Genomic DNA, 72,089 nt, shown 5'->3' on the forward strand with positions numbered 1-72,089 from the left:
TGGATAAAAAATTTCCACAATTTATCCAATTTATTTTGATGTTTTGAAATTTAAAATTTCAATATTAAAAAAGAAGAAGAAGAAATTTAGAATTTCCAGCAATAGGATAAACAAGTACAGTTTAACCATTTTGTGTTTTATTTTAATTTATATTTCTTTTCATTTTAATCCTTGATTTTTTATCCTAATCAATACTTAAAAAAAAATTTTTTGGGTGACCAAAATGGAAGTGACCAAAAAGTTGAATAACCAAAATGAAAGTGTAAACATGAAGTGGTATGTATATTTAATTGTCGTTAGAGATTTAAAGCTCGAGTAATTAAAATAAAAGAACCCTAAAAATTGAGTAATCAAATTACAAGAATCTTATTTTGGGTAACTAAAATGAAAGCGCTCTAAATATTAGGTAACTAACTAGGTAATTTACCTTAAAATTAATTACTATAAACACAGAACTAATATCTTAATTCAGCAAATTAACTCAACTTGATTACCAAAGGTGTTAGGCGAAGGATCTTTGGGGATACAAATAGAAACGGACAAAAAGTGCACATATAATATATGATGAGGAGAGTCTAAACAAGTAATGGGGTTTAATTATCATTATGATTGTGGTTTTTTTTGTGTAGAAATTATTAGGTGGATGTTTAAATAGATTACAGTTAGATTAGGGTAGGGATGGATGTATCTAAAGGAAGGAAATAGAATACGGGGAATGGCAAAAGGACCCACCAATCAGCATACTGGTCATGGTATTGGTAGGTTCCACTGGGGGGTCTCTTCGAAATCAATTTGGGCAAATGAAAGACAAAAGTTCTTGTCATTGCCTTAATTTGCAAGCCTGCCTTGCCTTCACATGATTTTATTAGTTGGAAACTGAGCCTACCCCATTTCAATGGGGGAGAGGAGGATCCATGCATGTTCTCCAACATGTTTATATCCCCCCCCCCCCCCCCCAATTTCTTTTTCTTCGTTTGCTCCCTCTGAATTTACTACAACTATTATAATTGGAGAAAATAGTATAAAATTTAGTAAAATAAATAAAACAGAAGAGCTGAATCTTCCTGTCCACATGCCATACTTGTTGCTTGTGTAATGGGGGGAGTTGGTTCAGCTTGCAGTCCCCATGTGCTAATCTTTTGCTTTAACGTCAAATTGCATGCCGCCTTCTGTTATCTCTTTTAGGGTTCTTTTATTTTATTTTTTCCTGAAATTTTTTTGCCCAAATATGCAATTTCATATTCATTATAAATTAAGATTCGCAAAATTCGATTTGATTTGAAAAAATCAAAAAAAATAAAATTTTGAATTATTCGAATCAAGTTATTCGAATTATTCGGGTCAAATCAAATAAGTAAATTGAGTTTCTAGTTCAAATTGAGTTAAATTTTACAATTCTAATAACTCGAATAATTCGAATAACAGATTGATATAAATACCTTTTTGGTCCCTGTCAAGTTTGAAAATGAGCAAATTGGTCTCTCCGGCAACAAAAATTATAAAATAATTCAAAATAATTTTAAAAATTCAAAATAATTTTAAAATTGAAAATATTTATAAAAATTAAAAATATTTTTAAATTAAAAATTGGAATAATAATTTTGGGACTTAAATAAGTTAATTAATAATTCAAATTTATCATACTAAAGTATTTTTTATTATTTTTCTTTGAAAAAGTTTTCAAATATATATGGTTTCAAATTAATGTGTTCTATTTTGAAATTAGTTATATTGTAACAATATTTTAATTTGACATGTTTAATTTTTTAATTTAACTCAAACAATTTCACTCGATTTGACTCAACTCGAGTTTCATTCCACTCGACTCGATTCGAAAAATTTCAAATCGAATTAGGATGATAAAATAAGACTCATCAACTCGAAATTTTTTCACTTGACTCAATCGAATCCTCACCCCTATTGTCAACCACTACTCAAGTTATTTAAAAAAACTATTATTTAAGGATTAATATATATAGTTTGCCCCTTAAACTTGTCCAAAAGTATTTATGTAACAGTCCGGTTTTGACCCTAGTCAGAATAGTAGTTTTGGGACTTCAAATTCGAGCCAGATAAATGTTTTAATATTATTTTTCATGCTTAAAATATGTGAATTAGCATGTGTGAAAGTTTCGTCTAAAAATTTAATCGTTTGTCTGTTTAATTTTGAAAAAGGACTTAATCGCGTAGAATGTAAAAGTTGTGTGCTAGATGTTAAAAGTGCCTATTTGACTTGGCTTTATAATTGTGAGGTCCTTGTGTGGTTATTTGACCATTGGAAGTTTGAATGGACATAAAAGGGCATGTGTTATGTGAATGAATAATTTTATAACAAAGGGCAAAATGGTTATTTAGTTAATATGTTAATATTAATAATAAAAAAAACAAGAAAACATGTTAATTTATGTGTTCATCCACCGAAATTGAAAAGAAAATAAAAGATAAAATCTCACTTAGGGTTCAGCACTTTGAATTGGTGAATTAGGTATGTGTTTTGCTCGGTTTTTTATTATTTCTACGTTTTTGTAATCATTGCTTCGTGTATTATTGAACCCATGCCTCAATTCTTGATTTTGTTGGTGATTTTGAAATGTGCCATGGATGAATTCATGAGCTTTGTGATGTTATATGATATAATATGAAAGTTTGATGTTGGGTTTACATGTTTTGTCTTTGGAGTTTTGATGAATTTGAGTAATTTGGGCTAAATTGTATAAATGTCATTTTGAGGGACTAAAATATGAAATAAATGAAATGTATGGACTTGTATAAGATCTATGAAAATTCGGCTAAGCTGGTGTACAAGCAAATTTTGTATATTTTGTTATTTTGTGAATTAGGGACTAAAGTGTCGAAATGTGAAAATGTGAGGGCTAGTTTGCAAAAATGCCCTAAATATGTGTCTATGGATTGTTTTGAATTATTTGGTGAATAAAAGGGTTAATTTTGAATACATATAGATCAAGAAAAGAGGAATTCAGACTTAGACCGAGGGAAGTCAAAGATTATAGAGTAAACAGTCCGAGTCGACAACTCCGAGTACGAGGTAAGTTCGTACGTAAAACATGACGTTATAAGTATAGTTTGCTATTTTGATTATACATAGATTGTAGATATATTTGGTTTGGATGAATACGATAATAAATCAATGGTATTTGGCACTAAGTGTGCGATTTAAATTAGCTTCGGCTATATGAGGCATTAAGTGTACGATACCGAAATAGCATTGGTTAATTGAGATGGCACTAAGTGTGTAGAATTTTTATAGCTTCGGCTAATCTTTAAAGCACTAAGTGTACAGATGTTTAAAGCATTGGTAATCTTTGGAAAACTTTAAAATATCCGAACAAGAGGTGGGAATGAAATTGAATGAATTCAAGAAGGTAGGTACGTATGATACCTATGTGGTAGATGGTATTATTCTTATAAAGTTCATTGAATAGGTAAGAACATATGAATGGTGTTGGCTTAAAATTGATAGATGAATTGAGAAGTTATAAGTACTTATGTGTTGATGCTTTATATTCTATATATTGTTAATGATTTTTGGTACGAGCTTACTAAGCTTTTTAAAGCTTACTTTGTGTATGTTTGCATTGTTTTATAGATATTGAAGCTACTGTTAGCTCGAGGATCGTCACCACACTATGGAATCTCATTTTGGTACCTTTTGAAAATGTATATAGTAAAGTATGGCATGTATAGGCTAGAAGTACTTTGGATAGGTTTTGTAATGTTTATATTTAGCCATGTGATATGTTTTGGTATGGTTATGGATATGTTATGGTTTTGGTAAAGGATATGTGATACAATATGTTATATTTGATATGTTTGAGTTGGATAAAAGAAATGGTAAATGATGGTATGTTTTGACAAGCTTTTGACTTATGTTTGATATAGATTGGTAAAGCTTATGAGTATGTATTTGATTGGCAATGATATGTCATGAATAACTTATGTTTTGGTTGTGAATTGGTCATATAATGTTTTGCAAATATACTTGGTTTGGTACTTATAGGTTTGACTCAATTGGGGTGGCAAGTTGGCTATTCAAACGGCTTATTTTGTCCACACGGGCGTGTGTCACGGCTATGTTGCACGGCCGTGTGTCCCTTGGGGTACCCTACAATTATAAGTCAGATTCGAGCACGGCCAAGGCACACAGGCGTGTGGCTAGCCGTGTGGCCCAAGTCAAATTCAACCACAGCCAAGGCACACTGGCATGTCCTGTGGCCGTGTGATCAAGTTAGTATGTGTGCCCTGTTTTGACACGGTCTAGACACACGGGCGTGTTTAATGTCGTGTGAGACACACAGCCTGTTCACACGGGCGTGTGACCTGTACTTGTTTGAAAAATGTTTAAGTTTTGGAAAAATTTTATATGTGTTCGGTTTAGTCCCGACCCCCTTTCTAAAGTATGTTTAAGGTCTCGATGACCTATATAAGGGACTCTATATTGATGTTGATCTCTAATGCATTGTTGATTATGAAATGACAGTTAAATGTTCCAATTCGCCATCTATTGATATCTCAACATGGTATCAGAGGCCATGATCAATCTTATCTTGCTTCCATGTATTTTTTCTCCTTAATCTTCCTCAATGGCAGCCTCTCCACCTTCTTCTCTTGCTATTGACTTTCATTACCCTTTTTATCTTCATCCTTCCGATGCCCCTAGCACTTTACTGGTCTCTCATAAGCTTTTTGGCTTCAAGAATTATATTGTCTGGAGTCGGTCAATGAGAATTGCTCTTATTTCCAATAATAAACTTGGATTTGTTTATGGCACTAGCTTACAGGTTGATCTTCCAGTCGATCCTTACCCCCAATGGGACTGTTGCAATGCTATTGTCCTCTCTTGGATTCTCAACATTATTTGCCAAGAACTTTCAGCCGGCATTGTACTCGCTTCGAATGCCTGCCTTGTTTGAAAGGATCTTTAAAAATGTTACAACAAAGTTGATGGCTCCAAAATTTGCTATCTCCATCACACTATTTCTTATTACACTCAAGATACTTCTTTCATCTCTATGTATTTCACACAGCTTCGCCTAGTTTGGGATGAGTATTGTAACACCCCCTACCCGTATCCGTCATCGGAACAGGGTACTAGGCATTACTGGAGCTTATAAAATCATTATTAATTAGGGGAAAAAGTAAAACAAAATAAACAAGTAATATTTAATAAATTCGTATAACACAGTAATTAACTTACCACTTCTCTATATTCAACATAATTATGCAAAGCATAATTATTCAAATTGATCATGAGCCCTAATACCTATTCTTATCAAATTGTTAGTCATATAATTCATATAAATATCAAGAAACATGTATGGGCTCAACTTTCATTAAATTTCTCATATGCATATACTTTACACATCATTTATTCACATAACTTATAACAATCATATTTATGTATTTTAAATACGCTTTCATAATAATTTGTCTTGATTTCGACTATCTCACATTGGAGCTTTACTTATCAAATCATTTAAAATGCTATCTTTATACAAATAGTACACTTGAGTTGTACAATTCTATAATTATGAATGAACACGTTTATAAAATATATTCCATGTTCATATTTCATAGTCTCATGTCTCCATATATCAAATATATAACCATCATTTTCTTATGTTTTAGATAAATACATATAACCATACATAAGCATGCCATTCACTATTTCTTCCTGTCTATCACAATTTCAAATGACAGATTCATGTGAATGAGCTCATAAATATTAAATAATATAGTCTACGAGTTTATTTTTTGGATTTGATGGTCTCGAACCACTATTTTCGACATCGCTAAAATTTGGGCTATTACAAGTATGATGTTTTAATAAATTTCTCTCCATGTGACCGTGAACATGCTCGAAACATATTTGCGTCCCTTCTTCAGCAATGAATTTTTCAATTTCTAATGGGCCTCAATGATTCCTATTCTATTGTGCGTAGTCAAATATTACTTATGTAACCGCTGCCTTCAGTCAATCAAACCTTCTCCATGCTTGTTCAGGAAGAATCTCAATGTCAACTCTTCACTCCATTACTTTCTGCATTTGAGCCTATTGCCTTTTACTCCTCAATTACTACCACTGGCAACTCTAAGTGCAAATTTAATGGCACTTGTGATCATTTTCATGTTCGAGGCCATAAACGTGAAAATTGTTATAAACTTATTGGTTTGCCTCCTGATTTTAAGTTCACTCGTAAGAAACCGGTTGCTACACATGTTACTTCCTCGAGTGATTCAACTGAACCTGTGATTCTATCTTTCGTTCAGGATCCATCTGTTCCCACTTTAACATCAAAAAAGTACCAACAACTCCTAACTCTTTTGTAGAAGGATTCATTTATTTCTGCTACTACTCACATGGCTAGTATGTTCTATTCCTCTACACCATCTGGCTGGATCCTTGACACAGGAGCTACCAACCATATGAAATTTGATTTTCAGTGCTTGAATACTTTTGTTGCTTTTGCTTCTAGTAACTCTTGTGTTCAATTGCCTAATAGGAAATCAGCCTTTGTTACTCACATTGGCCATCATATCCTTTCCCCCACTTATAAGTTAACTAATGTTTTATACATACCTGATTTTAATTATAATCTTCTTTCCATATCCTAGCTTTCTAAAGACCTCAATTGTTTTGTATCTTTCCAACCCTCTTTTTACCTTTTATAAGACCTTTGCAGTGGATAGATGTTGGGGATTGTTAAAGAACATACTAGTCTCTACTACTTTCACCTACACCAGCTCTCTTCTAGTTATGTTCCTCCTCCCTCCCAATATTCCTTTTCCACTGTTTCTTTTTGTATGGCTTTACATAATGATCCACATATATGGCATGCTCGCCTTGGCACACCTTTGTTTCAACAATGAAGAAAATAGTTCAATTAAAATCTATTTTGCATGATTTTAATAAGTTATCTTGTTGTTTGGTTTTTTTAATATCTTATTGTTCCATTTTTCCAATGGCTAAACAAACTAAATTTTTGTTTCCTCATAGTCACACTCAAACTACTAATACCTTTGGTTTAGGTCATATTAACCTATGGGGCCTTTATTGAATCTCAACTCGTAGTGGTCATTATTTTTTCCTTACTATAGTTGATGCTTTCACTCGAATGAATTGGGTATACCTCTTATGAACCAAGAGTCATGCTTCTGTCACTCTTAAACAATTTGTTACCTTTGAAAAAACACAATTTAGAACTAATATCAAGGTTATTCGAAGTGATATTGGTTTTAAATTTTTTAATTCTACATGTACACCTTTTTTCACCTCACTTGGTATTGTCCATAAAGGTGCCTTTGTCGATACTCCAAAAAAAAAAAATGAAGTTGTTGAACATAAACATTGCCATCTCCTTGAACTTGTCATAACCTTGAAATTTCAATCTCATTTGCCTTCTAAATTTTGAGGAGAGTGTGTGTTAACAGCTTGCTACATTATTAATCGATTACCTTCTTCTATTTTGTCTTGGAAATCTCCTTATTAAAAAAACTCCACAAAACTCCTCTATCTCTCGATCATCTTGGAGTATTCGATTACTTATGTTATACCACCGTGTTTTACTATCATGATAAGTTTTCCCCTAAAGTTATTCTTTTTTTTTTTGGTTACTCTCTAGTTCAAAAAAGATACATTCTCTTCGATCTTCTTTCTAAGAAATTTTTTGTCAATTAAAAGATACATTCCCTTTCAAACTTTCATTTCTAGCTGCTCCAATGTTTCTTATGACTACTTTTGGTCCTAAAGAAGCTCTCATTTCCTTTTCAACCTCTCTTACCTCCTCCTTATCCCCATACCTTTTTTCATTATCTATTCAAATCTTTCTCCTTCCTATTTTACTTTAGATTCTTCACCATTTCCACCCTTACACCATCTCCTCCTCTCAAAGGATCCAAGAAAACCACTACCTGACCATCTTGGCTCAAAGACTTTGTATGTTCTCGTCCATCCTCTTCATTTTCTTTACTTGTAATACAAGGTCCATATCCTCTTTATCTTTCTTATAATCATTTCCCTTGACATATGAAACATTTGGTGCTACTATATCACACCTTGTTGAACCACAATCTTATTTTGAGGCTGTTAAACGTAAGTGTTAGTAGAGGATATGCAATAGGAAATACAAATTTTAAAATTCAATGACACTTGGGAAGTGATCTCTTTACCTCTCAAAAAAACTCCCATCGATTGTAAATGAGTGTACAAGGTTAAATATCATTCTAATGGAACAATTAAAAGATTCAAAGCTCAGCTCGTTGCCAAGGGCAACAATCAAAAGGAAGGTATTGACTTTTAAAACACGTTTTCTCTAGTAGTAAAACAAGTCACTGTCTGAACTATTATTGCTCTTGCAGCCCTCTTCAACTAGCCACTTAATCAACTAGATCTGTTCAATGCTTTTTTACAAAATGATTTGTGCGCAGAAGTGTTCATGACTCTTCTAGAGGGATTTCGTAACCAGGGGGAGCGTAGGGTCTGCAGGTTGCTTAAATCTCTTTATGGCCTAAAACAGGCTTTAAGAAGTGGAATTTAAAGTTGACCGAGACTTTCGTTTTACATGGATAGATTCAGAGTAAACATGACTGTAAAACCCAAATTTTGCCCGGCCTAATATTATTAACAGTCTAGTTACAAAATTTAAAACCCATTTAAACCTAAACTTAAAACCCAAAACAAAAACCTAAAGCCCAAACTATAGCCTAAAATTTTACAAGCCCATGACCCCCAAAAATTAGCAAAAACAGAAAACCCTAGTAGCAGTGCGCGTCGCTCCCTACGTGTCTGGTCAGCACGTCCAACGCTCGAGACTCAACCACCTCTTGGCCCCGTCCCATCACCTATACCTCCAAAGACCTGCAAACAGCGAGAGAAGAGGAAAAAAGCAAAAAAAATAGCAGCAAGAAACAATAGAAAATAGTAGTAAACAATAGACTAAAGCCTTGGTATTTGGCTATAAGAAAGCCTCGAAGGCATAATGTAATGGGGGACAAATGATTGAATAACAACAAAGGGCTTTTGAAACAAAAAGAAATAAAAAAACAAAAGGTGTTCTTTTTACATATATGCTATTTTGATTTCTCTCATATTTGGATTTTTTTCTTTCTATTTTTTTTCTCTTTTTAAAGGCGAAATAATAAGAAGAAGAGAGAACTCACCTAGTGTTCGAGTTTTCGACACCATGAAAAATAGAGGTAGTCACCTCCGAGGATAGGTGGTCAAAAATCGAAAGGTTTCTTGGGTTTTGGGGGGTTTTGTTAGCTTTTCGGGGGTTTCGGTGTCAAAAATGGGCTCATGAGGTTGAAAATATTAAAAGAGGACCTTTTTGGTTCCTCTGGCCACCGTGGAGGACGACGCAGTCGCTGGCGACCAGTGGCCGCCACAGTAGTCCGGTACTGGAGCCTAAGCCGGAGTGGGGAGAGGGTGAAAGAGTTGAGAGCACTTAGTTTTTTTTTGGGGGGGGAGGGGGGGAGGTTTAAAATGAAACTTGAAGTAAAAAATTTGATTTAAATGGCATGTATGAAACGACGTCATTTCACCTAGGCCATTTAAGGGCCAAAACGGCGTCGTTTCACTAATAACCCATCCGACCGACCCGACCCGCCAAGGGATCCGCGCATTATCGCTTTGATGGGCTTATTGCGCTACAAGTCCCTCCGCTTTTATGGCCAGTTGCGATTCAGTCCTATTTCCTTTTTTTCTTCTTTCAATTTCACCCTATAATTTTTTGTAGCGTTTCATTCCAGTCCATATTGAAGCTATGCGTTTTGGGAGACAGGGATATTACCCCATTTGGTCCCCTATCTCATTCGAGTGTCACGATTTGGGCCTGATATTTTATTTTATTCCATTTTTTTTAAATTTTGTTTTGATTTCGATTAAATCCTGATTTGTTTAACTTCATTATTTATTCATTATTTTACATACTTAAATTCAATAATAGTAATATTTATTTATTTATTTGCTCATTCCTCGTTTACTTTTAAAATATTTAGATTCAATGTTATTTATATTTGATTTATCAATTTATCATTCTTCTCCTTTAAACTACTTAAATTTAATATTATTTTAACTATTTGTTCATTATCTTTACTTTTAAATTCAATACTATATAGATATATATATATATATATATCTATTTATTCTTCAAATTTTGTATTATTTCAAGTTCAAGTTATTTATTTGTACAGTTCCAATCTTTAATCAATTTTTATTAATGATTTTTTTTATCTAGTTACGTTCTCATCATTTCCTTTTATTTTGTTTCTTAGTATTTCAAATTGGATTGTTCCTTTTATGTATTCTCTTTTATATTTTTATATACATACATTTATTATTTCGTTTTACCTATTTTTCATTCATTTATTTGTTTATTATTATTATTATTATTATTATTATTATTATTCTTTTAAAATATAATTGTTTATAATCTCTTATTCACATAAAATTTTATTATTATCATCCTTATATATTTTAATCCTTCTTTGTTACTTATTTATTTTTGGTACTTTCGTGTTTATTTTTTAAGCATATTCCACTTTCTTTCATTATTATTATTTTTATGTATATCATGATTTAATTAATATTAGATTTAATTGATAATTGTCATTGCATACTCGTTATTTTATTATTATAGATATGTCGTTATGTTGCTTATTCGTGCTATCATTCTTTTATTATTCCAATCACATCATGAGCCATGTTAAATGTTCATTCTTTACACTAAAACCCAAACAAAATAGATACGCATGGTTTTAAATATTACATACATATTTATTTAAAATTTAAAAAAATAATAAAGACAATATTTCGTTTTTTTGGAAATTCGAGAAATCGTGCCCTACTTACTGGGTTTCGATTTTTCTCGTTTAACCTAAATAACCGAATAACCTTCTAAAATTAAAATGCATGAGCTTTGAAAATCAAAAGGCAAGCTTATTTTCGAGGGTTTAAACAGTCATGTCCTAACGTGCTGGATGTGACATTTTATTACTTCAGGATAAGAAGGTCTTTAGCATCCGCTTCGATTTATTCAAACATTTTTGTAAAATTAACATTAATAAGCAAGGGATCATATTTTAAAATCTTTTCAAAATTTCAACTTTCGACATTAAGACATTAATTAATCAATTTGGTACCAATTTTGGGCGTTACGAGGGTGCTAATCCTTTCTCGTACGTAACCGACTCTCAAACTCATTTTCTCAAATTTCGTAGACCAAAATCGCTATTTTAGTAAAACAAAACGTTTTATTAAAACAATCAGAATACGAGGTGATCTGATGACACCTAAACAAAAAAGATTGGTGGCGACTCCCAATTTTCGTTTATCATTTTCAAAACCAAAGTCGACCCCGTTTTTTCAAAAAAATGGTTTCAACAATGACTACTCCATTGTAACAACCTATTTTTAGTGGTGTCGAAAATAGTAGTTTCGAAACCATAATTTTGATGGGTAAATTATTATTTTAATGTTTATTTAATGTTTATAGGATCATATTAGGGTTGTATTAAAATTTTGTTAAGAAATTTTGATGTTTAAATAGTTAATTATATAAAAAAGGACTAAATCGTAAAAGGTATAAAAGTTGAATTCTATTAGTTAAAAGGGTCAAATGGCTATGAAATTTTAAAATAATGAACTTATGCGGTAATTATACCATTTAAGGAATTAGTGGAGAAATATGGACATGAATATGATGTTTTGTATAGTTAATAACCAAGGTTAAAATTGCAATTTAATAAATAAATTAAAGCAAAAGAAACTAAAAGATGGTATCATCTTCATGGTTGTCTTTTCCACTAATTTTGAGAGCTAAGGAGTAGCCATTTTAGGGCTTAAATTTTGTCTAGCTAAGGTGCTTGCATTGTATGTGATTTTAGTCTCGGTTTTAATGATTTTTATGAGGTTAATTTGAAAAAATGTTAAAGGTTGAGGGACTTACCATGAATGTTTTTGAATGAGTTTTGATTTTAAATGATATATTATGAATCTTTGTTGAAAAATAAACAAGTTTTGTGAAGTGTTTTTTTTTTATGAATTTTGGACATAGGGATTAATTTGTTAAAGGTATAAGTTCTAGGGTTTTATTGTGAAATGATGGTAAATATGGGTTGTATCAAGGCTCCTTGCATCTACGGTTAACATGGATTTAGATTAAATGGTTAAATTTTATGTTATAAGCTTAAGGATTAAATTGTGAAAAAGTTAAAATATTAGGGGCAAATTGGTAATTTTGTATAAATATGAAATATGGACTAAATTAAAATCTAGAATACTTAATTGATTGAAATTATCTATTTAGATAAAAATAAACCACGTTCGGACTTAGATCGAGCAAAAGCTAAAGCTTTGAATTAGTTCGATCTAACTTCTATGCCCTTAGTTATCAAGGTAAGTTCGCATGAACGGTAACTGTGTTAATGTTATTTAAATTGAATGTTTACTATGTTATTTTTAATGTAAATGAATCAAAGTATAAATGTATCAATGCTATGATGAATTGATGGATATCGAGTCTCGGTTGAACCTTAGGAATTATTAGGATACAAATGACATGTCATTAGGGATTTCATGTTTTGGGTGCTGGTCTTAAATGTGCTACCGATGGCTGAGGTCCTTCATTTGTTGTGGATTCTCCACAGCTCGTGTGAGCAGCATCGTGTAGCTTATATTTTGACCCACAGCTCATGTGAGCATGCCCATTTCACAACTCGTGTGAGCATTAATGTAAAGGCACACTTCATGTGAGCTTTCCCGAGTATCTGATGTAATTCTAAATAGTTCAATGGGTAAGAAAAGGAAAAAGGAAATGGTAAGTATGCAAATGCTATGATTCATGTCATTATGGTAACATTGATGATGTAAAATGTTATGATTATACATGGTAAACTACATATCCTATAGTTGATTTCATATATATATGAACAAGTATACTAATTTGTGAATTTGATGATGTTGTATAGGCTTATGCCAAGCATGTAGTTTTGGTTGATATTATACTTATGTTATATATATCATGCAAATGAAATGGTAAGTAAGTAAAAGGAATGGTTCATAATACGGGACTTGGATGACGTTCCCGTCTATTTCTCTTGAAAATATACTCATTAATAATTCTAAGCATATGAATTATAACCCATAACTATTTTTGTAAAATTTCCAATGATTTTCTCAAATCAGAACAGGAGATTTCGAAATCATTCTAACTCTGTCTCACAACAATTTAAATATTTCATAATATGGAACTCTTTTTCTTACACCGTTTCTTCTATGTGAAACTAGACTCATTAAGATTTAATTTCATATTTTATTCAGCCTCTAAATCAATTTCCACAATTTTTGGTTGATTTTCAAAGTCATACAACTGCTGTTGTCCAACACTGTTTTGGTGCAATACAATGATAACTATCATAAGTTCACTTTTAACTAATCATGAACTCACCATTTCATGAATTCCATGTTCAAATGCACAATATAGGTTAACATGATATTGCAACAAAATTTATAATCATAATTCATACATCTTAGCTCACCGATGTCTCAACATTTCAAAGTCTCAATAACCATAAGCTTAGTGTACATACCTGTACTCATCGTAATATATCATATAACCATACCTATTTAACATGCCCTCCTCGGGACTTTCATCACATCTCTTGCATTACCCGTCGAACCCTTGGAATACTATTGGATATGCAGAAAACTTGCACATAAGTGTCACATATACATACATAGCCAAAGCTACCTCATAACATGTGAAGCTCACAATGGAGCTACTCACGGGTTTGCTCATAAAAGCTATCGGTCAATGTGTAGCTACACGGGATGCTCACACAAGCTGTCAGGTATCCGACTAGCTCAAGGATTACCTAGCCATCGGTAGGATACACAAGACCATTTCCCAGAACCCAATTACATGTATCGCATCCATTATGAACTCAGACCAATTCAACGATTTCGGATGCTCGCATCCATAATGAACTCAAACCAACTCAACGAGCTCAGATGCCTCATATATATCACGAACTTGGACTAACTCAACAATTTCGGATTTTTTAATTCCTAATGACATGTCACTTGTACCCTAGACTATTTCTAAGGTTCAGACGGGATTTTTCGATACTCCATCTCTTTCGAACTTACTCGAAGTGTCGATCCCACTATCCATAGTATCAATTGCCCTTTCATAGCATAATAAAGCATAACTCAAATAGAAAATAAGGTTTTAAGAATTTACATAACATATATCACATATTGCATATATCACTTGTCATGGATCATCATTTTCTTGCATTTCATATAATATTCTTCCATATGATATTTCCACAGCATATACACCATTTCATCAACTTTTCCAATATATATTAAATCATACAATATATGAAATAATATTAAATAATTATAATGCCAACATAACATTGCACTATTATTATCATACGAACTTACTCGTTTCCAATGGAATATCATATTCCATCAAATTTCCAATGTATCCAATCATCACATAAATGTTATTAACAATTGGCATCACTTTCTCATACTCAATATCATCAACATATAATTTAATACAATTATAGCGAGATAGATTTCAAGTATATTAACAATATTGTGGATAATATGTTTATTTAGTCAAACGAACATACCTCGAATGCAATTTCGGCTAATTACGCCATTTTAGTCCATAACCTCATACTTTTCGATTTAAGCCCGAATCTTGCTTTCTTGATCTAAATTGATAAAATTCACTACTTTAAATTATCATATTAACCAATACATTCCATAAGTTATATTTTGGCAAAGTGACCATTTTCCCTAGCTTTCACAAAAATTACAATTTTACCCTTAGGCTCGTAAATCGAATTTAATCAAATTTTCTTATTAGCCAAGCCTAGCAAAATTCTTTTCATACCTATAGCATCTCTCAATTTCAAACAATTTACACAATTACCAACCATTTAACAAACTTTACAAATTGGTCCATACTAGGTGTTTTCATGAAAATCCTTTCACAAAAGTTGTTTATTATACAACCAAGATTCTTTTTCTTCCATTAAACATCAAAGAACATGCATGACACACATGGGCGAATTTTTGAACATAAACCCTAGCTTAAAATAATGATAGAAATAGCTATATCATGCTTCAAGGATCTCAAAAACATCAAAAACCAACACCAAAATGACTTACATGAAATAGGTTTATGTTGCTGACATTTTCAAGCTCCCATGGAGGTTTTCTTCCCAAATTTTCGGTGGAGAAAGATGGAGAAGCAGGGAGGCTATTTTTGTTTTAATTTATTAGTCTTTGCATATGTCATCAAATACCAACCATACCAAATTTTGACTTTTCAAAATTTTCTTGTCCCTATGGTCAACCATCACTCCCCAAATGGCCTATTTGCACTTTAAAGACCTTCAATTTTAGTTCTCTAGCTATTTAACATATTTGGGCAGTAAAACAAAACTTTTGCCCTTTTGCGATTTAGACTTTTTTCGCAATTAAGTTCACAAACGCTAAAATTAATTTACCAAAATTTTCATGCACTCATATAATCACACTATAACACCCAAAATAATATCAAAAATTATTTCTTCATCCTCGAAATAGTGGTTCCAAAACTGCTATTCCGACTAGGCCCAAAATCGGGTTGTTACACACATGTCGGGTGTTAGGCCGTGTGGTAAATTTAATTCCACATTTAAGGTGCAGACTTCACACGGTTAAGGCACATGGCCGTGTCTCTGCCCATGTGTTTACTACCATGCATACTGACTTGAAATTTTAAGGTGCAGAGGACACACGACCGGACAACACGCCCATGGGGCTGACCGTGTGTCGCACACAGCCTAGACACATGCCTGTGTGTCTACCTGTGTGGACAAAACAAGGCTATCTACCAAGCCTTTTTTCCACCCTTACTTGCACCAACCTACACAATATCAAATATCTCCAATTCACACAACAATATAAGACTAAATCAACCACAACATGACAATTAAATACATAAATCAACCACAACATGACAATTAAATACAAATCTCATAACACTCTAACAACCAAACATGCATTTGATCATTCATACATTTTATTCATCCAGGGGAGCATCATCATTTGCAATTATCAACAATGAATATTAACCATTAACCATGGCCTTATACAAAATGAAGGTTTTCGTCCTAAGCCAACACAATTGGTTAGCTTAACAATATGACACATAACAAAAAGATTCAATCCCTATACATGCCACACTCAAGATAATAAAACTAACTATACCAAAAGCTTCGAGTGATAGTGTGACTGATGCCTCTGACGTTCTTTGATCCACAGGCTAATTTGGAGGCACTACAAGAAAAGGAAAAGGAAAAGGGTAAGCACAAATCTTAGTAAGTTGCATGTAAATATCGAAATAACAACCATGTTACCACATGTGATCATACTCCCAAGAAATCATAACTTACACAAAGAGTAAATGTTCATAACACAACTTACTCATGTTCATTCCTCGCTATTCATACGACAAAAATAGAGTTCACATATCATCAATTTTATATAAGTACCTGTACCACTCACAACAAGGTCATAACCGCTATCATTTTGACATAAACCATAAATTTCCCGTTGATCCATTTGGAATACTACAGGATAATCACTAAGTCTCAAACATAGGGTACGATGTCGATGCCATGTTCCAAACATGGTCTTACACTGACTCTCACATCTAAGTCAATGCCATGTACCAGACAGGTCTTACACTGACTTCCACACATTAGGCCGATGCCATGTCCCAAACAGCTCTTACACTGGCTCTCACTTATATTTGTCGATGCCATGTCCCAAACAGGTCTTACACTGGCTCTCACTTATATTTGTCGATGCCATGTCCCAGACAGGACTTACACTAGCTTGCATATCTTGAGGCCGATGCCGTGTCCCAGATAGGTCTTACACTGGCTCTCATCTATCGGTGCTGATGCCATGTCCCAGATAGGTCTTACACTAGCACACACATCACCTAAATGTCATGGCATGGATATCCAAATTATTCCTAAGGTTCAACCGAGAATCTCTACTACATCGATTCTCATCATGCACATTCACAGCAATATTCCATAATTTATTCCATATTAATTATACAATACATAAATATAGATAAGTTACATTATTTACGTACAACTTACCTCGGCACATAAAATGTAGGCGACTAATTGTATTTAATCTGCTTGCTTGGCTTTTCCCAGGTCTAGGTCCGGATTGCATATTTCTTGATCTATAATAATAAAATTTTACCCATTTAATCATCACATTAATAAAAACATACTACACTTCACAATTCGAAAAAAATGACTATTTTGGCCTTAGATTTTACAAAAATTACGATTTTTCCCTTAGACTCGTAAATCAATTTTTATCGAGTTTCCTCATGAACCAAGCTTAGCTGAACTCTTTATATACCTATAGAAACTCACAATTTCAAACATTTCACACAATTACTACCTATTTTACAAGCTTTACAAAATAGCCCATTTAAGTGTTTTCATGAAAACCCCTTTCACAAAAGTTGTTTATTTAACAACCATGATTCATTTTCTTCCATAAAGATTTAGCAAACAACATGAACACTCTCATGGAAAATCCCTATTCTCTCAACCATTTTAAAAAATATTCCCTCGATTAGTTAGCTTAAGCTATAAAGACTCCAAAAGTACAAAAATCATTAAGAAAGACCACCAAAATCACTTATTTGCAAGGGTGAAGAGTTGCTAAAATTTCAAGCTTCCAAAACCCTTATTTTGCTAAAATATTTGGTGGAAATGAGGAAGATGAAAGGTGATATCCTTTTCTCTTTATTTTATTTTATTTCAAGTCAAATTAGTCACCAAATTTCACCTAACCTTTGACCATTTCATTTTCTTTGTCTCTATGGCCAGCCACTCTTATTAGAATGAGTTTATTTGCCCTTTAAAGACCCTTAATTATGATTCTCTAGCTATTTAACACCATTTTTTAGCAAAATAAAACTTTTTCCCTTTATGTGATTTAGTCCTTTTTCGCAATTAAGCTCACAATCGCTAAAATTAATTCACCAAAATTTTCATGCACTCATATAATCATCTACAACATATAAAATGATATTAAAAATAATTTCTTTGACCTCAGGTTAGTGGCCCAAAACCGGGCTGTTCTAATTCCCCCTTAGGGATTTTTGTCCCCGAAAATCTTACCGACAAAAAGATTCGGGTATTGGTTTCTTATAGTCTCCTCAGGTTCCCAACTTCTTCGACTCTATGTCTATGCCAAAAAACTTTCACGAGTGCCACACTCTTGTTCCTCAATTGCCTAACCTCTCGAGCCAAAATCTTAACCGGCCCTTCGTCATAAGTTATATCTGAACGAATCTCAACCTCTGCTGACTAAAGAATGTAACAGCCCAATTTTAGTGAAATCAGAATAGTGGTTTCGAGACCACAAATCCAAGTCCACAAAATGAAATTATTTAAGTTTCATAAAATGATAGGTATTATAATAGGAATATTGCATGAAAATTTTTATAGAAAAATTTTATCAAATATGTGTCTAATTGCAAAAGGACTAAACTGAATAAAATATCAAAGTTGAATTCTAGTAGTTATAAGGATTACAGAGCTATAGAATTAAAAGTGAGAAGTCCTTATATGGCAATTGGACCATTGATGAAAAATATCTAGATATTTTTAATAAGTCATCCATAGAAAAATTGAAAAAGGTTAAGGATTAAATTGGAAATTGAATTAAATAGTAAGTGATAAATGATTAAATAGAATTAAAACTCATTTTATATCTTCTTCTTCTTCATAAAATACATGGAAACCCTAGGAGAGAGAAAATAAACTTTTCAAGCTTGATTTGGTAAGTTCTATGTCCCGTTTTTAGTAATTTTTATATTTTTTAGATCGAGAAAGCTTAATTTCTTTATTTGCGTGATTAAATTGAAAGAAAACCAAAGTTTAAAAAATTACTCACGGATGAATATGCTGTAAAATGAAAGTTTTTGATAGAAAATGAAAGATTATTGATAGATAAACCACTTTTACAAAATGGTTTTTAGTGAAAGCATGTGTAGGGACTAAATTGTAAAGTAGTAAAATTCTTGGAAAAATTCTAAATGAAATACATGTGCTGTAAAATTTATATTGGAATTTTGAATAAGCTTGGAATAAGGAGTAAATTGCATAAATTTCAATTTTCGAGCCTAGGGATGAAACTGGAATTAATTAAAAGTTTAGGAGCAAAATGATACTTTTGCCTAAAATGTGAAATGGGCTTGATTGAATATAAAAATCATAGAATTGATGATTAAATTTATTTATATAGATTCGAAAGTGTCGAATAAAGAAAAAGATCAAGGGAAAGAAAAAGTTTCGGATTAGTAGATACAATCAATTGTCAAGGTAAGTTCGTATAACTAAATTAAGTATATAAATGTGTTTAATTGATTGTTAAACTATGCGCATCATATCTTGTATTTGGTAAGTACATGTAATAAACAATTATTGGTTAGTGACTTATATAAATGATGAAATAGTGCATGAATCCGTTTGAATATTGATTTCCGATCGGACAGGTGATTACCGTGAATATGAGATCTTCCATATGTTGCAATAAAGGTTGTCCCTAAAGGATAATCTTTTGGTCTCATTATGAAAAGGAAATGTATCCCGAAAGGGTAACACTTGAAAATGACTTATGTACCCAAAATGGTACAACTTGAAAAGGTTATGTACACTTTTTGTGTACACTTGAAAAGGTTAGGTATACTTTGTATATACCATATGAAAAGGAAAGGTATACTTTGTGTGTACCACTTGGAAAGGAATGCACACCTCAAGTGTATAGCTGGAAAAGCAAAGGTCCATCGGAAATTCAATAATTCAGCGGTAACGATACATAGTGATATAAAGAGAAATGGTATGATGAGCTCATCTATGCATTTCAATATTTTTGAAACTAATCAATTGGTTGAATGATTGTGTATAGGCCTTATTTGCTAATTGAATAAGTTAATGGTCATATTACTTAATGTATGAATTACTTGATGAACATAAATGGTAAGTGTATTTTGGTTATATGAACTTACTAAGCATTAATGCTTACTAGGTTTATTTTTCCTGTTTTATAGTGCTCAAGGCTCGTGAAGGTTGGATTGGGTCGGAGCTATCATCACACTATCAATCCTTTTATTTTGGTAAAAATGATAAACCTATTTTGATATAATTCCATGTATAAGCTTTTGTGGCCAAATAACAACTTAATATTTTGGTTTGTAATCAAGTCATTGGAGTGATTAGTGGAGCATGTTTAAGATTGATATGTTGTGGATTAATATAAAAACATGTTGCTTTGAATGTTAGAAATTTTTTGAATTGGTTAGTATATACTTGTAAGTCTTCATGCAGGAAAATGGTTAAGTTTGGGTGAGAAATAGGGCTAGGAAATGGCCTTATTTCGTCTAAACGGGTAAGACACACGGGCGTGTGTCTAGGCCGTGTGTGACATACGGACAGCCCACGGGTATGTGAAATGACCGAGTGTCTCCTGCATCCTTAAATATGAAGTCAGGATAGTACACGGGCAAAACACACGGCCGTGTATCTTGGTCGTCTGAAGGACACGGGTTTCAAGCATGGTCGTGTGTCAAAATCATGTGAAAATGACTTAAAAATGGTGAAAAATCAGTTTACCACACTGCCTAGCCACATGGGCGTGTGCCCGGGCCGTGTGCCCCTTTGATACTTAAGAAATTGCAAGTCAGAACTGCCCACGGGCTGGCCACACGAGCTGGCCACACGGGTGTGTGCCCCTAACTTCAAGCAAAATTTTTCAAAGTTTTCCATAGTTACCGGTTTAATTCCAAATCATTTCTAAAGCATTTATTGGGCCCCGTAGGCCCATATTAGGGGCTTTAGGGTGAAATTTGAAAAGTTTTGATTTGGAATGCAAATTTATGACTCGGTTTCGTACAATTGCTAGTGTATAAGTCCGGTAATGCCTCGTAACCCTATTTCGGTGACAGATATGGGTTAGGGGTGTTACAAAGAACGTGCGAAGGATCCGAACGATAACGGTGCAACATTGACACATGAAAAACATTGTGGATCTTCTCTAACTCGGATCGCAAGGCAAGTCGATATGCTACTGGTCTAATTTTCTCAGTCACCTTAAAAGGTCCAATAAACAGCGGAGTTAATTTTCCTTTCTTACTGAATCGGAGAACTTTCTGCTATGAGGACAATTTTAGAAATACCTTATCATCAACTTGAAACTCAATTTCTTTTCATTTTAAATCAGCATAGGATTTCTATTTATCTGAAGCCTTTTTCAAGCAATCTCAAATCACCTTTACTTTTTCTTCGGTTTCTCTGACTAGTTGACCCCATGAACCTGACCCTCTCTAAGTTCGATCCAATATAAGGGCGTTCGACACTTACATCCATAAAAAGCCTTATAAGGCGCCTTTTTCAGACTTGACTAATAACTATTGTTGTAAGCGAATTCGATCATCGGTAAATAGCTTTCCCAACTATCTTGAAACTCAAGAATACAACACCGTAACATGTCTTCCAGAATCTGAATTACTCTTTCTGACTGACCGTCGGTTTGCGGGTGAAAAGCAATGCTAAAATTTAATTTCGTCCCTGATGCCTCTTGTAATTTCTTCTAGAACGGTGAGGTAAATCTCGGATCTCTATCTAAAATAATTGACAAGGGCACACTGTGAAGTCTCACGATCTCAGAAACATACAAATCAGCAAATTTCTCATGGGAGTAGTCGATACGCACCGGTATAAAATGTGCCAACTTTGTAAGCCTATCAATAACAACCCAACCGACATCCTTTTTCTTTGGCGTTAAAGGCAACCCTGACACGAAATCCATGGTTACTCGGTCCAATTTCCACTCAGGAATCATTACGGGTTAAAGCAAACCCAAAGGTACTTGGTGTTCAACCTTTACTTGCTGACAAGCTAGACACTTAGAAATGAACTCTGAAACGTCTCTTTTCATTGCCGACCACCAATACATTTTCTTCAGGTCATTATACATTTTAACATTACCTGGATGGATAGATAAACAACCACTATGTGCCTTATGTAAAATCCTTAGAATAAGCTCACCATCTTTAGGTACACATACCCTATCTCGGAACATCAAACAGCTGTCGGTACCAATCTGAAAGTCTGATTCATTGCTCGTCTTGCCCGGAGTCATTTTAGCTTTTAAATTCTTATCACCCTTCTGAGCTTCACAAATCTCTTGTGGGAACGTCAGTCTAGGTCTTAATTCGGCCAAGACTAAACCATCATCAGCCACAGACAACTGAGTATTCATGGCCCTGAAGGTGAATAATGACTTTCTACTCAGATTGTCGGCGACTACATTTGCCTTTCCTGGGTGGTTATCAACTCATAGTCTTTTATCAACTCTAACAATCGTCGTTGTCGTAAGTTCAACCCCTTTTGAGTCATCAAATACTTGAGACTTTTATGGTCGGTGAACACTCGACATTTTTCACCATACAAATGTTGTCTCTATATTTTTAATGTGAACATGATGGCGGCCAACTCTAAATCGTGCGTCAGGTAGTTTTTCTCGTGTGGTTTCAACTGTCTTGAGGCGTAGGCTACAACCTTACCTTCTTGCATGAGCATACACCCCAATCTATTCAAGGAGACATTGCTATAGACCACAAATTCCTTTCCCAGTTTCGGTTGCACTAAAATTGGGGCTTCGGTCAATAAAGCCTTTAATGTATTAAAACTCTGTCGGCACTTATCTATCCATTCGAACTTGACCTCTTTCTATTGCAACCTCGTCATCGGAGTAGCTATCATAGAGAATCCTTTAACGAATTGTTGATAGTACCCCGCTAAGCCTAAGAAGCTTCTAATCTCTGATACATTCCTCGGTAGTTTCCACTCAACAATAACCGAGAACTTACTCGGATCAACTCTAATTCCATCACCCGATACGATGTGTCCTAGGAATCTAACCTCTTGGAGCCAAAACTCACTTTTACTAAACTTGGCATGCAATTGTTTATCCCTTAAGGTCTGCAAAATAGTTCTCAAATGCTCTGCGTGCTCTCTTTCATCACGAGAATAGATTAATATGTCATCGATAAAGACCACAACGAACTTATCTAAATATGGTCGGAAAATGCAGTTCATTAAGTCCATGAACACTGCAGGGGCATTCGTTAAACCAAAGGGCATGACAAGAAACTCATTATGACCATACCTTGTCTGGAAAGTAGTTTTCGGCACATCTTGCTCTTTACTCTGAACTGGTAATAACCAGACCTCAGGTCAATCTTTAAAAACATAGTGGCTCCTTTCAATTGGTCAAATAGATCGTCGATTCTTGGCAAAAGATACTTGTTCTTCACAGTCACCTTATTAAGCTGTTTGTAGTCTATACATAACCTCATCGACCCGTCTTTTTTTTTCACAAAAAGTACCGAAGCACCCCATGGAGAATAGCTCAGTCTTGCAAAACCCTTATCTGTTAACTCTTGCAGCTGCACTTTCAACTCCTTTAACTCTGTCAGAGTCATCCTATACGGGGCAATCGAGATATGTGCCACACCAGGGACTAATTCGATACGAAACTTAACTTCCCTAGTTGGGGACAATCTGGACAATTTTTCTGGAGACACATCCAGGTACACATATACCACTAGTTTTGACTTGATCTTCACTTCAGATACTTGAGTATTCAACACAAAAGTGAGATAAGCTTCGCACCCTTTTCTCAAATATCTTTCCGCAATCAAAGACGATATTACGACAGGCAAGCTATCCGCTTCACCTGATTCAACTCGAAGAACATCTCCACTTTCACATTTCAACTTGATAACTTTTCATCCACAATCCACTCCAACACCATAAGAACTCAACCAGTCCATTCTGAGGATTACATTGAATTCATTAAACGGTAATAACATAAGGTTAGCCGGAAAACAATGACCTCTAATTGTCAAGGGACAGTCTCTGCATACTTGGTCTATTAACACATGTTTACCTAATGGGTTAGACACTTTTACAGCAATTTCAATGGACTCGACTAGCATATTCATACTAGGTATCAATTTCATACAAATATAGGAACGGGTAGACCTCGGATCAATCAAAGCAATAATAGGTGTATCATGGATAGAAAAAGGTACCCATAATCACATCGGGAGATGCAACCTCTTCACGGACACGAATGGCATAAGTCCTTACAGACGCTCTGCCCTCGGATCTCACAACAGCATCTCTAGGTGCACCTTTACTGCTAGCCCCACTTCCCGGGTTCTTATGTGGTCTACCCCTCGAAGGAGCGTTACCCGATCTCACACCTTGATCCTTATCTTTCTAGACCATCTCAGGATAGCTACGAATAAAACGGTCCAGTGACCCACATTTGAAACAACCTCTTTCATTACCTCGGCACTCACCAAAATGACGTTTATCACACTTTGAACATTCTGGTCTGTTTGGCCGAGCACTATTAACACTCGCGATAGAAGTGGTTTGAGTATTAGACACTGCATGTTACTTGTTCCTATTTCTGCTCGAGAATCCTACTGACGTATTTGATCGAGCAAGAAACTCTCTCGATCTCTTGGATGAGGTCTAGTGTGATTTCCCCATCTACCTTTTCATTGAGTCACGAGACTCGATGTTAGCTCTTCTTTTCACTTTGACCAATTCTTTGGCCATGCAAGCTCTCTCAACAAGTACCACAAACTCCCTCAACTCTAAGACTCCAACTAATAGTGTCTTCATTCAGACCATCTTCAAACCTCTTGCACATGGTGGCTTCTGTAGGCATACACTCCCACACATATTTGTTGAACCTCACAAACTCGCGCTCGTACTCCTTCACTATCATACGGCCTTGCTTCAGTTCAAGGAATTATTTCCTCTTTTAATCAATAAACCTTTGGCTAATATACTTTTTACGGAACTTTAACTAGAAGAATTCCCAAGTTACTCTCTCTCTCGATACCACTGACACGAGAGTATTCCACCATTGGTAGGCCGAGTCTCGTAGAAGTGACACTACACACTTCATGCACTCCTCCGGCGTACACGATAGCTCATCAAATACTCTGATGGTATTTTCTAACCAAAACTCTGCTCTCTCCAATTCATCCTTAACACTAGCTCAAAATTCCTCATTCCCATACTTTCAGATTCTACCCACTGGAGGTTTCTCTCTCCTAACCATTTCTACTCCATGAAGAGCTATAGAGGCAGGTTGTATGATCAGAGGAGGTGGGGGAGGTGGAGTGCTCGGATTCACACGAGCGAACTCTGAGTACCAAGCATCCATCATACGAAGGTAGGCTTTTCTAGCCCCTCTTCCCTGACTCATCGCCACGGGCTCACTTTCAACTGGCGCTGTCCCTTCAACGGGAGCCAATGCGTTACTTTCCACATCATCCGCCATAGCTCCGTCGATATCCATGTACTATATAAAAACATGATTTATATTCGTTAGGAGTCATCACACTATCAATATATAACTATGGCATGTATAGCTAGACCCGTACTCACGCTAGGTTAGTCCTAGAATTGACTAAACCATCACTCTGATACCACTAAATGTAACACCCCATACCTGAGTCTAAGGCCGGGACTGAGTACGAGGCATTACGAAACTTAAACACATGCATTCTAATATTTACAAATTATAAAAACTTGATTAAGTTTAAAACTTTTCAAACCTTGTCTAGAATTCTTATTATGGGCCTACGAGGCCCAAAACAAGCTTTAAAGACGATTCGAAACCAAATCGGGTCCTTTAAAGAACTTTAGAAATTGACTCTTGAAATAGGCACACGCCCGTGTGGCCTTCTTGACATGGCCGTGTTAAAGGCCCGTGCAGTTCACACGACCTAAACATATCGGGATACGTCTGTGTCCTTAACCCGTGTGGAATTAATTCCTAATTTGAACCTACAAGGGTTTTCACACGGCTTGGCACACGCCCCTGTCCATAGCCCGTGTCTCTCACACGCCATGACACGCCTGTGTCTTAGCCCATGTCCAAAAACCTTGACATTGTGTTTCTGACGTCAGCAACCATTTAGGGGCACATAGCCAAGGTAAATGCCCGAGTGTTAGACCGTGTGGTGAATTTAATTCCATATTTAAAGTGCAGACTTCACACGGCAGAGACATACGGCCGTGTCTCTGCCCGTGTGTTTACTACCATGCATACTGACTTGAAATTTTAAGGTGCAGGGGACACACGGCCGGACAACACGCCCATGGGGCTGACCGTGTGTCACACACGGCCTAGACACATGCCTGTGTTTCTACCTGTATGGACAAAACAAGGCTATCTACCAAGCCTTTTTGCCACCCTTACTTGCACCAACCTACACAACAACGAATATCTCTAATTCACACAACAATATAAGACTAAATCAACCACAACATGACAATTAAATACAAATCTCATAACACTCTAACAACCAAACATGCATTTGATCATTCATACATTTTGTTCATCCAAGAAAGCATCATCATTTGCAATTATCAATAATGAATATTAACCATTAACCATGGCCTTATACAGAAAGAAGGTTTTCATCTTAAGCCAACACAATTGGTTAGCTTAACAATATGACACATAACAAAAAGACTCAATCCCTATACATGCCATACTCAAGATAATAAAACTAACTATACCAAAATCTTCGAGTGATAGTGTGAGCGATGCCTCCGATGTTCTTTGATCCATGGGCTAATTTGGCGGCACTACAAGAAAATGAAAAGGAAAAAGATAAAGACAAAGCTTAGTAAGTTGCATGTAAATATTGAAATAACAATCATGTTACCACATGTGATCATACTCCCAATATATCATAAGTTGCACAAAGAGTAAATGTTCATAACACAACTTACTCATGTTCATTCCTCGCTATTCATACAATAAAAATAGAGTTCACATATCATCAATTTCATATAAGTACTTATACCACTCACAACAAGGTCATAAGCGCTATCATTTTGACATAAACCATAAATTTCCCATTGAACCATTGGGAATACTACAGGATAATCACCAAGTCTCAAACATAGGGTACGATGCCGATGCCGATGCCATGTTCCAAACATGGTCTTACACTAGCTCTCAAATCTAAGTTAATGTCATGTCCTAGACAGGTCTTACACTGACTTCCATACGTCGAGGCTGATGCCATGTCTCAGACAGGTCTTACACTGGCTCTCACTTATCTATGTCGATGCCATGTCCCAGACAGGTCTTACACTAGCACACCTTAAGCCAATGCCATGTCCCAATCATGTCTTACACTAGCTTGCATATCTTGAGGCAGATGCCGTGTCCCATACAGGTCTTACACTGGCTCTCATCTATCGATGCTGATGCCATGTCCCAAACAGGTCTTACACTAGAACACACATCACCCAAATGTCATGGTATGGATATCCAAATTATTCCTAAGGTTCAACCGAGAGTCTCTCCTACATCGATTCTCATCATGCACATTCACAACAATAGTCCACAATTTATGCCATATTAATTATACAATAAATAAATACAAATAAGTTACATTATTTACGTACAACTTACCTCGGTACACAAAATGTAGGCGATTAATTGTATTTAATCCGCTTGCTTCGCTTTTCCTCAGTCTAAGTCCGGATTGTGTATTTCTTGATCTATAATAATAAAATTTCACCCATTTAATCATCACATTAATAAAAACATAATAAAATTCACAGTTTGACAAAATGACCGTTTTGCCCTTAGACTTTACAAAAATTACGATTTTTCCCTTAGGTTCGTAAATCAATTTTTATTGAGTTTCCTTATTAACCAAGCTTAACCGAACTCTTTTTATACCTATAGAAACTCACAATTTCAAACATTTCACACAATTACCACCTATTTTACAAGCTTTACAGAATAGCCCATTTAAGTGTTTTCATGAAAACCCCTTTCACAAAAGTTGTTTATTTAATAACCATGATTCATTTTCTTCCACGAAAATTTAGCAAACGAAATGAACACTCTTATGGAAAATCCCTAGTCACTCAACCATTTTGCAAAATAGTTCCCCCATTAGTTAGCTTAAGCTATAAGGGCTCTAAAAGTACAAAAATCATTAAGAAATACCACCAAAATCACTTACTTGCAAGGGTGAAGGGTTGCTAAAATTTCAAGCTTTCAAAACCCTTATTTTGCTAAAAATTGGTGGACAGGAGGAAAATGAAAGGTGATATCCTTTTCTCTTTATTTTATTTTATTTCAAGTCAAATTAGTCACCAAATTTCAGCTAACCTTTGACCATTTCATTTTCTTTCACTTACTTGCAAGGGTGAAGAGTTGCTGAAATTTCAAGCTTCCAAAACCCTTATTTTGCTAAAAATTTCGGTGGAGAGAAGGAAAATGAAAGGTGATATCCTTTTCTCTTTATTTTATTTTATTTCAAGTCAAATTAGTCACCAAATTTCAGCTAACCTTTGACCATTTCATTTTCTTTATCTCTATGGCAGGCCACCCTTATTAGAATGGGTCTATTTGCCCTTTAAAGACCCTGATTATGATTCGCTAGCTATTTAACACCATTTTCTAGCAAAACAAAACTTTTTCCCTTTATGCGATTTAGACCTTTTTCGCAATTAAGCTCACAATCGCTAAAATTGATTCACCAAAATTTTTATGCACTCATATAATCATGCTACAACACATAAAATGACATTAAAAATAATTTCTCTGACCTCGGGTTAGTGGTTCCAAAATCACTATTCTGACTAGGCCCAATATCGGGTTGTTACAGTCGTGCTAATTGCACCAACTGTTGATGACAAGTTTATACATAATAGAGAAAATGGTGGAGATGTAGGTTCACTACAGTGGCCAAAATTAAAGATAGGAAGAGGAGAGAGAAAGAGAGAGAGACTCCTTCTATTTGCATACTTCGGGATTTATATACCATTAGTCACATGGCCTGAGATGTCTATCATTTGAAGCTCGTGTGTTCGATTCATACTCACTGCACCAATTGTTAATGATAGGTTCTCACATACAACGGAGAAGATGATGAAGATGCTGAGATTCACCTTGTTTATGATAGGGTAGAAAGCCTTTTAATAGGGTGACTAGAGAGAGAATATCCCCTTTTGCCCATGTGCTCTTGTATGCTTTGAGCTTTATATACCATTAGTGATCATCAATCTCAATGTGCTACATGTCAAGTTATAATTAGTGGGTATAGCTAAGTGGCCAAGTGGTCTAAAGGTATAAGTTTAGGTAGATTAGCACTATGATATTCCTTGTGTCACTTTAGACGAAACATGGTGATAAAAGCTCGGTGTGATGGTTAATGAGTGAAACCCGTTCAACTATTAATGTGACAGCCCTAATTCGACCCTAGTCGGAATGTGGTTTCGGGACCACAAAACCGAGTCATAAAATTTAATTAAAATTTAGTTGCATATCCTCTATGTGTATTAGTGCATGTGTGAAAATTTGATGCTTTAATTTAGTCTTAGGAATGTGAATTTTCTTGAAAGGACTTTGTTGAGAACTTAAAAAAAATATGTTAGGTAAATATGTAAGGACCAAATAATATTAAAATAGGAAAGTTTGGGTTTGCATGTCAAATTGCCACATTCATACTAAGTGGCCGGCCAAGTGATGATATCTCTCCACTAGTTTAAATTAAAATTGTATATTAAATTGGCTAATGAGTAAAATATTCTAATTAAAATGAAAAAAAAAAAATTAGTGTTCATCATCTTCTTCTTCTTCCAAAGCCGAAACAAAGGGGAAAGAAAAAGGAAAATTTACCCTAAAGCAATTCGGCACCTTCATTAGCTAGTAGGAGGTAAGTTTTGAATTTTTGATTAAGTCTTGTTATATGTTAAATTCATTTTTTAAATGTACTCTTGGTAATGTTAAGAAAGTTGAAACTTTTATGGTGGTTTGGGCACCATGTCGTGAATCAAAGTATTAGAACTAGGGGTTATTTTCATGTTGTATTAAATAAGGGATGATAGAATGGAGTGGAGATTGTTGAATAAGTAGTTGGCACCTTGTACATTCGGTCATATTGAGTTTAGATAGAATGTTATATTTTTTATGGTTATTTTCCTTGTATGATAAATGGTTTTGTGATAGGGCGAATGAACTATGAAGGTCATAATAAGAATGTATGAAGTTTAAGGTGCGAATTTTAGTCTTGGTGATATGGATGATTCGGTTGAAATATTGAGTATGGGAGTTGCCATTTTAGGTTAAGATCAAAAGAATGATTAATAGGCATTAAAAGGTTAAATGTATGAAATTGAAGTATAAGAATTTATAGGTAATTACATAGGTAATGTTAAATTTAATTTGGTATATTCGGCCATATGGGTATATATGTTTGTGATATTATTTTTAACTCTCTATAATCGATTAAAGGAGTAATATTGGCTTATAAGGTTGAGTTGATTCATGATTTTGTATATTAAGAATTTAATATACCTGAGACTAAGTTATCTTAGTAGTGGTAATACATTCGGCCTTGAAGCATTAATCGAACATTAGTTAAGGTTTTAATGTTTTGAACAAGGATAGTTGTGAAATGAAGTGAAAATCATTAAATTATACATATAAGTATCCAGCAATGTAATTAAACTACTAAATGTATTTATTCTAGATCAAGAAATCAAAGGGGGAGAATCAAACAAGGGCAAAGCAAAGACAATTGAGTAGTCGATTGGGAATCATTTTCATCCAATATAAGGTAAGTCCTTAAGCATTTTTGTAAGGTTGATTAGCTTGTATATAAATAATATTAAGGAATCATAAAAGAATTCCTTTTGTTAGGTATTCTTTTGGAGTGATTTTTCTAATTATTAATGTAACCATATGTGCTATTTGAATTAAGTAAACTGCCTTATCATAACGAGTTGACATATGGCACTATGTGTGCAGAATTAAGTGGCACTAGGTGTGCCGACTTGGATGTTGAAGCATGAGAGAAAATCCAATGCACTATGTGTGTGGTTTACTATGGCACTATGTGTGCGAGTATAATTAGCACTATGTGTGCAAATTTGGTTGATAACATAAAAGGTGCATGAAAGAACTAAGTGATAGAACCATTAACTAAAATATCGAATTTGAAACATGTGCTGTGTATGTATAAAATTACCTAGTGCATCATTGTTCCATGCTTTGAGGAAATGGATCCAAATCAATCGGGTTGTTTTGGTATTTGATTTGATTATAAGACTTGGCATGAGATTGAACCGAAAATCTAAGAAATTATAGCATAGTTCGGTATGGACGGAGTAATTGATCTTGCATTATTTGTTTTCCCTTATGATCTTTTATTAATGGACGATAGTGTAATGCTTATGACTTACTGAGTTATATACTCATTTGGTGTGTTTATTTGTTACTTATTTAGGTTTCTTTGACCCATTTTGTGTGCTCGGAACCATCATCGAAGTCATCACACCAGCTTGCAACTTTTTGGTACCCTCTTCTTAGTTGGTCTAAGAGAACATTTCGGCATGTATAGGCTATTATGTTTTGTTTGAACTTTAATATGTATACTTTTAGCCATGCGAATATGGCTTAAATGTTGAGTTTGGATTTGGCCTTATGGGTGCTTAGTTATAAGGTTTAGTAAGTTTGGTCTTGATAATTTGGTTATGATTGATAGTGGTTTAAATTCGTTTTAGTTAAAGTGATCAGTACTACGAATGGATGATGTTTGTGGTAAGTATTTCATGCATTGAAAATGACTTTAATCCTAAGTTCGAATTCGGTTTTGATTGAGTAATAGTCTAAGTCTATTGGATTATCATGCCATATGTCATGGCTGATTATTTTTGGTGTTACACTTATGATATGGTTATTGAGTAGTATGGAAATTCTTGGTAATGACTAGCCATTGGAATGGCTAATCATGATCATATTTGGTGTTATGTAGGTCAAATTACTAGCTAATCCATGGAAACCATGAAATAGGTAAATTTTACCATAAAACAGATTCAGACAGCAGTAGTGATGTGAATTTGAAAAATCACTAAAAATAGTAGAAATTGAATTAAATAATGAATAAATTATGGAATCGAATTTTGATGAGTCTATTTTCATATGAAAGAAGCGAAATAGGTATATGAGCTATATTTTATGAGATCTTTAAATTTTTGTGAAACAGGGCCAGGTCGATTTCTGGATCCCCTGTTCTGAATTTAGAAATTCACCATAAATTTTAAAAAAATAATTAGAAGTCATGCTTTATATGTACAGATTCATTATTGAGTCTAGTTTTATTAGAAACAAACGGCATAGGCATTGAAGTCCTGTACATGGAGATATCTGATTCGTAATGCACAGAGGTCAGAGTAGTCGAACCCTGATACAGGGGAGACTTTAACTAATAAACTGCACAAATTGGCCTGACCAAAAATTCTACAAAAATTTTACTAGATAAATATATGAGTCTAGTTTCAGGAAAAATTTACGGAATTGGATTTCGAGTTTCGGAACTCAAGATATGATTTTTAAAGCGACTGTGATGCAATTAGCTAGCTTGTCTAGAAAATTTTAAAATGAATTAAGCCCGTTAACACCTTGTGTTCGACTCCGGCAACGGTCTCGGGTACGAGGTGTTACAATTAACCCAAAAGGTTTTTGTGAGGGGTTCTTTTAAGAGATATGTTCATACTATTCACAAGTTTATTGCTTAGTTCAAACGATTGGGGTGTCACTAGAATTATTTAAATAACTCCATCACATATTGATATTTATTTTTATCGATCTTCCTAGTACAAGAAGTATTGATACATGCTAAGAGAAGAGGTATTGAAGTGGCATATTTCAAGGGAAAACTGCAAGCATGTCCAGCGCATCATAAAGGGAAACTCACAGAAACTACATTGGAAGTTCGCCCCATTGGTGGATGATATAAAAAAACCTAGGCAATATGATGTTCACAGATGAAGAAATTGGAGAAATGAATGGTATGTACAAGGAAATGTCTAGTTGCGCCACTATTGTAGCACATGTTAAAACTTGTTTTTGTTCTCCTTCCTCATTGAACTCTTGATTTGGCAAAAAAAAAAAAAAAAGGAAGATGCAAACTTTTCTTCAACTTTCGAACGAAAGAAAAAACTTTAGTTTAACCTAGATCAGTATTTAGAAGACATGAAAACGTTAAGGTAATTGTTCATGTTTTACTTTTATCTTTTATTATTTTTAAAAACCAACCTTGAAAATAATCTTTTCAAGCATGTTATGTTATGGTAAAAATAGGCATACATGTATAAAAAATATTTATGAAAAATAAAACAAAAGTCAATTAAGCTCATCAATTTCATTTGCATCCTATTGAGCTTTTGCATTGATAAAAATAATTAAGTTTCTATCTTAACAATTTTCTATCTTTAATCACGTTAACAATTAAAATTAATTTATGGAAAAATTAGACAATAACATATGGTAACCTAATCTTTCATTTTTTTAATAAAATTTATAAAAAATCATTTAGAAGTATAAAAATTTTATTTGAAAATTAAAATAATTATATAAATTTATAAAACTTATAAAATTCTAAAAAATTCTAATAAATTATAAAAATATAAATATTAAAAAATATAAATTATTAATATATATAAATTATAAAAAATCATTTATTGATTCCTCATTTTGAAAACTAAACTCCTAAAACCGAAATGAACAAATGTCAAACCAACCGTTGGATAATAGAAATAATCATCAAAATATTTTATGCTGACATATATTAATATTTGCAACTATTGTATAATGGCAAATTTGTTTTATAGTATCTAACCGTACCAAAGTTATTTTCTAATATTCAATACTTAGCAAATAATTTTTAACTTTTCAATATCCAAACTATTGTATTGTTCTTAAAAACTAGAGATAACCTTGAAAGGTTGACAACATTTTTTTAACATGAAAATGACCCCAATAGTATGATACTATTATTATTATCTAATGGTTGATTTGATGCCTCGTGTTCATTTTGATTTTAGGTGTTTAATTTTTAAAATTAAAATGCAATAAATGACTTTTTTGATAAATTTGATAATTTATTAGAATTTCTATAAATTTTATGAAATTTTAATAATTTTATAAGTTCATATAAAATTTAAATATTTTAATATGTTTAATATAAAAAACTTATAAACATATATTATAAAAACCTGTAAAAATTATAATAAATTATAAATATATATATTTTATGGATTTTTACAAGATTTTTATAAAAATTTATTATTTTATTAAAAATAAAAGATTAACCATGAGCTACCACATGTTGCTATCTAATTAGTCCATCAAATGATTTTAACGGACAACATGATTAAAGATAGAAATTATTAATGGAGGAGTTTAATTGATTTTTAGTTTTTTTTTTTGTTGAGGAATTTTTAAACCTATAAACCCAAAAACAAAATGGAAGTAATAAAATTTTGATATAAAATATATATTTTTTTTGTGTTTTTTTATTTAAGATAATATCATAACTTTTTTTCTGTAGCAGGTCCAGCCATAACAACTCTTCCACTGCCCTAGGCCGACTAATCAATATTTCTGTAGCGGCCCACTTTATTTTTCCTGGGCTCTAACTTATGGTTTTAAATTGATCCAACAAAAATATTTTTGTTTGCTCGCAGCCTTCTTTTATTTTTTAAAAGTTATATATATATATATATATATTTAAATTTTTGGTGTTTTCTCGTATTAAGATTCAAATTGAATACGAGTCATTGAAATGTGATGAATCATAATGTTATTTTACAATATTTGATATACATCAAAAATATCGATTAAAATAACATGTTAGATACACTTGACACTTTCTTAACAATATAATGTTGCTTTACAATACCTTTATTAATAAAGATAATATTAGTGTATTTTAATTTATTAAATGATCTTTTATTAAAAATATTTGAAATAATAAAACTCTATTATTAGCAAATGTTTTTTTAGAGAAATAACTGGAATTTTTTATTCAAAAACTATCAGAGGCCCAAATAAAGAGCTCCTAGAAACAAAACAAAGCAAACGCCGAAATGATGAATAACAAAATAAACAACATAAGCCCAAAATCATAAAGTCGAGATCCAGCTAATTTGACGGAGGTAGCTTTAGAGAGTTCATTAATTATGCTCAACTCCTTAAAAGCAACAATCGCATTGGAAAACTGCAAAAAAGCCCCTCTTCATTTCAATCTTTCAGTCTTTTCATCTGGAAAATCGATTCATTTCTTCTTCAGCCACTCTTGAAGATGGGTCTTTTTTAACATCAGTTTGAAACTTCTACCCATCATCGGTTTGTTTCCACCTATTCCGCCGCATATGGAGGAACCCTATTCGATTCTTTGTGGGTAAATCGAAAGACAAATGAACAGAACCTAGCACATAAACGCTTTGAATCTTCAATATATGCTTCAATCTCAGATCTATTTTCCTCCTCTGTTAGCAGTTTCCTTATCACCGATTGTGCATCTCCTTCAATTTTGACCATCGACAACCGGAGATTTATCCCCAACCGGATCGCCTGAAGACACGCCATTGCCTCCGCTGTGAACACTGACGATATGTTCTCATGCAGTATTGTTCTTGAGCCAATCACTCTTCCATTTTCATCTCTAATCACCACACTGAACAAGATTTTTTTTCCTTTTGACTGTTAAATGCAGCATCAAATTTTATCTTTAACAGTAGTCCTACTTGGTGCTTTGCATCTTCTCGGGCTCTTTATCTGAACTAGTAAGTTCGCATTCAACCCTTCCTGCTCTTTTAAGTAGTTCTGCACATAATCTGCTATCTGGGATCCTGATTTTTGCTCTCCCTCATGAATAAACTTATTTCTTGATGACCAAATTGCCCAAATAGCACATGTAATCATCCTGCATTTTTATAAAGGAATAGTCTCAAAAAATATTGTTTATCCATTCTCTGTATTCAGTATTTGCCACTGCTATCGGCCAAGTAACATGTAATTTCTCCCATGTTTCTTTTGTGATAAGGCAGTCCCTAAACACATGCTCCCTCATTTCAGCTTCATTCTGGCATCTTGGGCAATTTGTAGATCCAGCCAATCTTCTGTAGTGCAGGTTGTTGAAGGTAGGCAAAAAATTACATGAAATTCTCCAACTTGTAATTTTTACTTTTGAGGGTAGATCTAAGTTCCAAAGCCGCTTCTAAAACTGTTTGTAATTTGTCAGCATAGGATTATGTACATAGTTTATGACCACTACGAATTGAGTATTCCCCGTAGCCTCCCCAGGCTAGATAATGTGGTCTTCGTGCGATTTCATCAATAGAGGAATGCACAAAATTCTTCCAGCATTTACCTCTGTAAAGGTATTTTCAATCAAATCAGTTTTCCATCTTATTGTTCTTGAATCAATAAGATCTACTACTTTGTTCAAACTCGACTTGTTTCCAGTATACTGCACTTTGGATTCTCCACTTCCAGGAACCCAAGCATCCTTCCAAATTGAGACTTTCATTCCATCTTCAATCCGTCAGCCTAACCCAATCTGAATGAGCCCTTTTGCAGCCCACAGACTTTCTAGGTAAAAGAAGGTAGATTACCTAAACTGGAATTCAAAAAATTTGTATCTTTAAAATATTTGGCATTTAACGTGCGCACCAATAACGAATTAGGATTACATATCAAACGCCAACCCTGCTTGGCTAATAACGCCACATTAAATTTCGATCGACTTCTAAACCTATGTCACCGTATTCCTTAATAGCACACAAAGTCCTCCAATCCCACCAATGTATCCCCCGCTTCCCTTGACTTTTTTGCCACAAAAATTCCCTATGATATTCTCCAGTTTCACACAGAGGGATTTTGGCATTATAAAACAAAGCATCGTATATGTGCACAACTTTGATAAACATCTCATTTCCTCTTTGTGAAAGATGCTTGTTATTCAAGCTGTTTATCTTCTGCTTCAATCTATTTTTCAAACCTTGAAACACCACCCTCCTTCCTCTACATACCATATTTAGTAATCCCAAGTACTTTTCTAGATCTGGAGAGCAATGAACATTAAGTACTTGAGGTGCCATATCTTTATCCTGGCCAGTTACATTAGCGCTAAAGAAAGTAATGGATTTTTCAAAATTAACACACTGACCCGAGCAGACTTCAAATTCACAAAGAATATTTTTTATTACATTAACCCTCCTCTCCGTGACCTCTCTAAAAAGTATACAATCATCCACAAACATAAGATGAGTACTTGGAGCGGCATTTTGACAAACTCTTGCTCCTGCTATTTGCCCTTCTTGCCCTGCTAATCTCATAAGAGCCGATAAACCCTCCCCTCACAATAAGAATAGATAAGGGCTTAAGGGATCCACTTGTCTCAGCCCTCTAGACGGTTTAAAGCTTACCCTTCATTATTAATCATGATAAAATACGACACCGTACGAATGCAATGGAGGACAAAATCAATAAAAGGACATGCAAAGCCCATTTTCAACATCATACCTTTAAGGAAAGGCTATTTAATTCGATCATAAGCTTTGCTTATGTCTAGTTTTAAAGCCATAAAACAATTTCTTCATGTTCTTTTGTTTTTGTATGCATGAAGCACCTCATACGCAAGTAGCACATTATTAGTGATAAGTTGACCCGATACAAAAGTGCTCTTCTAAGAATCATCAACTCAAAAGTCCATAACCTTTTGTAGGCGATTAGCAACAGTCTGAGCAATAATCTTATAAATCACCGTACATAGACTCATAGGGCAAAAGTTTTTTTGATTAAAAGGATGAGAAATCTTTGGTATTAAAACTATACTAGTTTTATTTAGATCTTCCAAAGAATTTCCATTATTTAGAATATTCAAATAGAAAGAGCTAGTATTTTTACCAACAATTTGCCAGAATTTCTGGTAGAAAAGTGCTGGAATGTTGTTTGTCCCCGAAGCTTTTGTTGATACCCCAGGCAGCACATGTTCAAGATTTCCAACCCCTTTCGTCTCAAACAATTTTTAAAATAGTTTCGAGCAATATCTTCCATCTCATGAAGATCAAAGGTCAGTGTATCGTCTTCCCTTTATAGACCCCCTATTTGATTCATGCGCCATCTCTAAGATTCATGATTATGGAAAAATGAAGTATTTTTTCTCCCATTTTCAGCCAATTCACTTTAGCCTCCAATACCTTTCTTCCTTTTCCATCTCCATCTCCATTTTTAAATGTAATTTCACATCCACAACTCAGCCAAAATTTCGTCCGATCTGTCATAGTCATCCAATTCCTCTAATCTTCTCATTAACCACTTCACTTCCTGTCTTTTTTTTTCCTACCCAAGTTTGCATTCCAACAGTGAGAGCCACAATTTTATCCATAAAACCACCTGAACTCTCTTCCCATCATCTTATGATTTCTCCCTAATGTCTCTTTTAAAGTCTGCCAAGCTTCAAAATAAAACCTACTCTTTCTTCTTCTCAACCCCTCATACTCCATTTGGATTAGTAGACAATGATCTAAGAATGAGTAAGATAAATGTCTTAGCGAACATTCTGGGAAGAGTTGTAACCATTCTGAAGTTGCTACCTCTCTATCAATTCTTTCCTTAATTCTCCTTTCTATCACATTCCCCCTCTCTCACGTAAACCATGGACCCGAATAACCTATATCCCCCAATTGGCAGTCTTCTAAAGTTCGTACGAAATTCCTCCATTCTATCTTCCTCTCTTAGTAATCCTCCTTATTTTTCATGCACGTAGAGGATATCATTGAATTTTCCTCTAACTAGCCATGGTAAATCACTATTCCTACCCAATGTCCGAAGTAGGTTCTACGTTTCAACCTTTTCTCTCACATCTGGTGCCCCATAAAAGCCTATTAACCTCCATCATGTATTTTCCTTATTCTCCTGAATTTCAACATCAATGTAGTTCCTCAATAAGCTCCTAAGAGTAACTAACTATCTTCCATTCCATCCAAAACTCAACTCTCTGTAAGTAGCATCAGCAGGAACATCAACACCATTAAAAATTCCACAACGCCTTCTAATTTTCTCTATAAAGAAGACAATTTGGAGATTATAAATATTCAGTATATGCTGAAGTCTACGTACTGCATGCGCACTCCCCAACCTGCGGATATTCCAACATAAGATCTTCATTTTGTCCGCCGATTACTGTTGATTATGGGCAATATGCCCATCATTGATCTCTAGCGAATCTTGATTCCTACAAACGTTAGAGATAAAAAAATCAAAACGTTGTCACTTATTTCCCTCAAACATTTTTAATTGGGTTATCATCCAAATCACGCTCCATAATCACCAGGCTTGACCTATTAGAGGATCCCACCCCAATCAAATTTTTTTAATTGCAGATCCCTTCAAATTAAATCCCATGATTCTTTCCCGTAATTTTGACTTGAATCTTGTCCAACCTGCTATCCATCACTATTCTTTCCAAAAAAAACTCCCATTTCCTTCCTCCCTTAGCCAAATGCTATTCATTGTTGTAGCTCTTCTCGACTGTGCACACAGCGTTAAATCCCACCCCATCTCTGTCTCATGCATGTCGTGATGTAATATCACTAGGCAGAAATTATCCCCATGACCTAGACAACCACATAAGAAGCAAAAAAGGGTTAATTTTTCATATTTGATTTTCGCATATATAAAATTTGACAAAAAAAAATTCATAATTTTTTTTCGTCTTTTCAATGGCTTATAGACGTCAATTTATACTTGGATACGCAAATAGTTTTTAAAATCCCAAGATAATTGTTTTGTGTCATACTCCAAGAATCTTCCAATAAAATTTCTAAATTGACTCACCACTGATTCTTTGAAAAATCTCAGTGGTAAATCATGCACCTAAACCCAAAAGTCTGAATACAACAGCGAAATTGACATAGGATCCTCATTGTCCTGTAATCTATGCATAATCAAAATATGATTGTTGAAGGTCCAGGGAACACCTGTAATCACCCGACTGATATCTAACTCATTAAAGAATTTGAATAAAAAACATTTTTCGCCTAGATTTGAAATCTGCATTCCGTCCAATGGATGCCATAAGTTAGCCATCATGTTCCTCATGGCTGGAAAATGAACCACACTTGCTGTCAAGTACCAGCCCACCAAACAGAAATTATAAACTGAATTCTGAGGCTCCACTCCATCCGGAACAGAGAAAGCCTCTTCTTCCCGATCCTCTATACTCAGATATGCTATTCCTCTTTCCATCACGCTTCTACAACAACAAAACAATACCCAAAAACCACCCCCGTGGGTAGAACAACAAGAAAATCAACAAGTACGAGATTAAAGAAGCAAAGGGACAAAGGCGTGCCAACAAGCCGACAAAGGCGTGCCAACAGGCAGACAGGAATAAATCCAAAGCTCAATCACGAAATTTCAGCCTTAATTCTCACTCATTATTAGCAAATATTTGAATCAATCCACAATATGATTTTTTTTTTTTCAAATAAATTTCTTGAAAAGTGATAACCTTTGTTCATACCAAACACAATTTTAGTGTCAAACATCTAAAGCATTGACTTATTGACTTAATTATTTTTAATCATAAAAATAAATTGTAAACAAATTTAAAAATATATCATTCGATTAACATCTAGATTTATTAAAATAACCCATATGAATGGAAGTTGACTCAACCATTTTCAAATATTTATGTGTAGAGTCAATTATCTCTATAATAATTTCATTTATCTATTAAAATTTTGAATGTTATAGAGAGGTGATTATTATACAACTATAATAACAGTTGAGATTTAGATCATATTTTATTTTTAAAATTTTGAATTAAAAAACTATAATTTATTAATAAGACTATTAATTAGTGAGATTTACTGCCAAGAATGAGTGGGACCACTATATCTTCTTACATATCTAGAATAGTGAAATTCGTCAAAACGATAAATTTAACCTGTTTAACTAGCACATCTATAACCACTACATTACGAAAACACAGTTTTGTCATCCATTTGCAACGAGACTAAAGTAGGCTTACTATCTCCCAAACCTAGCTCCTAAGCTATAAAAAGTGACATCAAGTTGATGTTTGCCTCCAAATAATAGAGTTCCTTATCAAAAGTGTGAGAACTAATGACACATACAATGGAAAAGGTCTTAAGATCTTTCAACTTGGGAGGAAACTTCTGAATTATGACACTACACTCCTCTGTAAGTGCTATGTTCCCATAATCACCTAGTCCTCTTTTCTTTGATAAATGCCTTTCACAAATTTCACATAGCTAGGCATTTATTCGAGAGCTTAAAAAAGGAATTTTAATGGAAAACTTTTTAGATACCTTAAGTAATTTCAAAAACTTCTTGTCTAACTTATTTCTTTGCAACTTTTGAAGGAATGGTGGAGGGGGATATTCTAGCTTAATTACCTTCTCTGGTGGCTTTCTAACCTTTTGCTCATGTTGGATAGGTTCTACAGAGCTTGCCTCATGCTCATATTAACTCTTGTCGACTGGTGAGATAATGTCCAAATTAACCTCAACTATGGAACGGCATTTGGTAACTCTTTACCACTTTTAAAAGTGATAGCCTTGCAATTCTTTTTGGGATTATTAGAATTAAGAGAAAGTTGAGTATTTGATAGTTATGCTCATTGAGGCTTATTGTGGAATGGATGAGCTAGTTGAACCACCTGAGTTTCCAATGCCTTCATCCTAGTATCAAATGCAAACATAAATTGTTAAATTTCTTTAGTGGTTGACTTCTTCTCCACTACTTTTGGTTGTTTCAACAATTGTCTTTGTTACTAATTTTGTGCAAAACATAATGATCTAAGTAGTTAAAATTAAGAAGAACTGATTTGATTATTACCTCAAGCAAAATTGGGATGATTTCTCCATCCCAGATTATAAGTGTTGACAAATGGGCTAGGTTGTTGTCTTTCCAGATTAAGAACATAACCAACCAATTTTATCTCAATTATGCACTACAAGAATGATGGATATCCCCACAATGCTTACAAATCCCATAGAGTGGTTGTTTATTGCTAACCTCAATTTTTTTATTTAAATCTCATTTCATATTATTCATTTCAACAACGAATGTGATTATTGTATCAACCTCTATTACTCCAACAACCTTATTTTGGCTTGCACTTATTCTACTTAAAATCCACTATTGATTATTTTCTACCATGTATTCAATTCTATAGGTAACTTACTCAATCGTGCCCCATTAGCTATTACCATCCAAATTACTACTGATTGATTATTTTAAGCCAATGTAGAAAGTCTGGATTAACTACTAATTTGGCACTTGGTGATGAGGAAACTACTTTCGCATGTCATTAAAACATCCCCATGACTCACATAAAATTTCTTTATTATATTACCGGAAACGATAATGTCATTCCACAACTTAGTTGTCTTATTTGGAAGGAATAACTTAACCAAGAATTTTTCTACCACTTGGTTCCAAGTTGTAATAAACTCATGTTACTCATCTGGTAACCCATCTAACCAATTCAGAGCTCTTCCAATTAGAGAAAATAGTAATAATTTCAATTTAACAACCAACTTGAATATACCATACATTTTAACAAACTTCTGCAGATGTTGATTGGGATCTTTATGAGAAAAGTTAAAAAATTGATTATTTTCCACCATCTAAATAACCACTAGTTTGATCTCAAAGTTGTTCGCTTCCACAATTAGAAATTGAATACTAGTCTTGAGCCCTTCAACATGAGGTGTAGCATAATATATGATAGACATCGGAGTAGTAGAAGAGCTTGTCCATTAGCATTAGCATTGGTATAAACACCTCCTTGGTTAATTCTTTGGACCCAACCTTTGAATGAATGTTTAATCTTTGGAGTATTCACAAAGTCCTCTCAATCTCTAAGTCTAACGTAAATAATTCAAGATTTTGGCTTTTGCGTAAATGAAAACCAAATGAACTTTGAAAAAGCCTTTGGTTTGATGGATGTCCAATTTAATGTCCTAATTGATGTTTCGACACACATATTTGAATAAGACAATTTAACAAACAGATTATAAAAAGAGAGTAAGGTAAGGAGAGAAATCAACATGCAATGTTTGTTAACGTAATTCAAATTCACCAATCATACTTTACGAAGCCTCGTTCAATGAATGATCTATTCAACAATTGATCTGGAAACCTATTAGCTAAACCCAAATCTACCCTTACAACTTGAAGCGATTATAGCCCCAACAGATACCCCCAATTGTTACAATTATTCACCTTAAGAACAAGTCTAATGTCAACTATCCCAAAACTTGAAATAAAGTTATGCAACCATAATGCTTGAATTGTAGCCTCAAAATAGACAACAAACTTTGTTTTCAACTGATGCAAAGGTAAATATTTTAGCTCTTTTTTATTATATGTCTTCTTTTGTGTTGAAGTTAGTTCCCATGCAGCCCATGCAGATTCAAGCACGTGAAAATTAATGCACTTATGTTATCCGGGTAAAGTATGTGCAAAAATTTATACACATAAGTTACCCGGGTAAAATACATGCGACAGGAGATGTTAATACCACTGTTTGTTCTCTGTTACATTTTGTTACTTTCTAACTATGTTTTTTCTTAATTAGTTCATTTTGAATTATGTTTAAATGAAAAGTTGATGTAACTTGATAGTTAAAGAGCTGGTTACCAGCTTTGTTCAAGTGTACAAATTTAGTTTTGTAAGTTCTAATGTAATAAGTGGAGTTAGATAGTGTTTAGGTAAAGGATTTGTTAATCTTTTGACCAGCCAAATGACTGGTATATGTAATGGCTTTAAGCCAATGTTTCAAGTGAATGAAATCATCAGATTTTCTTCCATATGCTCATTCTTCCTTTGCCTTTTAAAAACTTCTAAGTTCTGTTCTTCATTCTTGACAGTAGCTAAAAGCTTAAACTTCAAGCATTTTTCCTTCATATTTTATCCGGGTATAATACGTTGCTGCTGGTGCTCTGTTTGAAATTCTTACTTTACCCGGTTAAAGTGTGTCAAAAACCCAACAATTGGTATCAAGAGCTTTCATCTTAGAGGACCTGTTGTTGAAAATTAAATGGCTTCATCAGGTTTTTCTCCTGCTGCACCACCAGTCTTTAATGGTGAAGGGTTCCATATATGGCAGGTTAAGATGAGGACTTACCTGCAGGCCTTCGATCTGTGGGAAGTTGTCAACACAGATGCTGAGCCAGCTCTACTCAGAGCCAACCCAACAGTGGCTCAAATCAGACAACATGCAGATGAGAGGACCAAAAGGCACAAGGCCATGTCATGCATTCAGAACTGTGTTTCTGATGTTATCTTCACTAGAATCATGGCTTGTGAGACTCCAAAACAGGCCTGGGACAAACTCAAGGAGGAGTTCCAAGGCACTGAAAGAACTAGGCAGCAGCAGTTACTAAACTTGAGAAGAGACTTTGAAAATCTCAAAATGAAGGAAGAAGAGACAGTGAAGCGAGACTCAGACAAAGCTAATGGTCATGGTCAACAAAGATAAGATTGCTAGGAGAACAGTTCAATGAGGCAAGAATTGTGGAGAAGGTGCTCTCAACATTGCCTGAAAGATATGAGGCAAAGATCTCATCCTTGGAGGATTCGAGTGACCTGGCAACAATCTCCCTAACTGAACTCATTAATGCCCTCTATGCTCAGGAACAAAGGAGAGCCAGCAGATCGGAGGAGCACCAGAAGGGTGCTTTCCAAGCTAAGGCCAAAGCAGCCTTGAGCACCTCAGCCTATAAAGGCAAAAAGAACTTGAGAAACAGGCCTAAGCCTGATGCTGCAAGAGGAGAAGATCGACTCTGCAAATTTTGTAAAAAACTTGGTCATTTAGAGGCCAGATGTTGGTTCAGGCCAGATGTTGGTTCAGGCCAGATGCTGTGTGCCAACATTGCAAGAAGAAGGGCCATGTTGAAAAAGTTTGCAAAGAGAAAGGAAGACCAAGGCAGAATCAACAGTAGCCAATGGCTGAAGCTCAGATAGCTGAAGATGGCAGTGACAATGAAGAGCAGGTCTTTACAGTCTCTTGCTCAGCTGCTCAGAAGAAAGTCTCAAATGGTTGGCTTCTTGACAGTGGCTGCACCAATCATATGTCACCAGATGCAGCTATTTTCAAGTCATTAGACAGAAGCTGCAAAACAAAAGTTAAAGTAGGCAATGGCCACTTTATCAAGGCAGAAGGAAAGGGAGATGTGGTTATTCGCACTCCAACAGGTAACAAAATCATTTCAAATGTTTTGTTAGTTCCTGAAATTGACAGAAACCTATTAAGTATAGCTCAGTTAGTTGAAAAAGGCTATATAGTGGTGTTCAAAGAAAATGAATGTCAGATTAGTGATCCAAGTGGATCCATGCTCATGTCAGTAGCCATGACAGAAAAGAGCTTTGTTGTGGACTGGAATAAAGGCTTTGATAATGCCTATGTTGTTTCTTCTGAAGATTCCAAGCTTTGGCACCAAAGGCTTGGGCATGCCAACTTCAGATCGATGACTCAGATGATCAGTGAAGACTTGGTTGAAAACTTCACCAAATCTGTTGAAGAAGAAGAGGTATGTGAAGTCTGTCAATTGGGAAAACAAGCAAGATTGTCATTTCCTACAAATCAAGCATGGAGAGCCTCTGAGAAGCTGCAGCTTGTACACACAGATGTGTGTGGTCCTATGAAGACTGAATCTTTAAATGGAAGCAGATATTTTATTTTATTTATTGATGATTACTCCAGGTATTGTTGGGCATACTTTCACCGGAGTAAGTATGAAGTACTCTCAATATTCCAGAAATTTAAAGTTGCAGTAGAAACTGAAACAGGCTGTAAACTCAAGACCCTTAGGTCTGATAATGGAACAGAGTATACTTCATCCGGGTTTAATATCTTCTGTGATGAAGCTAGCATTAGACACCAGCTCACCAACACTTATACACCTCAACAAAATGGTGTAAGTGAAAGGAAGAGCAGGAGCTTGATGAATATGGCCAGATGTTTATTGTTTGAGAAAAATTTGCCTAAGACCATGTGGGCTGAAGCTGTCAACACTGCTGTCTACATTCAGAATAGGCTTCTAACCAAAGCACTTGCTCACAAGACACCTTTTGAATTCTGGTTCGGGTTCAAGCCATCATTGGCTCATATGAAAGTCTTTGGTTGCCTATGTTACAGCCAAATACCAGCTGTAAAGAGGGATAAGTTGTCCAAAAGAGCTATTCCTAGTATTTTAGCCGGGTATAGTATGGTTAAGAAGGGCTACAGGATTTTGGACCCTTTAACAAACAAAATTCATGTAAGCAGAGATGTGATCTTTGATGAAAAAGGATGCTGGAATTGGGAAAAGAATGAGCCGAGGTCATTTCAAGAGTGATGGTGATCATCTTGAACCTAATCAAGTTAGTCCTGAAATGGACATTGATGACATGCCAGTCAGAGGCACTAGACCTTTGGCTGAAATTTATGAAAGAGCACAAGTTGCCATAGTGGAGCCATGCAGTTTTGAAGAAGCTGAAACCTTGAAGTTGAAAGGCTATACCGATAGTGACTGGGCTGGTTCAAGTGATGATATGAAAAGCACCTCTGGATATGCTTTTACCCTTGGCTCAACCATGTTTTGTTGGAGTTCAAAGAAGCAATCAATAGTTGCTCAGTCCACTGCTGAAGCTGAATATGTAGTAGCTGCTGGAGTTGTAAATCAAGCCATATGGCTTAGAAAGATCTTGGATGACCTCAACTTGCATCAAGAAGAAGCAACAGGGATCATGTGTGACAATCAATCCGCTGTTGCAATTGCAAAGAATCCTGTCTTCTATGGTAGGACCAAACATTTCAGCATTAAGTTGCATGTGGTAAGGGAGATGGAACAAGCTCGAGAGATAGAGCTGGTTCATTGCAATTCAGAAGACCAAGTTGCTGATATTTTCACAAAGGGGCTAAGTACTTCAAGGTTTATTAAGTTAAGAAAAGAACTTGGAGTTTGCAGCATGGAAACTAAGGAGAAGTGTTGAAGTTAGTTCCCATGCAGCCCATGCAGATTCAAGCACGTGAAAATTAATACACTTATGTTATCCGGGTAAAGTATGTGCAAAAATTCATACACATAAGTTACCCGGGTAAAATACATGCAACAAGAGATGTTAATACCACTGTTTGTTCTCTGTTACATTTTGTTACTTTCTAACTATGTTTTTTCTTAATTAGTTCATTTTGAATTATGTTTAAATGACAAGTTGATGTAACTTGATAGTTAAAGAGCTGGTTACCAGCTTTGTTCAAGTGTACAAGTTTAGTTTTGTAAGTTCCAATGTAATAAGTGGAGTTAGGTAGTGTTTAGGTAAAGGATTTGTTAATCTTTTGACCAGCCAAATGACTGGTATATGTAATGGCTTTAAGCCAATGTTTCAAGTGAATGAAATCATCAGATTTTCTTCCATATGCTCCATCTTTCTTTGCCTTCTAAAAACTTCTAAGTTCTGTTCTTCATTCTTGACAGTAGCTAAAAGCTTGAACTTCAAGTATTTTTCCTTCATATTTTATCCGGGTATAATACGTTGCTGCTGGTGCTCTGTTTGAAATTCTTACTTTACCCGGTTAAAGTGTGTCAAAAACCCAACATTCTGCAAGTAGAAGAAAAAAAGTGAAAGTATTTTTCTACTATAAAAATATCCAGCAAAATCTAAATTTGAATATCCATTCACTTCTAGTTAATTGGATTTCAAGAATATTATGTAATTCTTTGTTCTTTTTAGGCACCATAAATCTTTCTTTACATCCTTCCAATGATCAATTTCATGATTTCTTTAATATCTACCAAGCATCTCAAGAAAGAAACTAATATTGGGTCTTGTACAAGTTTAGAAATACATCAAACTGCCCATAAAAGAGGCATGGAGGATGGACTTATTCTTTTCCATTTCACATCATTCTTTACACATTGCATTAGATTAAATTTGTTCATTTTTTTGTATAGGAACAATTATTGCTGAACAATTATATATATTAAATCTCTACAACTCTTTGGATATAGTTTTTTTTAAGGCTACCTTAACATTCCTTGTAATATATTATGAAAAATTTCAGTTCTTATTAAAAAGAATATCTCTCTCATATTGTTTAGGCATTTTTCAACTAGTGCCTAGTCCAATGCCTGGACAAGTGCCAACTATCTGTAGCATTGGTTACTCTGAAAAACTATCATGTTTGGATTAGCAAATTTTGAAAAAAAATATGTTTGGGCTAAGATTTCCTTAGAAGATTGAGATTCTTGCCAGCCCATTCTTGATATCCGATCTACCCTTAGCAAGATTTCTTAAAGAGTTATTGGGATTAGATTGAAGCAATAACTAACCCTTAATCTAAAGAGAAGACCAAATCAAGCCTATTAAAGGAAAGATATCCTTAGCTGATGGAACACTTATCTTAGAGACTTTTGTAACATTTATCTTACTTATTTCAAGGGATAATTGATTGTATAAGATTTAGTATATTAGCAAGTTCATACACATATATAGTGTGTGAACTTTTATAGGTGATGTACTGAGTTCGGAGCACTTATTTGTTCAATGAGGAATGTGCGTTGAGTGCTTTACTTCTGCAATAATCAAGTGTGACTTGGTTAAGTGTCTTAAGTTTTTGAAGGGACAACTTAGAAGGAAGATGTTTAGATCTTAGGTACAAAAGTGAAGAATCTAAATCAGTGAGTGTTAGAGCTTGTAAACACTAGTTGTACGAGAAACTAAGATATATAGAGAATATTCTCTATCGACAAGACCCTCCAAATGTAGCAAAACCGAACTGCATAAACATCTCTTTTCTTGTTTACTTTTTTTGCACTTTACGTTTCTTATGCCTGAAACAGTTAGAACTAGTCTTAGCACTGCTTGGTTTTTGCTTTAAAATGTCAATTTGGATCTAACACATCTGTTTCATTTGAAATTTATTTTAGAGAAAAACTTCTCCTTCAATACACTTAAATTATTTGTAGCAAGCAAAATATCGTCAACATATTAAGAAAATGAACTTGCTTTCATTGATCTTTTTTATATATACATCGATCGATGATTTTTTTTTAATACCAAAGATTTTATGGTGTCATTGTCGCAAAGCTTGTTTAAGTACATATATTGACTTTTTAAGTTTACAAACCATATGATATTTTCTTTCAATGGAAAAACTAATAGATTGGTCCAATATAAACATTTTCCTCAAGATTTCCATTCACAGATGTTTTCATAATCATTTGATGTAAATACAAGCGCCCCTTTGGATGGACAGTGCGTTTACTTGTAGTTAGTGTAAAAACAGTAGTGCCGGTAGGATTAGATACTGTAACAAAACTGTAGCGTAAGGTAAAAAGAAAGTTAAACATACAGCACTGGAGGAAAACACCCATCCAAAGGGGTCCTAAATCATAATAAGCCACTAAGTACCACAATCATTTTTAAGGAATCTTTCTCCGAGATTGATGAAATATCTTTTTATAATTATTACCATCGTTTTTAGTATAAGCTTTGACGATACTTTATATTGTTTGGTATTTCCAATTGAGTTATATTTAGTTTTAAAAACTTTGCATCCAACTCGTTTTCAACATTTTGACAATTCGACAAGATCTCAAACTTTTTTTATCCCATAAATTCCATCTTACCTTTAATGGCATTGAACCATTTTTATCTACATTCATAACTAACTATTTATAGCTTGTGAAAATTAAATTAGATCTTGATTTTAATATGAAAATTTGGCTATTGTAAATAAATCATTTAATCATCAAAATAATGAATGTGGAATTAGAATAGGCCATTAGAATTGTTAAAGGAAAACACTTTGCTGAATAAAAATTTTCCTTTTAACCCTTTTCCTTAATAGATAAAGGATTAATCAATTTTATATGATTAACTTTTAATCTGATATACCCATGAAATAATAATTAATTAATCATCTTAAATTGCACAACTTTATTTATTTTTTATGTTTTTAATTCAAATTGGTAGGCTTTATTGAGAAAGAAAGAGGATAGAAACAATTATAATATGTCCAAGAAACACTTCGAGAAATTGAAAAAAACAAAGGCTAGAAAAACCAGTCCTTTCCTCTTCTCTACCCTAAGTACATCTCCATAATTTAAACTAAAATGTACATATCTAAGACAAAAATCATTTAGATACACGTAATATGGTTCAACAGATTTCTAAAATTTTCTACCATATAATATAAACATCCTAGTTTGCAGGCTTAAAGATCATCAACCTAACCAGCTCGTGGATGCTCATGCATAACCGCACATATTTAATTGATCATCCCAGCTGCTATAATCTGCCTTCCGGCCATCAACGTAACATAGATGCCTAATTAGACCAAATTTTCACAACTTTAAATTTAAATATATGTTGAAAAACAAGTGTCACGAATACACGAGTTGAAACCCTGCATTCAAACGAAACCCAGGCCAAAAACAACACAAACCATAATGTTTATCTTAAGCCTCCGGAGAGAACAGATCAATCACGTCTTAGCCACTATTATCAGCTTTCGAGGTTGACCTTTCCCGCTTTCTCTCTCTACCAAGTTCATTAACAGAAAAGCTGATTAAGGTATATAAAAATGGCTAGCCTTCTCCCTCTATACTTTGAAATTTTTGTCATATTCATAACCATCACCATCAATATATAAACCGATATATAATTTATAAACATACCGTATCCATTTTCTCTCTTTGGGTTCATTGAAGAGAGGCAGTAATTTGATTTTCTTAATCCTTCGTAACCGTAGTTGTAAATCAACTCATAAAATTTAAATATATATTTGATTTAGAAATGTTGAATTATTATTATTATTATTATTACTACTATTATTATTATTATAATATATGATGATAGACTAGATTAGTGTGCAGTCTTGATGACAAGGGTTATTTAACATTGTTATCTGCCCATTGTCTTAAGTTCTAACCCCCTTGTTTCTGCATTACTACAACTAGCTAGTGATAGTTCTTCACCAAATCGTACATAATGGCTGCTTGGTCGCTAAAGGTAAGAAACTGAGAATGGGAAAGACTGATTATTACATAAGTAAACTCCTGATAATGGCTGCTTGGTCATTATCGATGTCTGTTGAAGCTAATAGCTCCGATAACCGGTGGCTTAGGTCTTCCACCTCTCTGTGTAAGCTTCTGATGTAGTTGCAGGTCTCCTGTAAGACCTTGGAAGCTGATACCTGAAGAGAAATTAGAAATAAAGATTAATAATAAAATAACAAGAGTAATTACGGGTGATGTCAAAGAATGAAGCATGCTAAAAGGGAACAGATGATTAAGTCCCACATTATCAACTTGTTGCTAAAGTGCACGACATGAAACTAAACGAGGGTGTTGGATACCTTGTGGGAGCGCCCTCTACGAAGCTGAGGGATAAGTAGTTGCAGCTTGGAAACAAGATCAGTGATCTGATCATCTCTGATCCTAGAAACACCGCTTGACTGCCTAGAACGTAATCCTCTGCTTGACATTGTGTTTTAAGGAGGTGAGGAAGAAATCTTAATTTTTAGAGATAAAAGATATTGTGTTTTTGTCGGAGTAAAGAAATCCTATATAAGAAAAATTAATGGGGCTATTGGGGAATAGAATGAGCTAGGCCAAGGATGAAGTGATGATTGCGAGTACCGAACAAGAGACACTTGCATGGAAGAAAGCAGAGGGCTATCAGTTTCTGCTTGTTATATAGGATGCTGAGTCTAAGCCGCTTTCCTTTTTATTTTTTTCTCTTTAATGCCATTATGAATAGAATTGTGGGCCATGGTAATTGTTTTCACATTCAAATTTGAATTTTTTTTATTTAAATTTATCTCAACTTGATAATTATTCTTATATTAGAGCCTAATTTTTTTGTGCTAATTAATTTCTAAACTTACAATTATTTTTATATTGGGGTCTACACTACAACAACATAAGCTTACTGCGACATTTTTTTTTTACTTAAGACAATGCAAAAAAGGTTGGCATAGGTCATCCCGACGTTTTTCTCGACGCTTCCAAAAACGTTATCTATAGTGCAATTGGCATAGGCTCCGCGACGCTTTTAAAAAAGCATTAACATCATTCAACATAAGCCAACCTTTATTGAAGGGTTGGAAAAAAACTAGTCAAGGCTGACCTTTAGAAAAGGTTGGCATAGGAGGAAATAGACAACCAAAAAAAGGGTCGGAATCAAACATACATATGCCGACTTTTAAAGAGTTGGCTCATGCCTTAATTAAAGGCAACCTTAAAAAGGTTGGGATAGACCCGTCTAAGACAATCTTAAAAAGGTTGGGATATACTCGTCTAAAGCAACCTTAAAAAGTTAGGATAGACAAGTCTAAGGCAACCTCAAAAAGTTTGGGATAGACACATCTAATAGGGTAGATGGGTAGTTTTAGATTTTGGGACCAGTGTTTGCCTGTTAGGGGTTTGATTTTGGGGAAAATTGGAGATGGTCGAATAGGGTAGACGGGTAGTTTTAGGAATTTGATTTTGGAGGGAAATTAGAAATGGATTGGTGGCAAATGGGAAAATAGTTTAGCTGTTTAGGAAGGGAAAAATCTAAAATCACCTAGTTCAAAGAGGTTGGGATAAATCACAAAGGCAACACAAAAAAGGTTGGTTTAGATAAAATATTTGTCCAACACATAAAAAAGGTTGGGATAGGTTAATATTTTCCCCAACTCCAACTCTTCCTAAAAAGTCGCGATATAATCTAATTTTGCCAACACCCTAAAACGTTGCTTAAAGATACAAATTTAAACAACTCAAAAAAGGTTCAGCGTAATCCAAAAAGAGTTGTCTTAGGCTTTTCATATGGCAACACTTTTATGTAGTTGGAAAAGGTATAAGAAAAGTCGGCGTAGTGTTGGACAAATTCGACACTTATTTAAGAGATGTCTTAGGCATATGCATATCCCAACCCTTATACAAGAGTTGGCCAAAGTGTATATAAACAAGTCTATCTCAACACTTAGAAAAGTGTCGGCCCAAAAGAGTCGTCTTAGGGTTGTTCTGTTGTAGTGCTAAATTATTTTTTGTCTAAGTTAAACTTTGATATTTCCTCAAAATTTTTATGGTTCAAGTCCAAATGTGGAAATAATAAAGGGCGAATGTAAAGGGGCAAGCAGAGTCCCTACCCCCTCCCCAAAAAGGAAAATTACAATTCAGCTTCCTTAAAAATTATTAAATTATAATTTTATTGTAGTAAAATTGCATTTTAGTTTCAAAAATAAAAAAATTGTTAATCCTTTTAAAAAATGATGAAATCATAAACTAATACATGATAAAATGATATTTTGACATCTCAAGAATTTATAATTCAATTCCAGCCTCTCCTAAAAACATTCTAAATTTGCCCATGAAATAAATTGTCAAATTTAAAGATTAATTTGGTAAAAAAAATTTAAATCTTAATATGAGCACAATCGCTAAATTTAAGAATTAATTTAAACAAAAAAAAGTGGTTTAAAATCTTAATACAGAGTAGTTACTAAGTTCAAGTTTTGAAGTAGTGATTTAACCCTAGGTATTAAGCGGATTGTATAGGCAAGGAGAGGGAGAGAAAGGTATAGAATACAGAAGAGTGCAGGTTGGGATGGATGAGTGCTGTTCACATTGAGGATTAAGTAACATGAGCAAATTGGGAGGCGACATTGTTGACCAGTCAGTCAGATTTTATCTTGTCTTCCATCCCCATCCCCATCCCCATCCCCCATCCCCCTAATCTCTTCCATAATGAACTTTGGTCACCACATGGCATGTGTCGTCCAACCCCAGTCCCTTACCCCTCTGCCTACTACATTTATGCTAAGTCCCCAAAGTAGGACTATGGATGAGCGAACTATTAACGGTTATACTTTCAATGTGTGTCAGATCATCTAATAAATCTTTAACTATTTTAACTAACTGCGAGTAGAAAATTTCCTACACCAATTCCGTATAGGTTTGTCTTCTTCTAATTGATATATATATATATATAGTTAAATGCATGCATTCAAACCGATCAAGGCTCTATGTTCTCATGACTTGTTGAGCTCAATGCATGCATAATTTGCCTTTTAAGTATTCTGTCGACCTCCTTCTGCCAAGTCCCCACAGGCCACAAGCATTAAATATTCTGTCCCGTCCAGTTGGTTAAATATAAAATAATAATATTAATTTCATTTCCACACGTGATATCATATGTTGCACCTGCAACGTGATGATCAACTGTTGGTCTTGAACTTAATTGCCTCTAAATTCATAATAATCACCAATTATGGCAATTTATTTCCTCAATGAGGGGAATCAAAATAGTCAAAAATTTGTTGTGTGGTGACTGATTAGATGGCCAATATCATATATATGGAAAACGATGTGGCCTTTAAAATTAAAATTCATGCATGGTGCAACACATTATATGTCTCAAGGGAAAGCAGAAAAGCTTCAGCTATTTACACGACGCAATTACCATTTTTAGCTGGCCTGGCTGGCAGTAGTTGTAGTTGATCACCATGTGCATCCTTGGAAAATAAACTGCGGTGGTCTCTCAAAAGTCTTAAATTCATACTTTTTCTTTCATAGTTGATGTTTGAGATCTCGAACTTGCATTCTACTTTAAAAGTACAATACACCTTCTCATTTACGCCTAACAATTAATACCTTTAATTGCATATGCATTTTGATATGATTTTTAATTTACCATGTTTTTTTTATGACAACTATAGGCAGCCATCGTGGAAGAAGGAAACCAAATCTTGTTGCTCAAAGACTTTATGGACTGCCAAATTTGCTTAAATGACCCCCAAACAATATTATTTTATAAGTTAAATAAATTGAGAACTATAGTTTCGGCTCATTATACTATTCAACATGTTGCTTGTATAATTAATACATTTGTTGAAATTATAAGGAGGGAGGTTAAGAGCTTCAGTACTCCTCCTAAAAACCAACTAATCAACTTTCACTTGTTCATTTCTTAATTGCCATAATTCATACTTATACTTCCTTACTTTATTTCAACTAGTTTTACCTCACGTGCTTTATTCATCACAACAATAGAGATATTCATAATTAATATTAAATAAACTCATTTATAAAATTTTGATTCAAAACTATTCAAAATCATATTCAAATAAATAATTGATCAAATTTTATTTCAAGACATAATAATGATACACGCATAAGATTAATCCATAATTTATTAACCAACAATTGTAATTAATTATAAATAATAATGTGTAAAATTTGCTTAATTATCAATTATATAATTTCATAATAAATAACATAAAATAAACAATTTTAGTAAAAAGACCATTAAGTTAACTATAAATAGAGACGTTAGCTACTCACGTGAGTTTAAGTTTGGATTAGGTCTATGTATAATATTAACTCATTATATATTTTCAAACTTAACCTAGTCGAAATATGAGCCATAAAATTTTTCTCAAGTTTACCTATATTTATAAATAGCTAATTTAAGCTCTCCTTATGCCCACCTATATTATTTTTATTTTTAAAATATATTAATTTTAATATAGTATTTAATGTTTTTTTAATTTTATACATAGAGTTTAACAAAATTTAAATATTTATATATATATATATATATATATATTATTATATATTTAAGTTTATATTATATAAATTACATAATGTATGAAAATAAAATAAAACAATATAAACAAAAGTAAAAAGTGAGCAGACTTTGTATTGGATAGAAGATGGGGTATCATTCATATCCCAAGCAACATCAACCATATCTAGTCCTAAGTTAAGCTGGCCATATTTTGGACTAGATAGAAGAAGGGATATCATTTCAAACCAGACATTCAAGCCCCTATCTCAAGACAATGTCATGCTACTGTAGAACTTTAGCTTTAAAGTTATCATGTCTCAAGACAAATGGGTGTATGTCTCAAGACAAAAGGGCATATTTCTCAAGACAAAGTCTAATATCTCTCGAGACATGGCCCTGATACTATAGTTTTTTAGCTTTGAAGTTATTGTGTCTCGAGACACATTTTGTATGTCTCAAGACTTGGGACCGAGACCTAAAACTTCTGTTTTCAAACACTTTTGAATCATATCAAAATTGTCCACGATCAATCCAACACAATAAACAAAACCTATATATTATATAATACTTTGTATTTTCTATTCAAAACACCATTAACTCAAATATTAAAACAACTAAACACTTGTTACTTACTTCATTATTAAACCTATGTACAGGCCATCATCTAAAACCAAAAGATTAATTTCATATTCTCTTTCAAGCCTTAGTGATGTGTTGATGTCGCTACTTCACATGAGCGCTTCAATTTGAACTTTCACCTATACATTATGTAGCAGGCCCAATTTGCCCGACCCGCTATAAAACAAAAAATAATGATAAACCACACCCAAATTTACCCAAATCAAACAAGCCCAAATACCTAACCCTAGCCCAACTAAACCCTAAACAGAAACACACAAAGTTTGCTAACCCTAGCTGCCCTAGCCTCTACTACCCACGTCCTCCACCACCGTTCACCACGCACGTCTGCCCCACTGCCACCACGCACCCACGTACCACGTCCGAGCCACGTCCGCCATACCTACAAACGTGCACAAAAACAGTTGTAAAACGGTTATATAAAGCCACGAAGAATGTAATGTTTTTGGTTACAAACTCAATACAAAATAAAGACGAATTCAAAAAAAGAGGAAGGCAAGAAGAGATTCAAACTTTTTTCAAAAAAAAAAAACAACAGCAAACACCTGAAGAATTGAAAACCAAAAAATCAAGCTAAGGTCTTTGAGTTTTTCCTTTATCTTTTCTTTTTTCATTTTCGAAACTTTTACTATTATTGTTTTCATTTTACAAAATTATTTACATATATTACATATTAAAAATACATCAAAAAAAAATTTACACGGCGGTGCCGGCGACGATGGCCGGAGGTGAGCGGCGGTGGTCGGCGCCGGAGTCCGGCTGGACCCTCAAGCCTTCAAAGAGAATAAAGGGGGAGGAGGGGAGTTTTTTTTTTTTTTTTGAAAGGGAGTTGAAAGTGTTTTTTTTTTTTTAAGATTTTGGCCTTATATAAGCCCCCAAAACAACGTCATTTTGGGACTAGCCTCAAATGCCCAAAACGACGTCGTTTTGCCCTTGACCTGTCCGACCCGACCCGTTCCAGCCTAAGATCCGCGTGTTTTTAATCGGAAGGTCTAATTGCACATTTAGCCCTTCCGCTTTTTTATAGCTTTGCGATTAAGTTCTATTTATTTCTAATTTGGCCCTATAATTTTCCTTCTGTTTTAATTTGGCCCCGCGCAAGGCGATGCGTTTTGAATGGAGGGGATATTTACTTTCCCGGTCCCTCCACTTCGTTCACGCATTGCAATCCGATCTTTTCCCTTTTATTTATTTCCAATTTCTCCCCAAACTATCGTTTTAAATTCAATTCGGTCCCTTTTTTAGTTATTTTGCTACTTTATCATTTAATTGATTAATTGGACATGTTTATTATTATTTTAATAATATTATTTTGTATTCATTATTATTATATGTTACTATTATGTTCATTATTTTTACTTTTATTATTCTTTTTATTAAGATTATTTCTACTATTATTTTTTATACTATAATTATTCTTATTAATATATTATTTTTCCCTATTATTATTATATCATTATTATTCTTATTGATGTATTATTATTTTTATTTTCTACTTTAATATTATTATTGTATTATCACTATTATTATTACCATATCATTAATCTAATTAATTTTATATTATTACATTATATATTTTCTTTTGCATATACTTACGTTATTGTTACTTTATTATTATCATATCTTTATTCCTATTTATTTACCTAAGTTTTAAATATATTTCATGTTATTATATATGAGCATTATTTATTTACTATATTCTTTTACAATTTCTAACTTTAGATTATTTGTTATTTTGTTATTTTGTTATTAATATTATTTATTTATTTATACCCTTTTTACAGTTTCAAACTTTATTATTTTTGTTGTTAGTATTAGTATTTTAGCCATCTTATATATCATTCATTTGTATATACATTATTATTTTCATGTTAACTTTAGCATTGACATTGTATTACTATGTTGTTTTATTATCCTTCCTTTTGGTTGTCTATGTTAGCTTTAAAATTGGTCCATCTCGTAATTTTCGTGAATTATTTTTTAGTATTTGTGTTTTGCAATTTATTAGCGCGACATTTTATTCACAAATCATTGTTTTAAATAAAAATGCATTTCGTTTAATTGTTACATTTTATTCGAAAGTTTTTTCAAAATAAGGCAATACTCGTATTTGGGAGCTTTGAGAAAATTGTGCCCTAACTTACTGGGTTCCGATTTTCCTCGTCAAATCTCCTTTCTTAAATGAAAACAAATAAGTTTTAAATAAAAGCTTATTCTCAAGAATTTGAGATGTTGTGTCCTAACTTATTGGATATGACATTTTGTTTTCTCGAGGTAAATATTTCTAAAAAAATAAAGGCAATATTCTGTATTTGAAATTTTGAGAGATTGTGCCCTAACTTATTGGGTTCCGATTTTTCATTTGACCCATATAACCGAATATCCTTTTTAAACTTAAATGCATGAGTTTTGAAAATTAAAAGACAAGCTTATTTTCGAGGGTTTGAAATGTTGTATCCTAACTCACTGGGTGTGACATTTTATTTCTTCGAGATAGGAGGGTCTTAACATTCAATTTAATTTATTCAAGCATTTTTTAAGATAAAAGGATCATATTCTAAAATCTTTTCAAACATTCGACGTTAAGACATTAATTAATCAATTAGGTACTAATTTTTGGTGTTACGAGGGTGTTAACCATTCCTCGTGCGTAACCAACTCCCTAACCTTTGTTCTCGAATTTCATAGATCAAAATTATTATTTTAATAAATCAAAATATTTTATTAAAATGATCAATCTCAAGGTGATTCGATCACACCTCGAAAAAGATCGGTGCCGACTCCATTTTTGTTTTTAAGTCGACTCCCGTTTCAAATTAAAAATGGTTTCGACACATTAAACAACAACAAGTTAAGCTACATTGTAGCTTAGTAAGTAATCTTACCATTGCTCAGTTTATTCCATAATAATACTACTATTATATTTCATGAATTTATCAAATTATTCAAAAGTTATTCAATATTTATAAAAGTCATTAATACTTTGATTCATTACTTGTCATTTCACGATATAATAGGAACTTTTTATCTGAACTTACTTATCACGACTTTTAGCCCATTCTAGACACATTTGAGCCAAATGGATACACGAACATATCACGATACACAAAGCACATAAGTATTGAGAACACGAGCACTGAAGTGCAATATCAAAACAGAACAGAGTAGCACCGAAGTGCATGTCACAATTAACATGAGAGCGCTCGGGTTCCTATGGCATGTCAACTATATCCACAAAGTTTAACACTAGTCTACATGGGCATTTCAAGATACTGGATTTACCATATTTAATTACAAATGCTTTATTTCACGATTATCATGATTTCATTACAGTTTCTCATTCCTTTCATTCGAGTTTACTATTTACCATGAAGATTTTCGAAAGCATTAGCTTTTCATTTCCATTTCATAATTGTCCACTATCTTTATTCATGTTAATATATATTTCACGACTTTCACAATTTAAGTAATATTTTTGCACTTCTTCAATTTAGTCTTATTTTTTCACGATTTAAAGAAAAATTGTAATTTCATTTATAAAAATCACGAAACTTTATTTAGTAAATTATTAATTCACAATACAGCTTATATTTCGTGTTCTCTACATCATTTTCACTTATCCAATAATAACATATAAACTTTCATGTAATGTTCAATTTAGTCCTTTTAACCATGAATTCAATATTCAATATCACATAACACTTTAATCAAATAATTCATCATAATATCATATTTCACATGTCTAACTTATATGCACTTCACTTTTCTTATTTCAATTATACATTTCATAAAGTTCACAATTCAGGCTTTAGCATCATGAAAATTCAATATTTACTATGATTTCACTTTGGCACCACTTTATGTTTATTTTACTACCATATTACACTTCAATTAAGCCTTCCATCATAATATTTTATTTCACATATCAAAATATTTTACACTTTATTTTTACTAGTTTACCACAAATTCCATAAAGTTTACATTTTAGTCCTTAGGTAACAAGAGAATTCATAGGTACTTTACCTCTCTTCGACCTTAAATCACTTGTTTTTATATTTTATTTGTCACTGGAATTACTTCCTCTATCTCTCTCTTCAATAACATGTCAATGATATAAAACTTTTCATGAGAATTATCTACTTTAACATCACTTCCTTACTTTTCTAGCAATATTAAACTTAAAAACATGATGGAACTTTGATGTTCTTACCTTGTTTTCTTAATTTCAAGCCTTAGCTTGATTTTCTCTCTCCTCCAACATGAACAAACAATATTTCTTCTTAAAATCTAAATTCACTAAATTGTTGGAGGCTTGATTTTACTAGAAATTTTAATGGAATTTCAAGGATTTCTCTCTTAATTTCAAAGAAAGGACCAAATTGCAAAAAAAAAACCTATTTTCTTTCATGGAGAGTGTCGTGAGATGATAGAAAGGATGAAAATGACTTTCTTTTCATATTTTCTAATTACTTCACCATTAATTAATTAATAAATATATATAATAATAAAATAATCATAAATTATTTCAACCAATCATTTCTCAACACCTTTCATCCTTAATCATTACCCCTAATATTTATCCAATTTGAAAAGCTTTTTCAATATTCACTTTTAAGCCATTTCCCACTTTTGAAAAAAATTACAATTTAGTCCCTTTAATTTCTCCTCTTATTTGATTTAATCCTTCTTCACCAATTTATTTTACTCTTTAGTCTTTTCCACCCTTGGGACATTTGCATGATTGTTCCTTTAACTTTTTCATATTTATACTTTGCCCCCACAAATTTTTAATATTGCACTTGACTCACAAAACTTTTCACTTCTTTACAGTTTAGTCCTTATCGTAAATTAATATATCATGACATACTTCTTAAATCAACTTTCTTTGGCATCCATCAACTTCTCTTTTATCATTTATATTCACTATTTTACTTTACTGAGGAATTCATTATGCACGATTCTCACTTAATACTACTTTTATAACATAACGATTTTAGGGGTGTTCCATGAAGTTTCGATTTTGCTATCTAAATTTTGGCTAGCTATGTACTTTTCAAGTGTTTGGAAGTGCACCCCCTTATTAGGTGTTTTAAACTATTGCAAGCCTCTCTTTTTTCATTTATATGTGTTTTGATTAATAAATCACTACAAAAAAAATAAAATATAAGTAACAAAAAAAATTATCACCAAGTCATGAACATATTTGGTCCCTCCGCACCAACTTTACCATAATATTTGCCTCATGAAATAAAATAACAAAACATATATCACCAACTCCATACCATAGTAGATTTGTTCTTTTAAATATATACCACAATTTCTATGGTCAAATGTAATGATTAGTGCATCAAGAAACAACAATCTTCCTATAATTAATAAATTCACCAACTCCCATTGATAAATGAATTCATTAGTTAGGCTTAATTGCAAAACTTTCATTACATGTTTCTCCTTTCCACTTAATTCAAACACAAATTAAAGTCTTTCATATACCATCACATAGTTTTCTACTCATCAATCTTACACAATGTATACACATTGGCCATCACCATTACCCTTGAACAAGACTTTTAAGCTCTAATATCTCTTATGGTAGCCTTTTTGCTCACCAATCTTACACAATTTATACATAACCAATCATAATGTTCAAAATTTTCCGCCCTCCTCATTTTAATAACAACCAGTCATGCTTAACAATATTCAAATTTATTATAAACATGTTTTTACCTCAGCTAATGATTAATCCCTTAGCTCTACCAATGTCACAAAAAATGAACTTGAATTCCTTATAAATCCCAAATTTTGTATCTTTTTCTAGTCCCTATCAAGCAAAGATCTAGAGAAGAAATAACCAAGCATTCAACTTAATTTTATTATTTACATTCGTAAAAGAAAAGCTCATGTTTTTCTAATCCAACACTAAAACCAGAGTAGGAGCCTTATAGGAGCCAAGAAACCTTGGCCCCCTAAAAATTTGAGAAGTTACCATTAAGCCCTTCATAATTTTAAAAAATATTTATTAGGCCCCCTAATTGAAAATTTTTATTAAGCCCCTAAAAGTTTTAAAAGTTTTAATTAAACCCTTAAGTTTTTTGAAAATTTTAATTAAGCCCCTAGAACTTAGTTATAGGATCCACCACTAACAAAAACATTAGTTTTGAAAAAAGATTCTACATATACTCTAAGCCTTAAACCCTAAATCCTAAGTAGATGTAAGATTAATGAGTTATTTTGCCAATAATCCGATGATTTACCAATCCTATAAGTCTCCACTATGTTTTTTGTATAGAATTTTGTTATGGTCTGAATATTAGAATAAATAAGAGAATCAGTAATTATTCCAAACTTCTACTAACTAGTGATTGCACCTCTCTCTGTACTCTTTTCTTTCTTTTTCTTGAGTTTCTAATAGTCACTTTCAACCAAAGTGCATCATTGATCTCTTCAAGAGTTTTAACATTCCTTGTTTTTATTTACAAACTATTATCCTTTTAAATTTTTCTTCAAGTCTTCTCATAACTTTTTTCTCCATTAATTCTAAAACCATTATATCTATTTTCATTCTCCAAGGGTTCAGCCAAGGCCTTATTGGTTGTGTTGGCCTTTAAAGAATTTGGGTTGATGTTAATTAAAAAATCCCATGAATTGTCATGGTTGAATATCGGTGTACTAAGATCTCTAATGTATCGTATTTATATACACCAATTTGAACTCTTTAAACATTTAAAGAGCTTATTCTCGAGTATTTTATAGTGTCTTTTATTTCTTTTTCCGCACTTTATAAATTTCATGTTTAATTCTAGTTTTTATCATAATTTTAAGCTTTTATGAATAAAATGGCAAGTATATGCCTTTAGGGACTTAATATTTGAGTTGAGCTTGTTTCAGGTGCTCAGTTGATGTAAAAATGAGAAGATGAGCTTAAATTGGAGCCAACGTTGAGACACCAATGCGTTTGCCATCAAATAAGGATTTGGACTTCAAAAATTTGCACATCTGAGTGGATTGCCTCCGAATTCATGGCACTAAAGATTTGGTGTTGTGACACTAGCACTTGTGGTCGTAACATTGGGCTAATGATGTCAAAACACTGACCACAACCCCTAAAGATAAAGAAGTTGAGCTGGCTGAAGACAATGTTGCAACACTAAAAGGCTATTTTTGTGACATTGAATAGAGAAACCATCAACAAAGTTGATTGTTAAAGGGCATTTTTTAGTCCAACAAGTTTTTAAGTCAGATTTTCAATGAGGGCAAAATCTTCCTTTATAGGTCAAATGGTGTCAAACTATAAATGATACTTTATAACACTTTTTCCATATCGATTTTAGTACTTAGACCTTTTAGGTTAGATTCTTAGAGTAATTTTTGGAATTTTCTACTACACTTTGCTTTTCTCAGCAAAGGTATAGGGACCTCTTTGTACCTTTGTCATTTCCTTAAGATTTTATTAGATTTTTCATATTTTGTTCATTTGATTTTGCATTTTAACAATTGGGTCTTCAATATTCCTGGAATTAAAGCATCAAACCTTTATCGATTCAAGGATTTCGTTAATTATTTTGAGCATTTGCAAACTCAAACTAATTTTTATTATTTTCTTGTTTGATTTAGCATGAAATTGATTGGGTTCCTTGAATTGATAATGGGTCTTAAATAATTCAATTTATGATTGATTATTTGAAGTGTTAATTGGTTAATTTCATGTTTAGGGACTAGATTGTAAAATTTGAACTAAATTGAAAACCTAGAATTGATGACTCTAAGGGACTATTTAGATAGGTGAGATCGAAAGGAGATTCTATTGTGGATCAATTCGATTAAATCAATTTAATCTAGTGAGGCTGAGAGGTAAATTGGATTAAATTGCTTAATTGGGTAAAATGGTGTCCGAGAGGTAAATTAGACTATTTAGGAAAATTAGGCGTTCTAGCTCCCTAAACTAGGAATTCACCATTAACATCGATATTAATTAAACATATTGATTGTCTATTTTTTTAACTTGAGAAATTGGTTTATTTATAATTTAGTCCTTATAATTTAGATTTTAGCTTAATTTCTCTCTTTATGAGTTGTCGTACTATGCTATTTATAGAATAGCTAACTAGACTCTCATGTTTGCATGCTTGGTCGTTGATCAATTTTGTTAGCCTATCTCCTTTAGGTTCGAGCCTTAGGATACTCAATGTTACATTGTAAACATTTATATATATTACAACTGACCTGTGACACTTGTAGTAAACATCGCACTTCATTTCACTTTATTTTGTTTGTTTGCAAATTTCTCTGCTCGTTTTATGCACACCGAGGCACGATCAAGTTGTTAGTGTCGTTACCAGAGAGATTTTGTGTATGATGATTGCTTGTTGATGATTTTTTATCATGCTTACGTTAGGAAAGCTAATTAGTTAAATTTAGACTTATAGATACAACTCTTATTTTCATTCTTAATTGTTGAAGTTTGTTTGAATTCTTGTTTGTTGTCCATTGGTTTGGTTTTGGGTGTGATAGTTGTGGATATCTAAGATTGCATGTGTGTATAGTGTGTTTTCTTCATATTTAAGTTTACTAAATTAATTAAAAATAAAATTATATAATACTTAATAAAAATATTAATTAGAAGAGTTTCACTTCAATAAGGACAAACTAAAATATCAATTGATATTTTAGTTTAATAAAAAATTCTATTTTATCAACGTAAATATAAAATTAAATAATCAATTAAGGAATTTCACTCTAATAAGGACATTTATGTTAACTTGTTAATAGTAACAAAAGTAATTAATTTTATTTTAGGATGAATAGATAATTTTAAAAATTATTAAAAGCATAAATGTAATTCACTATTTACAATTTTAGAGTTGATACAGTTAAATATAGTGGAGATAAATTTTTTACACTTAATAATCTTCAATGTTTATTAAAAGATGTTTAAATATAAAAATTTCAAATTAATATATGGCTTTCTACATAGCTACTTACTCAAAAATAAAAATAAAAAAATGGTATATACATACTTAATTCAAATTACTCTCATGCAATAAGTTTTTCTTATTGTAAAGATTTAGTCCATTATTAATAGATTCTGGTGGCAAAAGTCTCATGGTAGGCATGGTATTCATTGGTGTATGTGGTCCAAATTATGTGATTGTAAGCTACGTGAGGGATTTGGCTTCAGTTATCTGATTCATGGTATATAGACTATAGTTTTGCAAAAGGAGTTTGGGAGAAACTAGGGAGTATCTTGGCCATCAATTCACATGGACAGTAACATAACTAACTATTTGGCTTTCTTATATAACCACTATAATTTTAAAAAACAAATTGCAGGCAAATCTGGTTGCATGAAGGTATTTCTCAGATAATATACAAGAGGAGAGTTAGAATCTCTGGCTACCCAATCGAGCCTTCTATGAAATTAAATGTCCGAACAATCCAAAAAGGAAATTAAGTTAGTAATCAGTACCTATATGATTAATGGAAAGACCATTCTACAAAGTTTGCAAAGTGTCAATTTAAGCATATTCTTATATGAAGCAATGTTGCAGCACATCAACTGGAAAAGGAAGAATTTCGTGGGAAGGGAGCGTTTATTGGATTCAAGAGGTCCTGGAATAGTAGGCCCAAGTCCAAGTCAACAGGAAAATAAATTAAAATTTTAGTCATCAAAATAGAACGAATTATTCAAAAATTTTAAACGCATTGGGTAAACATTTTTTTAAATAAAAAAAAAAAGAGTAAAATTGCGGTCCCTTATGTCCTACTAGAAAGGTTTTCTTTATTTATTTTATGTTTATAAATATTTTAATTTAAATGGACCCAAAGAGTCATTAGTAAAGTGATATAAAAATTATGTTATTATCAAATCACTTAATCTCGAAATCATATGGTCCAATATTCTTCTTCTTTTTAGGTTTTTTAAAGATATAAGTTTAGGATTTGCAGTTAAATTTAATTTTTAATTATATTGATAATAAAATATACAAATAAATATTGTAAATCTTAAATGAAATGTTTGAAAAATGGGTGGGAACTTACGGACTATTAGCATAGACTAGCTCTAATTAAAAAACCCAGCGAGTCAATATGGGCCCCATTTTAGTCTAACCAAATAGGCCGATGCTTCATCATGTTATCAAAACCAAAGCCCTTCTCATGCTAAATGACCCAATCAATGGTTTCGTAATTACTATTTATTTTTACCTTTCAACAGTTTAATCAGTGAGTAGTGACTGACGAAGCTTCAATTTTATTTTATATATATATATATATATATATAGGTCTCAATTAGATACTAAAATAAAAAAATTTCAATATGTTACTTATATTTGACCTTAATTTTTAAAAATTATTTTATTAATCAATTTGATCAAACACTAAATTTGATCATAGAATCATGTGGCCAAAATTATCTCAATTTTCCCCTTTTGCATGCACTGAAATCAATATCCAAACATGAGGAATTGTATTATCTTTTAATTTAACTAAATGATTAACATAGAAATTCAAGTTATTAAGTTGCTTATAATGTAGTTATACTATACCATGTTGGCCCTAGTTTTGATTACCATATCCATCATCATGTCTAAACATCTTTCTTGACCAATAACAAAAATCACATTAACTACTACAATACTAGTGATTACCATCGCTTCAATTAAGATTACTTTTTCCATCCTCAAGAAAACTTCAACCTTCGCTCTTTTATATTGTATCAACAATGATTACTATTGTTAGTGTAGTTATGTGATATTGTATGAATACAACTATTGGACTAACTTCAAAGCTTCCCATGGGGACACCTATATATGGCTTCATGAAAAAAATTTACAAGGCTAGGCCAAGTGATCATAGTGGGAATTGGCAAAGGCAGGCAGCTACGGCTACCATTCATTATTTCCATTTCACAGCAATTGATAATATCAAACCCTAAAAAATCAGATACATGCATTGTATTGTGTAAGTATTAATTTCATTCATGTACTTGGCATGCCCTAATTACTGCTTGCTATTACTTAATTTGTTAGGCTATAACATTTCAAGGCTCAAGTACCTTTTCAATTATATTTTTCACATTAAATGGCATAGATGCATTCATTGTGATTTGTGAAATAAATGAAGTTTACAAACCAACTTATATCCTTCTCACCTATTCTTTAATCATATTTAAGAAATAAACAAACATTATAAACGTGCTTGCATTCTCTCTCTTTTTTTAATTTCACTTCATAAAATAATTACCCTCAATCACATTTACATTTCTTTCAAAATTACAATTTACCCATCCACATCATTTTAATTCTCAACCTTCAATTTTTAGTTAAATTATTTTTTTTAAATAGAAAAGTTAACTGAAGTATTAAATTTTAATGGCAATAATATAATGATTGCTTGTACTTCATAAGAATTTAAATATATATATATAATTATTTAAAATTAAAATTTTAAAAGTCTTTTTAAAAGTTGGAAACACATGTGAATTGGTATACCAACATTTTTAAATTTTACGGTTTAATAATTTTTAATAAAATAATTTAACTAAAATTTAAAAATTGAGACTAAAAAAATAATTTATGAGAAAAAATATAAACATTAAAAGTTAGATTGATGATTATATATTTACCAAAATAATATGAATATGGTTGAAGGAGAGAGAAATCGATATTGTAAAAAATGACTTCCATTGCATTCATCCCTCAACCATTTCACTATTCAATCAGCACCAACCAAATTAATTGATTTTATTTTACCTTTTCAATTGATTTCATCAGTTCGGGTTCACTGGTGAAATACTTGATGGTTGAGAAATGAATAAAGCTTTAAAATCATTTTTAATCCAATTTAGAAAATCCATTTTTCTCTCTAACCAAATTCATAATATTATCATAATTGCCATCTCCTACCCTAAAAGGAAATATCAAATCATTCAGCTCTCCATCTAATCAACCCACCTTAAAAGAAAGTCAAAAAAGTTATATAGGCTAAAAAAAAATAATAATAATAATAATAATAATAAAGGGTCCTTCAATTTTTGTCACTGTATTTAGATAAGCTTTAAATTTTAACTTGTCAACTTTTAATTTATTTCCCAATAAACATTTAATATAAATCAACATTGTTATTTGATATTATTGAGCTTATAAGAAAATATGAGTTAAAACGTATTTCTTTTCCTGTGTATGAGTTGAAAAGAATTACGTATAATCCTAAAAGAAAAACTTAAATGTTATTTTTAATATTTTAACCTAAATTAATCAACTTTCTTTTAGCCCTGTCCCGCTCTTTACTTTCTTTCCCTTTATTCCAAGTCTTGTCAAATAATTTTATTTTAATTATTCTCATAGTTAGTGATTAAATCATGATGATTAATCTTTTGTGTGAACACTAAAAATGATTTGAGTGATTGTAATATAAATATCGGCTGTGTTTTATCAGATAATAATCATTTCAAAGAAACCTTTTTTTGAAATTATTTTATGTCCAGATAATTTTACCCAATAGCAAAGGCATATATTGTAGCATCATTTTACAGTGAAAGTTTGATCGATGTATATCATCAAAGAAAGTGACAAATACTAGAAAAGGAATATTTGAGGTTGGAAACCAAAGGGCATGAAGCATAATATGTCAATTTTTCCAACATTTTTAGTTTGGGAAACGTTAAATCCCTGTCTCATGAAAGAATATTTACCTGTTATTACACAGCCCTGGTCTGAAACAGTCAGATTCCATTATCTCGCTGTAAAGGCTGATGGGTTTTCTCCACGTGGGTTGGCAATACAAGATACCAGTTCTATTACCAATATTATTTTTGGAGTGATGTATATTTTATGAGGCCGATGGCGTATTTGACCCTCGACGAGCACGCTAACATTGACATGATTTTGAAAAAAAAAAATACCCACAACTAAATAAAATACAGTAATTATATCAAAAACAATACGGTAAATGAATTCATATAAAATATTTGATTAAATCAATCCGTGTATTAGTTTAATGGTCAAGGTGTTCATTACCCCCGTAGGTATGACCTCTATCGCTCCCATTTCTTGGAAAGTGGTCACTACCTGAGCCACAAAAGATGCTTTTTAACCAATAGCTATATAAACACATATTACATTTTGTCATTGCTAATTGAGAATCATATTTGTGGCTACTATTGTTTTACTGATCTGTCTATCCCCAATAACTAATTCTCGTTGACCACGTCCTATAGGGATCATCAAATCAATAGCAATAAGTCTTGTTTGAAGAGGCTCATAAACGGAACGTCTCAAAATAATACCTAGGGCAACAGATTCAATTAACCGAGATTCAAAAGCTGAAATTTCATTCGTCCTGCACCCACCCCCAAGTATATGCTTCAACAGGAATCACGCCCTTGGTGTAGATTCATACAATATAAACCTCTGGTAAAATGCCCCCTGGTAACCCAGCGAATAAAGTACATTACATAGTCCGCTTTAGGAATTGGCGACTTACCCATTCCGTGACTTTGGCACGGGACATTCCAAAAATGGGTACTCATATTACTATTAGGGTTTTACCCTCCTCTTATAATTCACCAAAAAGAAACTAATAATTTTGACAAATCTCTAAAGAGAAGATTTTTCTTGTAGACATTACAATTACAAGGAGTCCTTCAAATCAATATATAAAAATATGCTAAAATTAGGTAAAAGTATCATGAAGGTTTCTATACTAGTAGCCAAATTGCATTTTGTTTCTTTGACTTGAAAAAGAGTAAATTAGCCCATGTATGTTAGAAAAAGATACAGATTGACCCTTCTGTTAAAAATTCCATCCATATGTGTTGTTAAGTGATGATTTAACTTTGTTTTCAATTTTTTTACATAAGTGACGTGGAATTAGAGGATGAGTAGGATTGAGTAAAAGTACCAAGGATCCCCCTATATTAGAAGACAAGTTGACTTTTACCCCTTCTACTCAAAAAATGGACAAATTTGTCTTTGTATATTAGATCAAAAAGTAAATTGGTTCTTCTGTGAAAAATTTCATCTATTTATATTGTTAAATGCCGATGTGACCTTACACTAACATGTGATGTCGTACGCGTACCTCATGCTAACATAAAAATGTTTCAAAAAAAAACTTAAGAAATAAATATTTATAATTATTTTAAAAAAACTGCATCTAGAATGAACATGGATAAATGGTTGTCCTAGTTCATTTCATCCTAGACATGTTTTTCAAAAATTATAAAAACATAGAGAATTAATTAAAAATTATTAAGAGTTATAAAAAATTTTAAAACTATTAGAAATAGCATTTAAAATGATATTGGATGTCACATCCCAAAAACTAGGTTAGAAGAAATTGGGTTAGTGAAATCAAGAGTGCTCGCGTTTTTATTTTTTAGTTTAAATTGTGAGAAATTTTGTAAAGTGAGTTAATTTGGTACAATGGTTAAGTGTTGTACTAGTGTGTGTGAGGTTATGGGTTTGAATCATTTCTCTTTCAATTTTGTTAATTTTTTTCTAAACCCCTATCTTTGAATATCTAACTTATAAATTATTTTCGCTCATTTAATGATAGAATAAGCTTACTGGTTTAGTGGTAAGGTGTTAGTTTACCCTTTAGTCTTATGTTCAAATCCTTGCATGTGCTAGCGGAAATGTTTTTGTTTTAAATTCTAAAAAAAAATCGAAGGAGCATAATTGATAGGAGTTAGTGAGTATTTTTTTTTAAACAAACAAAATGGATAGATTTTCTCCTAATTCTGCTCCTCCCAATTGTCTCTCTCCCACTCTCCTCACTTGTGGCAATTTTTTTCTCTCTCTTCCTATTCTTCCATTTTTTGTTTTCACGTAATTGATTATTAAGAAAATTTTCTTGGATTACTTTCTCTCTTCTCTCTATTTTCTTTTGGTTTCAACCATTTTCCTTTCGACTAAAACTTTTCTTGCTTCATGTTCTTTTGTCGTATTTAGGCGTTTTGCTCTCATTTTTTTTGAGATTTGTTGTTGTACAGATTTTGAGCGTTTGGGTAAGTGATTTTGAATTCTGGTTATGGTGCTATTCATCTTGTTATTTTTTTCACGAAAGTTATGAGAAGGTTTGGTTTGATTTCTGAGTTTGAACTTATCAGTTTCGGGATCTCTTGAACTAAGTGAAGAGTGCGAGATATGTGATTTACCGGCAACTTAGCTATTGATTTGACTACTATTTTTTTGGGGGGGTAAATATTGCTATATCAGTTTAGGGACTGCTTTTCCTAAGTTGTGTTATTGAATTCAAGTTTCGATTTTAGTATTGGGTTAATTCGTGTTTGTTAACCAATGAATTTTAGTTACGTAGGATTTGGAGTGCGTTGTTGTATAGATTATCAAAAATAACATTAGGTGTGTGACTCTAACCAGAAATACAGATTAAAACTAAAAAAAATCACAAAAACGAAGGTTGTTTTCACAACTATTTTGTGTCACACGATCATGTGCTAGGTCGTATGGCCGTGTGAGCCACACGACGGTGTGCCAGACCATGCAGACCACACAGTTTGGGCTATTTAGGTCATGTGGGCCACACGGGCGTGTGTGAGGTCATATGGACTCATTTTTTAAAAATTTTCATTTAGGCTCGTTTGACTCAAAAATTCATAATTAGACCTTTCGCGGGTTCCTTTTGGGTTAAATAAGACTTGGAATGTGATATTTTTTTATATGTGTCTACATGTGCCATGGGTTAGGTACACAAAAAATGTGTTTACGTTCTGTGTTCTGATAATTCTGAAAGCATGATTTTGTATGATAAGCATGACTCAGTTTAATAAACTTTGTGTAGGCTATATGATATAATCTATGTTAATGACATT

At 33.1% G+C, this 72,089-nt stretch overlaps 1 protein-coding gene, 3 long non-coding RNA genes and 1 other non-coding gene across 6 annotated transcripts; 2 read left to right on the forward strand and 3 right to left on the reverse strand.

Annotated features, from left to right (window-relative positions):
• Positions 1-35,118: 35,118 nt before the first annotated feature.
• On the forward strand, positions 35,119-36,486 carry LOC108450824 (uncharacterized). The gene is made up of 3 exons (XR_001866281.2): positions 35,119-35,661; positions 35,751-35,820; positions 36,113-36,486. It is a non-coding gene; the product is annotated as an uncharacterized LOC108450824 (long non-coding RNA).
• Positions 36,487-37,722: 1,236 nt separating this feature from the next.
• LOC128293324 (uncharacterized) lies at positions 37,723-40,623 on the reverse strand. Of its 2 annotated transcripts, none has more exons than XR_008283501.1 (2): positions 40,021-40,623; positions 37,723-39,657 (listed from the first exon to the last, which is right to left on the reverse strand). It is a non-coding gene; the product is annotated as an uncharacterized LOC128293324 (long non-coding RNA). The 2 variants fall into 2 exon arrangements; XR_008283502.1 differs by having other exon boundaries at positions 39,878-40,623.
• A 1,724-nt stretch (positions 40,624-42,347) lies between these two features.
• On the forward strand, positions 42,348-42,453 carry LOC128293602 (small nucleolar RNA R71). The gene has a single exon (XR_008283782.1). It is a non-coding gene; the product is annotated as a small nucleolar RNA R71 (small nucleolar RNA).
• An 8,392-nt stretch (positions 42,454-50,845) lies between these two features.
• Positions 50,846-51,778, reverse strand: LOC108452456 (transcription factor PRE6-like). Its single transcript, XM_017750244.2, has 2 exons — positions 51,420-51,778; positions 50,846-51,257 (listed from the first exon to the last, which is right to left on the reverse strand). Exons 1-2 carry the CDS (start codon positions 51,546-51,548, stop codon positions 51,105-51,107), a joined length of 282 nt encoding a protein of 93 aa, XP_017605733.1. The 5' UTR covers positions 51,549-51,778; the 3' UTR covers positions 50,846-51,104.
• Positions 51,779-68,781: 17,003 nt separating this feature from the next.
• LOC128292902 (uncharacterized) lies at positions 68,782-69,333 on the reverse strand. The gene is made up of 2 exons (XR_008282884.1): positions 69,274-69,333; positions 68,782-69,124 (listed from the first exon to the last, which is right to left on the reverse strand). It is a non-coding gene; the product is annotated as an uncharacterized LOC128292902 (long non-coding RNA).
• Positions 69,334-72,089: the final 2,756 nt, after the last annotated feature.

This window comes from Gossypium arboreum, chromosome 5 (assembly GCF_025698485.1).
Source record: "Gossypium arboreum isolate Shixiya-1 chromosome 5, ASM2569848v2, whole genome shotgun sequence".
NCBI lineage: Eukaryota > Viridiplantae > Streptophyta > Magnoliopsida > Malvales > Malvaceae > Gossypium > Gossypium arboreum.

Coding starts and splice junctions, on each gene's coding strand:
- LOC108452456 (XM_017750244.2), bottom strand. CDS start 51,548: ATGTCAAGCAGAGGATTACGTTCTAGGCAGTCAAGCGGTGTTTCTAGG. Junction 51,258..51,419: donor GTAGAGGGCGCTCCCACAAG/GTATCCAACACC, acceptor ATTTCTCTTCAG/GTATCAGCTTCCAAGGTCTT.